This window comes from Ambystoma mexicanum, chromosome 2p, assembly GCF_040938575.1.
Source record: "Ambystoma mexicanum isolate Mex_15411 chromosome 2p, UKY_AmexF1_1, whole genome shotgun sequence".
In the NCBI taxonomy this organism is placed as follows: Eukaryota; Metazoa; Chordata; class Amphibia; order Caudata; family Ambystomatidae; genus Ambystoma; species Ambystoma mexicanum.
Window position 1 is genome coordinate 693,202,420 of NC_090923.1, and position 72,089 is coordinate 693,274,508.

Here is a 72,089-nt window from a genome sequence, read left to right on the forward strand (position 1 = left end):
GTTGCAGCAGGCAGCAGCATCCATACACATTCAACATCATGAACATCCGAAGGTTAGCCTGACGTCACATGCAACACGGGGAGTGCCGAGCACATGCACACAGGCCACCAGACATACATGCATCTGTACATCTCCACCATCTGTCACAGTGTAATCATCGGCAACTATGTCACATCTGCCAATTCGGGTTCCCACATGTCTGTGTCACATGCATCCATGGCGTATCACATTCGCACACATATCAAACACACAGACACACACACACACATGTATGCCGTACATGTACATGAAGGTGGAAGCAGCATCCATGTGTCACACCACAACCATGCAACAGTACATACATAGAAATGCTAACATGTGTGCATCCCCACATGCATGCATTCGTGCATCATGCATTTGAACACATACACCATTGATGTGCCTCACACATGACTGGACTCACACGCGGCAGGCTCATGTCCCTGCACATACACAACCATACATGGGCCTTTCCAGACAAATGTCCAAGCTGCACACTCATGGCACACCTCAACATGCACTGCGTCCAATCAATACACATGGACACTTATCGCTCGACTCCAGATGGGTCTGCCTCTCAAGGACCTGGAGGTGGAGCGCTAGGCGTATATGTTCAGGACCCTCATCTGGTTGTCGAGGCAGACCTGGCACCCCTCTGCATCTGCTGCCTCCAAGAGGCGCTGGGCCGTGCTGAGAGTCCTGGACCTGAAGTCCTCCCAGCACTTCTGGGCATGTGCTATGTCATGGGCTGCCACCCCCTCCACGTTGATGGCAGTCACAATGTCCTTCCAGATCCTCTTCCATTCTTCATTGTCAGCGCGTGGTCTTCTGAAGAGGGCATCATGCTGGGCTGTGGAGCGATGGAACTTAAGTAGGGAGTCGTCTGTTCCAGCAGGGGTGGTCACAGCAACTGGACCCCTGCAGATGGCTGATGTGCAGGCACCAAATAGCAGGGCACATGGCCAGCAGGCAGGCAGGCAGCATTAGATGGCTGGTGGGAGTCGGATTGGGGCTCTCGGGGCAGTAATTTGGCCTTTTGGGCAGAAGTGTGGTTTTCCATGTGTTGTCGCGTGGCCAGCTTGATACGGAGTGAATTGGCACATGAAAAAACGGCACATCAGTGCGTAATTCGAGGAAAAGTCCTTAGCGCGTAAGCGCGTCTGTGACATAACACGCACGGGCGTTCCCCTCATCACGGGTGCATAGTGATTAAGCAGGTGAAGAAACAGCACGTCCATGCGTGTAAATCGAGGAAAGGGCCTAAGCGCGTAAGTGACGTGATGCACGCAGGTGTTTCCTCAGCACGGGTTAAAGGTGAGGGGGACCAGCAGTTCGCTGTACGTGCCTTTCGTGGAGACCGACGTGTGTTGCTACTTCTGGTTGTTTCGTGCGGCATGACAACTTTTCATTATCAAGCTAGTCAGACGGTGAGTCGCGCACACAATTTTTCCCACTGCGCCCCTGTGTATCGCATACCCGTTTTCGAGGTCATAGTAGCCTGCGTGTCCCACGCATACGTGTTTCTCATGTCCCTGGGTGCCACTGCGTACTGCGGGAGGTTAAATCCACACACATGGGCTACCTGGGGTTGCATGCACGGTTTCACTGCAGTTTTGGGGTGCCTGAGCATTGCGTGACCCGTCACTTTATCACTGGGGGTCACATACAGCCTTGCAGGTGCAGGGGTGCTGTTAACATCTAGTACCCCACCTCCTTCACCTCAATTGCCCAGGACAATTGTCGTGTACACCTCCCATTGGCAATACTACATCTGTGCTGGCACTACTACATCTGTGCCATGGTTGGGAGGCCACAAAAGGTGAGGGACACCTCAGCTGGGCGTACTCCACGTGGTGGGCATGGTCAGGGACATGGCCGGGGTAACCAGGGAGTAGGGGGACTCCAGGGTGTCCAGGGTAGCTACAGAGGGGGAAGAGGCAGGGGTATGCCACTTCGGCACAATGTTTTGCCACCTGTTGATGCAGTCATACCACCGTCCCCTGTGGCTCCGGGAGATGCAGCTCTTGCATCTGGCACTGGCGCCCATGTGACCTGGCAGTCCGTTTCATCGACTGCCACGGGCCCAAAGGTGGTGGTAGCAGAAGGTGCAGCTGTGACACTACCACCCAGGCTCAGGGTCGGGCCAGCGCATGCTGCGTTGGCACCTGAAGAGTGCCAGGATGATTTTCAGGAGGTCAGGAGGCACACCATAAGTGCACGCAGGGCGGCCCTGACCTGACCTGCCCTGACCGAGGCACGTGTCCCTGGGGCAGTATTATCATATGCTGCCCCGAGCAGCCAGGTGTTGGGAAGTGCATAGCAGATGCAGCCGACACCACCCCGGCTGTGAGTCTACCATCCAGGACAGTCCCGGTCAATGACACTGGCACAGCGGATGTTTCTGCGCAGGGTCCATTCCAGGGCACTCAGCAGCCACTGACGCAAGTCAGGGCTTCCGTCCTTGTTCCACCTGCCTCTCCCTCTGTTCAATCGAACCAGTGCCACTGCCCATACTGAGCAGGGCGGCATTTGCCAACCAGGGTCTGGACCACTGCTCAAGAGGAGGAAGGTTGCATCTGCAGCAGAGGCTGGGACCCCAGACACGGCACCGGCCTCCAGCATGTCGAGGAAGAATCCTTTCTCCAAGCAGGAACTGAACTTCCTTGTGGACTACGTGTCGGGACATGACCGTGATATGCTAGTGGGCCCGAATTGTCACACTACGGCTGACCAGCGTTTGACCCACTGGAAGCATGTTGCGGCGGGTGTCAGTGCAATCGGATATGAGGTGCGCACAGCTCAGGAGTGCAAAAAGCGTTGGGATCACCTCCGACGCTCTACTAAGCAAAATCGTGCCTCTAATTATAACATCATTCTGGTGACTAGCAGTGGGCCACCAACTGAGGAGGAAGAGCTCACTTCGCACGAGTCAGTCGCTGCGGAGTTCATACCGACAGAATCGTACAAAGGAGTGGGAGAGATGCTGGACTTTGATGCCCCATACAGTAGTGCTGTCCTGTGTTTGTCCTGACCATGTGTGGTTTGCTTGTGTGATGTGTTGTGCTTGACTGCCACTACATGCTATGTGTACATGGTTCTCATGTGCGAGTCATGCAATGCTTCACTGATGCGTGCCTGCTGTGCTGTACCTGCTGTGGACATGTAGAGCAGACGGGGACTGTCCTCATCACCACACCTGCACCCTGCTCACATGCTAGTCACCCGGCTGCCCCTCCGGTCCATGTTCCAGCTCACTGGTCCTTCTGCATGTAGCCTGGGATGTCTTTGCACTCAGCACTGGGACTATGTTATCGCATGACTGACGTGCATGTGTGTTCTGCCTGCATACGGGTACGCCACATAGGCATGCTCCCTTGCCCCTCCACCCCACTGCACCCCAATTTCAACATGGCACTGGTGGGTGTCATGTTGGAGTACTGCAATGGCCTGTTCAACGCTCCTGTGTACATGCACACTTCTCCCTGCCAACCTGCCAGACACATTCAGTGGGCTACATATTTGTCCTTGATGCAGGGTGTCTCACTGGGACTGTGTAGATGGCAGATGCTCCGCAGGGACATGAGTGCCCATTCATGCTCCATGTGCATTCCATGCATGCCCCTATGTGTCCTTGCCCGGATGATCATTGTTGTACGTGTCCAGGATGACATACATTTTATGGCATTTGTTCATCCATTCCATGACCGCTCAGTCCTGCATCACGCACATGTTTAGGGTGACACAGCCTGTGTGGGGCACAGGCCTCCCCCTGTTTCAAGCCCCCTGACTCTGTTCAACTGGTGTAGTGTCTTCTGCACACATGGGTGTACTACTGAGGGTTCATCATGTGTCCTGCTTACTGTCCCATTTTCATCTGCTGTGTTGTCAGTTGACTCAGATGATACAATTGACGCTAGTCAACACTGTCTGCTAATACACAGTTCTCTGGTTACACTTTCGCTGCCATGCAATGCCTCCCTGCATTTTCACTTGGGGGGCGGGGGGGTTTGGCCTGTAGGCATGCAGCCCATTGCATGCACATTGCACGTGATGCCTGAACTTGCCCTTACACTGCTTTCATGTTTATTCATTGACATCATAAAGTACTTGTTCATGTAGATAGTGGGTAAGGTAAACATGTTCTGCACTGCATCAAGCCACTTCTGAGCCGTGTTACACCGTTCTACATGTCTACTCACTGCTGCAATGTCAAAGTGACCTGGCATGTATGGTCAGATTTTTATCCCTTCTCTGTCATGTATGCCATGGGCACAGGTGCATCCTGTGACACATGTACTCAGTATTGGAATTCACTAGTGGGTGTTTAGCTAACTTGATAGGTCAATGTGCGGCCTATACCAACTGGTATGGGGCACAGATTTAATGTAGCCTGCAAATCGGGTTGTAATAACTGTGGAGCTGCCTTCACGTGTGTATGTGTACACTTTCACACATACACCAAAGCAAGCAGTGTTGTAGCTGCTTGCTTTACTGTATTGGATGCTGTTCATGGTCACAATACAGGTGTACAGGGAAAGGTGTGTTTTGGAACGCTTTCACATGTACATATGAAAGCAGCTTCAATGTTGTGTAGTGCAACATTGTGGCTACTCACTTATGTGTGTGTAAAATTGTTCATTTACACATGTGTCTTCCACAGCTTTTGTGTTGACTGACTGATATGTAGTTGATTGATGTTAATGCTGGTGAGATTTCAGAATTGTGCATGTTATGTTCAACTGGCATAATCCTTAAGGTGCACTGTTGTGCAGTATATGTATGCCCAGGCCCACTCAGCTGATATGGTAGGGCCTGGCCGTGCAGAAAGTACACACGGAATAATGGAATAGGGCACATTCATAACACAATGTGCTTAATCAGGCCCTGAGGGGTGTTCAGGAGGCTTCGTAGCCTGCAGCTCGGACTGTACGGGGCATTATGGTCCCTCATGCCTGGTTGCAGGCTCTTGCTTTACTCGGGACATTCACTATATCTACATGGCCCATGACACCCGGTAGGGGCCGAGCTGCAGATGGATGAAGCTATATTGATGATGATGGTTTAGTGATGCATGTGTGCATGCATATTACGTGTGTCATTGTGTGTTTGGATCCACTTGCAGCTGTGGTCAATTTGCAGTTCAGACATGCTTATGGTATGTGCCATCTCTTTGTTTCCATCTGTTTGTTCTGCCTGTGACATGTGCCTGACCAAGGTGGTGTCTGATTGAGGTGATATACTACATTTTGTACTTGTGTAGGCTTTGCTATTTAGACACACCCATTTCTGCTTTTGGGATGTGTTTGCATATCAATGCCACTGGATGCATGCCAGGTTCTCATTTGTGTGTGACATGTCTGCTTCATGTGTTGCCTGTCGATGTGATGTCTATGTGTGTGTGGGTTATGTGCTTCTGACATGTAAACTCATGTTTGTTTTTTCCATTTTTCAGATGATGACGTAATGGAGGCAGAGGATGGTGATGTCATACCAGACACAGGGTTGCTATCACACCAGCAACCCAGTAAAAGTGGGGGCCGTGGGGTGGTAGGCCACAAGAACCCAGTTGTGCTCCAGACCATCGTGTCTAGGGGTGGCAATGAGTCTAGCCCGGATGATCACTCTGACGTCAATGTCGAGTTGGATGCGCATCATGTCCATTCGTCAATGGTGAGTGATTCTGATGTGGACGATCCTCTGTTCGCGACACCTGCACTGAGGGGCCAGACGGTGGTGGAACCTCCACCTGTGGTGGATCGGGATGCATGATCACATTCCACACCAGTTGCTGATGTGCCTGGGCATCACATCAACGGAGGAATGTAGTCCTCAGACAGGGCACACCGGGCTGAAATGGTGCCTCTGCGTCAAGCAATTGATGCTCACGGAGAGGCACAGAGGGAGGCCCTGAGGGATGACCATAAATCCCTCCAATCTACTCTGGGTGTGCTCTTGATGTCCCAGAGGCAGCGGACAGAGGAGAGGTTGGAACAGCTTGAGAATACCAGTTCAGCTGAGCTACGTGCTTGCAGGGAGGTGTTCCAGATGTCATGCCAGGCCATGCAGGAAGAACTCTGTGTTACACGTGCTACCTTGCAAGAGGAAACACACATATCACGTAAGCTTCTGCATGCTGACCAATGTGTCATCGCCACACAGAATCAGGCTCACCGGTCCTGCAGACCTGCTGTCGATGAGGGGTAAGCTACGCATAGGCGTGATCAGGGTACTGTGTCACGTTTACCTTTTGAGTCAGAGGGTGAGGAGGACGACGACTTATCTCCCACACAGGTCGGGCCGTGCAGGCGTTGAGCCCATGGAGTTTTTTTTTCTTTATCTCGACATCATCGCATGTGGGTGTTGAGGTGCACCCTATAACTCCCCCTCCTGGGTATGCCCCCCCCCCCCGGCTCATATGGGGCCATTTTTGATTTTTATAGATAGTTTAAATAGTTAATATAGTTTAAAATTGCTTGTCTATTGTGCATTTATGTGATGGTGTGGTGCTTTGTGGCTTTTGAAAGCATCCACTGTCTGTTCCAGCTGGGCCCTTCAAGCTTGTCTCGTGTAGCTGTTTGCAGCTTGGAGTCCAGACTCACATATGCCACTCCTGCTTCCCCTATCCATGGGCTCGCAAGGATGGTTGGGTGTTACAACCATTTACACAAGGGCATTGGACTTTCGTCATATCTGTGGGCTTTCTGCTGCTGTACTACTTGTGTTAACACCCCTAGTGGGGATTTTCTATGCTTTCTCCACAGCATGTATGCAATCAATTTTGGTGAGTAGATTATTGATATATCCATGTATTGATGTTGATGCATGTTCTTTTCTTGCTAGTATATGTGCTTGATGCACTTCATGCTGTAGACAGTAGCCTGCACCCTTTGGCTGTCTAAGTCACACTGATGGTGGGAGGAGGTCGGATGTAGGTCTGAGACCTGGCCAAGTGACAACCAGTATGAAGACACACACACAGAAAAATGGCCAGCCTTATTAAAAGCTTCTATGCCCTTTCTGCAGTAAATTGAGCCTCCAGACTGCCTTTCCCAGCAGACACGGGGCCAAGAACTAAAAAAACCTGGCCACGTTGGGTGATGCACACGTGCGAATGCGTGCAGAAGCAGAAGAACGGGGCTTGTGCTCAGATGTCCGACAGAAGCAGACGTGTTTCCAGGAGCTCCAAGCAAGGTGAGCAGCACGAGGGGCCACACCCCAGACGACCTTCCTCCAGGCCCCTCACACAAGCATGCTAAGTAGCGCCAGTGCTGGGGAGCTTGGCCAGGCATTGGTGAAGATGTGCACAGAACAGCTAAGCCGTGTTGAGGACCAAATGGCAAGTAGCTTTCAAAGTTGTCTGGGTTACACACAGGGGGCGTCACCCATATCCTCAAGTCCCCCCTGCTCCATAGAAGCTAACTTATTAGACCAGTAGCGTTCCTAGCCAGAAACAAATTCGGTGCATGGGGGGCACCTAGCAACACACAGACTTGAGTGCAGTGCATATCATTTGCATATGCAAATTGCCACATGCGCTACCTATGGAAATTTGCGGCTGCCAGAACACAACTTGTACTGAAGTTGCACCTCGCCACATGCATCTAGCAGCTCACCAAAGGACCATTGTATCATGTGTGATCCTTGACACATTGCTCTTTCATTTACCGCAGGGCCACATGCGGCTGCCTCAACTCATTGACAGTGAATGACCCATCATGGGGTCAAGCAAAAATATACGAACAAAGCAGCAGACAAGAGTGTTTCTTTGGGCAGGAGTCACTTAGTTTGAGGCATGAATGGTGTTGTGTGTGTGGTGAAAACACACACAGAATAGTAACTCACACTCTCTTTGTACCATTGAACTGCTCCTGTTACCGGACCTGAGAGCGCGTAGGCAGGAGGCCAGCACTCACCCCAGAGATAAGTCTCTCTTTGGCTTGCATTTGACCCATTTTGTACAATGTGCATGAAGAACATGGTTTCTCTGATTGAGTATGTGTTATTGTCAATAGTTGTATTTTGTATTTGGCCTACTTTCCCTTGCCCATCGCCCTCCCCTCTGCTGACCCTCTTTCTGGTTATCCTGAATACCGATGCCTATCCAAAGAATGGATCCCTAACCCTCTTTCCCCGCCGGGGTCATGGAGGCCTGGCTAAGTTTTACCTTGCAGGCGCCCAGACCACGATGGGGGTGGTTGGTTCATGCCACTCCTGTGCCTGGAGACCGGAGCTGTGACACTACCCATCAGTTGTTGCATCCTCACTGATTATTGTGTACTGAAAATGCTACCCATCCTGTTGAACCATTGTTGAACTGTGCTACCTGGGTTGTACTTTTTTCATTCTGCTTGGATTTACTCGTCCAGGTTTTTTTTGTGGCTACAGGCATCTTCCCTGGTTTGGGGGTTTGGCTCCTTGGAGTTCTCTGCAATTTTTACCAGCCAAGGTGGCCTCTGAGGGGGCTGGACCCAATTTACACGCAAAGTAGAACATGGAAACCAAGGGGTAGGGGGACCCTGAAACCAGGTAGACTAGAAGGAAGAAGGCAACGGACCCCAAACACAGTTCTTCAGAAGGTCATGGTGATGTGTCAATGAGGGTTGGCCTTTTGTTGTGGGACAGTACGCTTGGGCTACAGTGTTTGGGCACTCTCTGACATTCTAATTGTGGGGTACTATGTGCATGATGTGTTCTGCTGGTCAATGGCTGTTCCTGTGTTGTGTTTACTTTTCGGGTGTCAGAGGATTGTTGTGGTTTGACATGCTGGGGTGTACACATGGGAAATGTTCACATGCGATGTGTACAAGACACTGAGGGTCACTTGATTTCACATGGATGTATTGAGTGCATGTCCCTACTGACACACACAATTACACAATGTTCCACCACACGTACAACCACCCTTCTATGCCCGCACGTGCAAACAGATTGCCTTTTTGTACATGCTGTGTCCCTCCAGCGCATGATTACTTACCATTTGGGGATTGTGTACATGCGTCAGAAGGTTATTATGGTTGCTTGTCCTTTTTATATGATGCTCACGGTGTATCTCCAACACAATGGCTGCTCACTGTGCTGTGTGCTGTGTGCTGAGCAGTGTGTTGCAGGTGACACACACAGCACACGGGTTAGAGATTAGCAAATTTGGCTTGGCCAACGTGCATGACAACAGGCATTCAGTGTTTTGTTGATGGTACCACTGGTGGCATGCATTTGTGTATGACTTTGTATGTGTGAGAGGTTGTTGGTCAGTCATTTCATCTGATTCCATGTCAGGTGTGATTGTCTCGGGCCTCTTTCCATTTATCACGTGTCACATCGTAACTAATTGGTCATGTGTTGGGCTTTTGCTGTTGCATGTCATGGTGTGGCTGACAAGGGTGATGTGGGTTGGGAGGGTTTGGGTGACATACCAGTGATTGTCATGGCCTGTTTTGCAGGGGGGTGATGTGATACACACCTTGCATGTGTTCCTTTTGGTCACACAGGATTGGTTATGTTTCAGTAGCTAGGAATGCACACAATGTAGCACTTCCGTGGCAACATTCTCAGGGTGGTAAAGTTGGGACAGTTGACTGTCTCTTTGTCATCATCGAATGTCACCTGGTATGTGCCAGGCCTGTGTGCACGCCGCAGGGGTGGGAGTTTAGGTGAAAAATGTGGCCACAAGCTGGGTCTGGCTGCCTCGCCACTTGCCCTTTCCCCTCGCATGGGCAGGGCCTGTGGTTGCGCATGTGGGGGCACCACCATGTCCAACGGTACATCCCGCCGTGTTGCAGGACACATGCTGCCACAATGATCCTGCATACTACTGGGGGTGCATTTAGTAGCTGCCCGCCAGAGCGGTCAAGGCAGCGGAAGCGTGACTTGAGCACTCCGAATGTGCCCTCCACTATGCCCCTGGTTGCAATATGGGCAGCGTTGTATCTTACCTGGGGTGGTGTGGTGGGGTTCTGTATTGGCGTCATCATGTGGTTGCTCAGAGGGTAGGCACTGTCCCTTGGGAAGGTGATGATGGTTGTGATTAGTTGGGGTTGTGTATTTGTCTGTGTGGGACATGCATGCATGTGCACGGGCATTTGTACTCACCTAGGAGCCATGTGTTGCCATGCTTCCCAGCTTCCAGCGCCTGGCTCAGGGCGGACATTCTGTATATGAAACTGTCATGGGTAGACCCAGGGTACTTTGAATAGACAGAGGTGATGATTCCCTTGGCTTTGCATACAACCTGCATGTTGATTGAATGCCAGTGCTTGCAGTTTCAATAGATGTGCTCAGTGGTCTAAGTGGACGTAGGCCCACATGGGTGCAATCTATGGCACCGAGCACTTTGGGGAAGTGTGCCATCCTGTAAAAGTCCTGGACCATGGCCTTCCTTTCAGCGGGTGTTCTGGGCATGTATATGTGCCTGCGGACTGAGGGGTGCGCAGTCATTACTGCCAACACCTGGTGTAGGCAGCGTGACTGGGTGGCCTGTGAGACACCCCCAACTACGGCAGTTGTCCACTGAAATGACCCAGTGGCCAAAAAATGCAGGACATTGAGCACCTTCTCCAAGGGACTCAATGCTTGGGAGCACAGGGTGGGTGATGTAAGGTTTTCTTCCCACTACCTGACCAGGTCTAGGATGATGCGATGTGGAAACCTATACCTGCCATAGACCTGGTCGTCAGGCATCCCAAAAAGGCTGGTCCGGGGCAAAACAAATAAATGCGGGGCCTGGCTATTCTCCTCCTCCTGCGGTGTCCCACGATCAGTGCTGCAACAAATGGGGATTCATCGTAGCTGTATATACGTGTTTGTTTTTTGCGCACTTTTATACTGTGCGAGGACGCTTCCGCCTGCCTTCATGTTGCGGACGTGTTGACGCATGTGCGCATCTTTTGGCGTGCACGGGTTTCCCGTATTCGATTTCATGAATACGTGTAGTTCGATTGCGTGTGGGCGTTCCGTGTATTTCCCAGCAGTATTTCCCCAGGTACGTCCTCATTTTCACGCGTTGTTCCCATTCCGCGTGTTCCGCCTCGTGTTCCGCCCCCTTTTGGTGTGTGCGCTACACGTTGTAAGCTTTAGCTGTGCACGTCCGGATGTTGCAATGATGTGTGCGCCCCCATGTGCACCACTCCTGGATTTTGCGCACGTCCCTGGGTAAACACGTGCAGGGCCTTCCATGAATCGCACGTGCACTTGCTTTTTCAAGGTTGCACCAGCTTGCGCCACATTTTTCGACGCACATTTGTCCCATGAATCAGCCCCTTAGTCGTAACCTACAGGCTTGCGCTGGAAAGGATAACTTGGTCTTGAAGAGAGCAAATGTTAATGCAGCTCTTGAAATCCATCCCGCATCTTAATAGTATAAAATCAAAAGATATTCTCTGGGTGGAATTCACAGATGATTCTAGGCCCAACAGGATTCTATCACATCTGGCGTCGGCCTCTAAGAAAAACATGGTTCTGGCTCAGCGCCTGAGTTTTCGATTCTAGCCTTGGGTTTCTGCTTAAAGGATGTTGATCAGGATTTTTTGTGTTCTTACCTGTACTCGTCTACTGCAGCAAGAAATGCACAGCCTGGGACAGAAGGTGTAGGAAGCTGGGTTGGTTCCCATGCTTCCGAAACAAAATCATCTAGAAAGGAACCAAGCTCCCAGCAGATGGAGATATGGGAAGAAAGATCCTTCCGCCAAATTAGCCAAGTACCAACAGCTAGTGGAAACCAGTCGAACAAAGATTCTCAATGACAATCCGATGGTGGTGGTTTGCGATTAGGTGACTGGAGCTAGCTAGCGGGGGCCCTAACTAGTAGAAGTAAAAATTCATAGCGTGTTCCAGAGACAGGGGAGGGCTCTCGATATGTCCTACCATTCTAGATGAAAATCTGCAGCTAGAACACAAGTGGCTTTGTTCATCTTTTTGGAGTCGCTATCCCAAATGTGCATGAGTTAGACATAATCTGATCACAGGAAACGTGGCTGAGGTCCCCCCCGATACTGGAAGGCTTCTCCATCATCTTATCACCTGTGGAAAAAGGTTCGAATGGCAGGCCAATGGCTTGTCTTATAATAGCCTTACGTGCTGAAACAGGCTATGGACTTGTTGCAGAAATCCACCCATCCCCATTAATCCAAGCAGTTATACTTGAAGTCAGATCCTCTTCCAATCGGCCGGTGAAGGTGGTCATGATCCTGAACCTATACTGGAATATAGCTTCGAAAAAGTGTGTGAAATTTTTGGAGACAGTCTTGGAAATAATTGACAATGCAAGATCTGCATACCTAAACTTGGAAATCTTGATAGTTGGTGACTTGAATATACATCGCTTTTATTCATCATATGCTTTGATTAACGATACATTGATCGAGTCATTTCACCAAGTACACCGTGGCTTGCTTCTGAGACGAGCACTGTCCGAAAGAAACATCTATCTGGTTAACGGCCACATAGAAGGGGTCCGTCCCCCTCGGCCAACGTGGAAACGGGGTTTGGACTTAAACATTCTAGAATACGTCCCTATTTACGGATCTATCAACGATGGAGATCTGTGAAACAAGCAGAAGTGACCATAGCATCATTGTAGTAACAACGTCAAATTGACCCACTCGATCCGCCAACTATCAAGGGGGCCTAATAGAAGTGGAGTCTGGCAGATGTAGATTGAGGTTGAGACTTCCACTGACCTCATCTGTAAATCAAATAGGCCAGACTCAGCCCAGGGCCCAAACCTTGTGTAATTCCTTCACCGCTAATACAACAATGACAAACAAAGTTGGATTTTCGTTTAAACACCAGTAGGTTCCAGCGGTAGCAGCAAAGAAAAGGGCACTGAATATAATCTTGACATCAGGTCCCAAACCAGATTCAAAGGAGGAGAGAGAATGTCGGAAACACCTGAACAAGCATTTAAGAACTGGCTTAAATCACATAAATGCTTAATGATACAGTGGAACTTGACTTCTCAAGAAGCTTTGCTGCTTAATCTGATCTCAGAAGTCAAGTGGAGATTGCACATTGAATTACTATACGCCTGCATCAAGGAAAATCGCCCTCAAGAAGTTAACACTTCAAGTGAGCCCTGGACCTTCTCTACGACTAGAAGTGAAATCTATGACCTAATAGTAAAGGCATGTAAATCCAGAGCTGCCAGGTCCAACAGAATGTTGAATATGCACTTAAAAGAAGACCCGCAGTTTTGGGCGCTGGAGATTGAACGGTGGTTCAATGACATTCACATGAGAAAACAAATCCTTGAATCTTAGACTACTGCAACAATTGTCCCAATTTTTAAGAAAGGCGATAGGGAGGTGGCAAACAATTATAGACCTATCGCCCTTTTGGACGTGTGCGGTAAAATCTTTGCATCACTCCTCTTGAAGGCCCTTTCACGCTGGATAACTGAAAGTCATCATTACGACCTGTGGCAAACGGGTTTTGTAAAAGGGCTGGGGACATCGGTCAACCTCTTTATTTTGAACATCTTGCAGGCGGAAAATGGGCAAGAACTTTTTTGGCCTCAATCGACCTGGCACAAGCCTTTGATACAGTCAATTGACAGCGCCAATGGCAACAATTGGAGGAGTGGGGTTGCCCCTGAGACATCCAAGAAGCTTTGAGATTACTACACTCACAGACATCTCTCTCCGTAAGGTTAGACCGAAAAGGCCTGGTGATCGACCCTATTAAAACCTTTAATGGACTGAAGCAGGGTTGTCCACTCGCCCCAGCAGTTTTTAACCTGTTTGTATCCGATGTGGAAGAGGCTTTGGTCAGTATAAGATGCTTTCCACCTTTACTGGCAGGAGTACCTATCGGAAGAATGCTCTTCGCAGACAATTTGATTCTACTTGATCGCACTAAAGTGACTGAAGATTAATGGGAAGAAAACCAGAATTCTGACATTTGGTAAAAGAAATAAGAAGTCAGGTCTTCCAAAAATCTGGCATATAAATGGAGAAAAGATCCTGGAAGTGACAGCTTTAACCTACTTGGGTTTGTGTCTAAATGGCAGCTCTGTTGATGCTCATAGAGAACAGTCCTTGTGGAGTAAGACCAAGAATTCAGCTGCCCAAGCTTGTATCATAAAGTCTAGATACTGTAAATAGTCTTTGATCTCAGTGATCACATTTTTCCGTCTCAAAGTGGCTCCAATCCTGACTAACAGGGAGGAAACTTAGTTTTCTCTATCAGCACTATGGGGAAAACTCAAGGCAATCATCTGGATGAGGGTCCTACAGCTCCCAAACTCCAACTCAATTCAGGTGATTAGGGTAGAGCTCATACTTACATCCCTCTATTCCCTTACAGTTTGGAAAAGTGTGTTGCTTTTTACGGTGGTAAAAAGAGAAGGGGGTCTGGTGGCCATCGGCCTGGCTTTAACACGTACAACTGATCACGTTCTGGAAGCCTGGAGGTCCCAATGTGCAGACATACTTTTGGACTTGGGTGAATCAACTGAATCGCTTCAGGTAGACCCAGCGTGGATAAAATGAAAACTATATGACCTGGATTGGATCCACTCCTTAGAATCCAGAGTATACTCCAAATTGTATGCAAATAACTTTGTGGGAGTCGGAGCAAGAGGCTCTTTGCCCCGTTACATAACTAAATTCCTGTGTAACTTTAAACGTAATAACTTTTTGAACTTATGGCGATGCAAGTAAAATCACCAGTTCTCTCCAGGGCGAACATATCAGGAGCACCCTAGTATTTATGCTTAGTTTTTATACTAATTTTAACAGGTTCTATTGTCTAGGCTGCATAAAGAATATTCGTTTAAACATAGAGGGTGCTCCTTAGAATGGTTTTCTTTTAATTTTCCTTTTTTGCTTTTTTCTTTTTTTCTCCCTAGTACTCGAGTGTAAAAGGAAACATTTTCTCTTTTTTTTTGCAAATTGTAAAATTGATGTAGCAAAGGTTTGAATAATTTAAACCATAAGCTAAAAAAAAAAATAAATAAATAAAAAAAAAACAATCTCTGTAACATAGGAACTCAGCCCTGGAGTGGGGAGTGGCTGCACTTGAATATTTGGAGCTTTGTGTTCAACTGGGCACAAAGTTGTGGGGAATCACTATTATCTTTGTGCTGTATTCATTCATAGACCAAAGCAAGGGGGGTTCTGAAAAAAACCTGATAAATCACCTTCTGTTATTTTAAACCAAAAGTGTAGGTGAAATTATAATTGCCATATGTATTTTTACCTATGTTTAAATCCTACTGCTACCCCTTTAAGCCTGCACGAAAATCTAAATTGTGCAACATTACATAAGTGCCTTTCTTATTGATCAATGTAATTATTCTGTGAAGTGAAATTTGATGAAAGTGAATAATTGTGACTGTGTTCTTTTTTAACTCACTTTTATAATTTATTTATGCTGAGAGAAGTTGATTGTGTTGTGCCACGGATAAAGTGTTTTTTGTCATTTTCGTGATCATTTCTATTACTTTTAATTTAAATAAATACCAATATATTTCCCGCACACCGGCCTGGTTCTTGGCTCATTGTTAGCTCAGGGGAGAGGGACCCAAGGGGCATGATATGTGTCTGAGAGAAGGCTAAAGAAAATAATCTGTTAAACAGTTTGTTGTGTCACCACTTGACTGGGGAGAGAAGGAACTCCCGGTGTTGAGGGTGGCTTCTCAATAAACTGTTACAATGTCATCTGCACGGTGTCATAGTGAAATCTTATGTTTGCCACTGTGTGAGCTACTTACATGAGACTGGATTTCTTGTGCTCTGTAACCTAACTTACCCACAACAATATGCTTTCTTAAAAGGTGTCTAGTGAATTTGAAAATGTAGATATTTTTGTTCATTGTAAGTACTACATTCAAAGGTGCAATTGCACGGCTGAAAACCCCTGCACCAAAAATTACCATAATGGCTGCTTGTTCTTAAGCCCCAACACTGACTGAATGTAGTGGTTCCAATTAAGCAATAACCACTGAAGTAGGTGGTATTACCAGCAAGTAATGGCCTAGGGCCCATGTTACGGACTTGAGCAATGTGAGGTCCTTCATAAGGGCTCCAGCACCATTATCTGCAGGAAATGCCCCCGCTGTAGGTATTGCAGCATTGATTTCTGGATTTCTGGATCTTAATAACTTTTTTAAGTTGAGAAATGGCGTGTTGGACTTTTCTCAAGTAAAACACACTACATCCTTCATGGCGAATGGAGAAGGGAACATCACTCTCAGTCCGGACTCCATTTTACATGGTGCCATTGGCAGAGTCATGGGAGCATGGAGGCGAGTGGCGTGCATGGCGAAGACCAGGTAGGTTCTGGTGTTGGGAAAAGATATTGGGCCTCATTACACGTAGTGCGGTAAGGGTTTACCGGTACCGATAAGGGCACCGGTACCGGTAAACCCTTACCACATTACTACGAGGTCCCTTTGTGGCTTGGTACTTTACTGTAACGCCTGCTTTTTAGCAGGCGTTAAAAACCAACCTGCAAAGGCACCAGGGTGCTAATTATGGTACCGCAATTTGCGGTACCCTAATTAGCGCCTTCCCCATTCCCATAGAGCCCTAAGGGGCAAAAATGGGAATGGAGAAGGGGAATGGAGGAAGGCGGAATTACCGCCTTCCCAACCTTGGAATAGGGCGGTAATTCCCCTTTCCTCCAAAACGGTACCGGTAAATTACTGGCATGAACCATGGTGCTAATAGCACAATGGTTTACCTCACTACGTGTAATGAGGCCCATTGTCGTCAGAGGCGAGGAGTCGGAGATGTGTGGAATACTTGGAAGGTTTTGTAGCTGGGAAATACTGCATGGTGATGCCCTCCTTTCCAGCTGCCTGATTGCCTAGGAGGCGGGTGACATCACCTCCGATGTGCTGATACTTGATACTCATGCACTCCAAAATAATAGATATGTAATAATTAGTGTTGCAAACGCTACAGCATAGATCCATACTTTAATAGTTGAGGGAGTCACTTGAATGTATTAAATGTATGTAGAAGAATTACCATGCCAGTATCAACGTATTATCATCATACATTATAAACTTAATTTTCAAAATAGAAAAAACATACACTTTGCCGAATGATGATGATACCTTTTTTACACTCTCAGCGGATTATGGAGGTCCTTTAACACATTAATGCTGGATGAAGAAGCATGTTATTGCAGATCTGTTTATACGAACATGTTCCTACAAAGTATCTGAGGCAGACACTGTTTATTTTTGGGGGTATTTAATGAACCTGGTCATAGATTGGAGAAGCACTTTACATCAGAGGTTAATATGATAGGTTATTTTTAGCACGCTTTATACCATAGGTTTCTAAGCGCGACCCGGGGATCGAACCTGTGTTGCTCCATGTCATCTTGTTTCCCAGGTGAGCACGTTGCCCCTGTGCTATCATCCCGAGGGTGTCATTCTATATTAACCCCTTAAGTGCTCGTCCTTTTTCCATAGACTTGATTAAAGGTCAGCAGTTGAGAGGTTAAGGGTAACATGCCAAAAGAGGACTGTGCTACTTTAAAGTTAAGCAACAGGAGCAGGGATTGGGTGTGTTATAGTGAGCGAAGAAGGTGCGTCTTTATAAATTGCATGGAGGTGGATGCAGGCCTAAAGTTGACGGCATGACGCTACACATCCTTGGTGTGTAGATTTAGAAACCTGTTTTCTAGTGACTTCTTTTTTTTAGCATTTTTGCAGCTTTAATCTCACCGCGTTCTGGATTCTTGTGCAACAATGACCACCAGCGACCTTGTTGGCCAGTTAGAAGGGAGCTTGCAATTTGACAGCTTTGTAAATGATGAAACTGGCATTGAAGGCGATGCGACCTTTCAAGTCCAACCAACGTAGTTTAATGAAAGTGAGAGTAATGTACTTTAATTTGCGAAGGCCTTTCATGATGCGTCCTGAAGCATGGAAGGTGCTTCTCGTCGGTGGCAGCGTGGAGGTGGGTCGCAGCTGATCGGAACCTTTTGCCCATGCACCTGATTTGTCCTGATCTCCCCTGTCGCAGTTGCCGGGCTGAATAATGTGCCATGCAGTATCTGAAAGGTAGCATTAATCCATCAGAATAGAAATGCTCCTGCCAGTTTATTAACTCCTTAGCAGTGGCGAAAATGTAAGACATGTGTTTGAAATGACAAGCCATACACGGCTGCAAATGTGCTGCTTAATCCAGCCATCCACCTAAGTGCAGGACCATCGTAAGGGATTTTAGGGCCTGGGGAATGGGCACATTTGCGGCTGACTCCAGCCCCTCACCTATGTGCATGGACCTTTCAAGGTGTTTTAGGGACGTTTGGGGCCTAACCCAAAGCTTGTTTGCTGTCCTGATAGTGAACAAAATAATCATGGGTACATATTCCATTGCCCCCTTCATCCTTGCAGGAATATAGTATTTCAAGGGTGACATTAGAGGTCCATTTCGCGGGTATTTATGGTCTAGCATAAGTACAGGGCGTATTTTAAAACATTGCAGCCGCAGCAGTGTTAAAAAACTCAAATTAGAAGCCTCACAGAATATAATGTCCACTCTTGAATACATTAGACAGATTATAAGCAATGGCAAACGTGCAAACACTATAGCATAGGCTTTGGATACAGCTTAAAAGGTACCAGGACAAAGCACATGTTAAAATATTGATTGCAATTAGAAAAAGGCCCTGATTTTCAAGTTGTTTCCATTAGTGAGATACAAATAACGTAGGGTTCGATTCATGGAATTACGTGCAGAAATTGCGCAATGGCACCGCACCGAAAATGCCACTGCAAGAGCCGGCACGGTTAAGAAAATCTGCATGCAACATGTATTCATGGGATTGTTTGAGCAAAGTAACTGTATTCACAAGTCCTGCTTGAACGCCCCCGACACACCCAAACGCAAAGCTGGAAACTGCCAGATCAGCTACCTTTGCACGGTCCCCCTGACGCGAAAACACACACCCTTTAAATAGTGCATGGGGTCCCCCGTAAGCAGGTCTGTGATTCAGGGAGCACGTGTGGGGTCCCCCATAACTGTATCCAGCACCACAAAAACAAGCGTATGAAAAGTCGTAACTCGGCCAAACCTCGGGAAATGTGTGTACAAACCCACGTAAAACGTATCTGCACCCCACGACACAGCGTATGTGCACCCCTACGTTACATTGGAAACCCGATTGAGTACACACACCCCAAAATACGGCATGCAATCCCTCCTGTGCGCTGTAAATCTTACACGCAAATGTGTAATTATTCCAGCCTTCGTGTGGCAGATCCTATGAAGGTTCTGTGTGGCCATTTCCAGCCGAGATATTGCGCCATCAACTCCATGAATACGTCTCTTTCCACGCAATAGTGGGTTTGCGAGGGACTGCCTGCAGACTGTCATTCAGAAGGCCCACCTCTTTGCAAGTTAGTCCCCATTTCTGGTGTGCAGCCCCCTTGCTAGCTCTCTGTGCAGGCCACACTCACCCACTGCTCGGAGTCTCGCCAAGGCCCTCGGCGGCTCACACAGGCATGCCAAGCCAGCGCAGAATCCACGCAAGTTCAGGAATAGTCCACGCATTCGATTGCACGAATCGACAGAGTTACGCGTGCAGATTGGGTGCAGATTGGGTGCAAGTAGCCTTTTTTCTGCATGAAAATTCCATGAATCAGCCAATTAGTGGTGTGCAATTTATCAATGGCCACTATAACTGTATATGAAAAACACTACAGCGAGTTCACCATGAATTCTTTTGTTTTTAATAACATACCCTGAGAACTAAATCACTCTTTGGGAATTAAAATATTTATGGACAGGCAAATGTTATGTTATAGGTTTGGAAACTTGAGATTAAATCAGTTTCCAAGGATCACACACTGTGATAACAAAGTGAAGCTAGAATTTGAGTTCAGTCTGCAATTTCTGCCCTTGACCACATTGTTTTTGCATAGTTTTGACAGCAAGGTGCACTTATTGGCGAATATGTGACTTTCATGAACTGAATGAGTACTGTTTTGTAGACCTTGCCTGGAAAGTAAGCACATCATTATAAAGAAACACGTTTTGCAAAAGGAGAATGCTTTTAGTTTCATTCTCTCGATTATCTAAGGACAAATGGAAGTAACAGCATACTCATTCATGTGTGCCAGTAAAGACATCATCTAAGCTTTACTACTGTATTTTAAATCTTTACATGCACCAGGCACCACATACTTTTGGTTGATATTCATGATTTGCAGATGAATATGTTGCATTGCACAAAAACACACAGCTGTTATGTTATATAAGCAGATCTGACAGCAGGGGCGTTGCTAGGGGGTGGCTAAGGGGGCTATAGCCCCTGATCTTTTGGTTGTAGCCCCGGATAGAATCTCAGGAGCTACAGCCAAAAGACTAGCTAGCCCCCAGTCCCAAGAGTTCCAACATCAGCGTAGCCCCGGGTCTTTTCCAGACCTAGGTACTCCCCTGTCTGACAGTATGCTAGTCAGAGGCCTGTGACATTTGGTCAACTCTCCTCATTGTACAAGACAATCCACCCAAATGTTCTACATGAAAATAAAAGGCAGGAAATGGGATAAAGAATGCCACCAGAATGTCAGAAGGCAAACTTTGTCATAGAAGACAGCACAGTGCAAGACAGTGAGATATGGTCTGTCAAAGATCACTGTATCATTTGGTGGCCAACCCAGGACGAGTTTTAACATTGTCCCTTATCTGGCTACCTAGTCACATCAACTGACTAAAATGTATATTCTACATTTGGGGTAGTTGACTGCTTTTCCAACCCTGGTTTGGAGGAATGAAGCTATAACCCTGCATGATACTGATTCTAAGTTAGTCCTTATGACTAGCGCTGGTGCAGGTCTGCTGCTTTGTAGCATAGTATGTGTTGCTAACACTGCAATGTACATGCACTCAAGTTTATCAACCTCAGAAAGGGAGGAACCGCTGAGTCGGTTTAGCTGATAGTTGGTACCGTGATCAGTGATGTGTGTGAGATATTAAAATACTGAGTGACCTCCGGCATCATAGTGGCACTCAAATGACTTAATATGCATTTCAAGTTCAATATTGCACAACCTCGATATGTCACCCACAGTACTTGAAAATGTGGGACACCTTGTGCTATAACAAACACACAAACGTTAGTCTGTACTGTTAACACAGAATTAATTATGATATGAATTGTTCATATAGTAACAGACTTGTCAATAACAGCTAAGCAGCAGACTGTAACCATGAACAGCTAACTATACAGCTCTCTATGAAAGGTGGGTGAAATTGCTGAATGGGTGGATTCCAGGCAAAATTCAACTGATCTGCCAATTTTGCTTGTAGGGCAAAATTGGCAGCTTGTGGCTTTTCCCACCCAAAATGTTGTTTTATGAAAAACAACATTTTATGTGTTTTATCCTCTTAGATTTCTTATTTTCATGACATTTCTTTTGTGTTTGTGTTTTGGAAACGACATTTCTGCAAAATAAATTGCTAAAACATGTGGGTGAAAAGGTAAAAAAAACCTCCCGGGAGAACAGAATTGGTGGCAAATATCACCAATTCAGTTTCGCCTTTGGTAATTTTACACACCTCTACTCACTATACAATATCATGAGGATGTTACTTATGATTTTTAAGAAATGGGCATAGACGTTTTTTTTAATACACCAGACATGTCGGGGCTCCTCCCAATGTGGGATCCACGTGTATGTGACCCTTTTACCCTCCCATATAGATGGATCTGCAAATGTGGAGCCAGTCATCCATTCTATAGTCAAGTGTTGAGAGCGTGTCCGTTGTGAATATGGATGGAGGGCTTGGATGTGGCCCTCTTGAAATCACAGCCACCCAGATCCTGCATTGTTGTGAAGTCCTTCTACATCTGCATCCAAAGATCATTGACAAAAGGCCTTCTGTATGTAGCTTTGGAATGGAAGTACTATACCTGTGTCACATCAATATTTTCCCTTCATTCTCATACACCAATCATCCAATAAGCAACAGTAGCATTGCCTCTGTCAAAACTGGATGTCCTCTCTGGATACCCTGCTCAATCGCCTCTATGACAATCTTGGTATTACTGATTGTTAGGGAGAATTCTCACTTATGGCTAATTTCCCTCACCTAGTGAGTCCCCCAGCAGCTTTGCTGGACTGGACTTCTGGAGTTTATTTTTTTCCACCTGGTAAGAGTGAGAGCTTTTCCCCCACTCTTACTTGTGTTTTGCTATGTGTTTCCATCTGTTTTCTGTTTTTGTAATTGTGGACTCTGAAGTACACCACTTCAGTAGCCCACTTCTTTGTGTGTGTCACACACCACCTTCAGTGCCGTGGCACAAGGTTGTCTTTGAGACTTCCCTCGACTCCATTTCTGAGGCGACTACTGTCCCCCAGAAAAGGGTAAAGTTACCATTAACGTTACTTAGTCAATCTACCACAGATCCAGTACACCCCATCTTCCATGGAGTACTGTAAAGGGTTAACTTGTATCCCTTTTTTATCTGTACCTCCTAGAGCATTGTTTCACTCTTTTAACATTTAGACTTGGCTGGTGGCAGTGGTATCTACCCTTACTTTTCTACCGCAATTATATTAGATTCAGTGAAAAAACTTTGTTAAAGGGACGTTATGGTTCAAAGTAAAACCGAAAACCCCCTGAAATTCGGCAGTTAGGGTAACATAAGCAACCATAACTCACGCCACCGTGCACTGCTAACACTAACACCCAGGACATCAAAGATGACATCACAAATGTCATTGATGACATCACTGATGACATCACATGTGCATTTACTTTTCATAAAAACTCTGTACAAGGGATTCTTATAATGCTGACCAAAAACTGTCAAGGATCACTGGGATAAATATCATGAGCTAATTAGTGCATTAAGCAATGCATTGATATAAATAGCATTCTATTATGACGTTCTATCCAGTATACTAAGCTACTCATGCAGAAACATAGGCAGTGTGTGCAGCATACATGATGAAGTTGCCATATTCATAATCTTGCCATGTTGAATACTGAAATGATAACTGCTTTCTTATTAGAGTTTTGCGTACTGTGAAACATGTAATAAGTAGATAATAAAACCCACTTAATACATAATTATTACAGACAAAACACAAAGAGACAACAACACATACAAATATGAATATATGCAGGGACAATGAAGTAAACAAAAAAGCAGAAGTAGTAGCAGAAAGAGTTCATAACCTAACTGATTGTCTTTATGCAGAGAAACTATTGCTCTGTTTCAAAGCTGCTACTTACCATATGTATGTGTATCACATGATGTGACTGCACCTAAAGGAAAGGAGAGTGAGTATAATATATACAAATATGAACATATACAGGGAAGGTAGAGTAATACAAATAAAACTATGAGAAAGTGCTGATAACCCTAATGATTATCTTCATGCACAGAAAGGATTGCTCTCTTTCAAGCCTGTGTCTTCCGCTATGTATATGTTTCATATGATGTGATTTGACCCTAAGTCTACAAATATAGTACCTTTTCAATTTTTACTTCCTGACTGTTACTGAAGAAAACTATGTGGCTTTGATATGTCAGTAAAGGATAAAAAGGGAGAGCCAGCCATGTGATGTCATCAGTGATGTCAAAATGACATTTGTGATGTCATCTTTGATGTCCTGGGTGTTAGTGCTAGCAGTGCACGGTGGCGCGAGTTATGGTTGCTTATGTTACCATAACTGCCGAATTTCAGGGGTTTTTCGGTTTTACTTTAAACCATAACGTCTCTTTAACAAAGTTTTTTCACTGAATTTCATAGGTTTTTAGTAGCGCAACTTAACCATAACGTCCCTTTAACAAAGTTTTTTAACTGAATTTCATAGGTTTTTAGTAGCGCAACTTAACCATAACGTCTCTTTAACAAAGTTTTTTCACTGAATTTCATAGGTTTTTAGTAGCACAACTTAACCATAATATCCCTGACTTCATATACATGTAACATAGAACATACTAACCCCCTCGTAGTGATTTTCATTTCCGCGGACTACCGCCATGTCCGCGGACATATCGAAAATCTGAGCGTGGTGAATGTAAATTTAAATAGTGTGCCCCATTTACCCTTTGAAGTTGGCTCTGAAAAGATGCTTGACAGACACCTGTTATTTTGTATTTTTTTTCTTGGTTTTTTTTCTTACTTTACTCCTAAAATCTTCACATAACCTTCCCCAAAGCAACCCTTACATTCCAAAATAGAAAGGCATTTCCCGTAAAAGATAAAGAAATGCCATCTTCTTTAAAATTAACAGCATTACTGGCATCAATATTCTCATTATTACAGAAGAACATGCCAGCTCTAAGCATGAAGGCACACATGCCTCGGTTGATGACACACCTAGCAATGTTTTGCTGAGGACAAAAAACTGAACTATTGTCCCATATTGCCCTAGATAGTAATCCACAAAAAATTACTTTCACATTTGGAAGGATCTTCATTATGGCTTGAACCAAGCGTTCCAAATCAGCCAACAAAGTAGGGGCACTGACGTTGCCCAAATGGAAAGAACCATAGTGCAAAACTACCACATGCGGACTGTTCATCGTGGCCATATCCTCACAAACTTGTACAATTCCCTGTACATTGCAATCAGGCACAGTGCTCCACACCACCTCCACTCCTTTCACATCAAAGTTCTTTGCAACATGCCTGCATTGAGCGTACTGTTGTAAACCATACACAAACATATCTCCAAGCACCAACACCCTGACTTTCTCTACTTCTGCCATCTTCACCACACACAGTCTCTTTCAACACAAATCCACAACCTCGACATCTGATTGGCTGATCCGTACAATCTTCTTTCAATGTTGGATTTCCTGGAAAAACCCGGATGTAGCACGCCCTGTCCACGAACAGCGGCAGTGTCCGCGGATGGTGTCTACTTTACTCTCTGTGCCATTCCCTCATTGCATACAGCTAAGCAATCACACAATACGAATAACGTCCTCAGAACACCCCCATTTTGTGAATTTTCAAACATTTCAGGACAATTATCATTTCATTATTCAACATATTAACATTACAAATATTATACTTTCATCTTGTACTCTGCACACAATGCTATGTTTCTCCATTAGTAGCTCAGTATACTAGATAGAATCCCATAATACAATGCTAATTATATCAATGCATCGTTCAAAGCACTAATAACGGTATGATATTTATTGCAATATCGTTGACACTTTTTTCGCAACATTATAATAAAAATCCCTAGTACACAAATTCCATGAAAAGTACATGCACATGTGATGTCATCAGTGATTTCATCAATGACATTTGCAATGTCATCTTTGATGTCCTTGGTGTTAGTCTTAGTAGTGCACGGTGGTGGCACGAGTTATTTTTCATAGCTTACCATAACTTGCGATTTTCAGGGGTCTTTCGGCTGTACTTAGAACCATAACGTCCCTTAAACAAACTTTTTTTAATATCACGCAAACAATATACAAACATGGCGTGCAAAAACCAACTTCTCACAGATGGCTTTACACAGAATGTTGAAAAGTAAGAATTTATGCTCGTTCACAGTGAAAGTCAGCTGCTTCCATTTTTTTCTCAGGCCCCGGAGAGGCTCACTAAGCGGACTATAAGGTTGTATTGTGTTTTGACCTTGACAGACAGAGAGTGTGATGAAAGACTTCTCTTGAAGGAGTGTTGCTAAAACGTAAGAGAAGATAAGGATGAAATTTCTGAAACGAAACCACTTTTATATATTATATCACTATGCGAAAGATCGTTCGCACACGCAGAGTCGTATTTTGGGACTGCACTACTCGTAGACAATGGAAATTGCAATTGTACTGTAAGTAACCCTTTAGATTATTTTATACCAAATATAATTACAATAGCGTAGCATTAAAGGCCGCTCAAGTTGAACTTGTTCGTTGAAAGTGGCATAATGTTTTCTACTGCACACTATCACCGCCGAATTGATCCCCTGTTGTTTAGAGGCCTCTGAAAAAGGCAGACGACACAGGGTGGGTTAATAGAAATAATATAACCGGTCTATAGGCGGTCAAGTGCTCTGCTTGCTGTGCCCCTTCACTGTAGCCTGTCAAGTGGCACAGCGAGTACAACGCTCGCTTTGACATCCGTGTACAGTTTGCTAACACAAGTTCGAATCACGGCAAGGCCAAACTCAGCCTTTCATCCTTCCGTGGTCGATAAATGAGAACGACACACCGTGGTTAATAATAAGCACTGCTTAGATACCTTGCGGTTCTTAGTGCTATATGAATGGGAAAATATTATTATTTTATTATTAACATACTCCGTTGCACTATCTTTCGATAGCAAATAGTTTCACACCCTAATAAATAAAATGATGATTTTTGATGAAGATCGGCTGGTGAGACTAATTTATGTTTTTTAAAACAGGTATGTGGCCCCATTTTGCCTATGTCATGATTTACAGACTCCAGCGGATGGGGTCTTCAACTGCTAATCGACAGCAGAGACAATAGCAAATCGCTGAATATTCACTAAACATTTCATGTGAAATAAATGTACTTTACCAAATGTACAATCCTGCTGTTTACTTTTAAACCACAGTTTCATATTCCGAATTGTGGCGCACTGAGTTGTAAGCTGATCTAACACCATCTGTACCGCAAAGGAACATTGCGTGCCTCAACATGAACTTTTGCGGATCGACAACAAAGACAAATGCAAATTGCTGAATATTCTCTAAACATTTGATGTTAAATAAATGCACTTTACAAAATTTACAATCTTGCTGTTTGCTTTTAAATCACTGTTTCATATTCCGAATTGTGGCGCGCTGTGTTGTGACATAATATGTGTTGTCTTCCGGGTTCTGTGTAAAGTCACTTAGAACTGCAGAGGACTGGGTGCGTTTGATGACGCACCCTGTAACGTCACCGAGAGAGGCGTGTAATATGAATGCTTTGATAATATCAGGCTTTGGGGCCGGAGATATGATTTAGTGTCGCAAAAGCAAGTCAGCCAGGTCAATAGCGCCAGTCATAGGATTATCACATGATGTCGGTGCACACCAGCCGGATTTATCGTTTCTTTAGTGGACAAAAAGTCAGTTGACGCCCATAGGAAATTGTACTATTAGCGGACAAAAGGAGTGGTCTTAAAACACTTTCACCCTGACAATGAACAATACAAACAACGTTCTCAGAACACCCCCATTTTGTGTAATTGCAACCATTTCGGGACACCGGGAGTGTTTTTAGAACACATTCAACTAGACAGATTACAATACGGACAGCGTCCTGAGGACACCCCCAGTTTGTGTATTTACGAACAATTAAGTACACCGCGAGTGTTCATAGCTCATTTTTACCTTCCTTGCGAACAAAAATGACACATACTCCGTCCTCTAAACACCCCACCATTTATTTTATTTACAAAATGTCAGAACAGCCGTGTTCTCTGTGGACAAATCGAACGCAATAAAAAGGTGTAGCACAAAAAAAAAAACATTGAACCTATCTCATACTCCCCCACCCTCCCCAAACACTCTTACACACCAACACACGGCACTAAATACAATTTTTTTTCCACGTTTCACCGCGCTGTACGTGGTCGACGGCGAATACAAGATGGCGGGCGCCACAGAAAATCTGAGGCGCTCCACGCCCCTCGCCGTCCAATCAGCGAACACGTTGCATGTCCATGGACATGACGCAAGGCCATGGGCTAATCGGGTGCTGTCCGCGGAGCGAACAGGGAAGTCCGTTCGCGAAGCGAACACAGATATCACTAATTTGTTTGCCTTACGCTTTGGTCATTTTATAAAAAACTACTGGACGGATTTACACCAAATTTGCAAAAGCACGCTTTCGGGACCAAGCCCCCGCTCCTGCCACACATTTGGTGTAAATCCGTCGACTGGTTTGGCCTGTGGCCGTGCGCAACGTTTTTTCCCATTATGTCTATAGGAAAAAAACACAAGTTTTGGGACCCCCCTATAACTCCCCCCCCCACCCCCCCTGGACGAATCTTCACCAAACATTTTTTGCAAAGTTTGGTGAGGATTCGTCCAGAGGGAGCGAAGTTATAAGCCACCCAAAAAATGCTCTTCCTATGGAAACACCAACTTAACCATAACTACATGGACGCTACCGCGTCCATGTAATAAACTTAGTACTGTTCTTGGCTATTATATTAGCCTCGAACATAAACCTGCTTGACCAAATCGTCTTTCTTTTGGCTCCGGTTGGGTGTATTTGCCATTTCTTTTTGTTAAAGTCCTTCTTGTGTTTTACTTTGCACAACAAACTAGGTTCACCTTCTTTGTTCACTGTCTTTAGCCGGGCTTCCGCCACGAAGCCCTCCTCAAGGCGCCTGGGTGTCTAGGTGGCTGAATGTGAGGGAGGGGTGTAGTCACCCCCTTCACAGGGTATCCTAGGAAACCCAAGTCACACTTTGTCGTGATTGGCCAGGGTAGTTGTCCAGGCTGGACAACCCCCCTGCTGGGTGATTGACAGCCAGGCTGTGTGAATCGGGTTTTTTCGCATAACAGGCAGGTCTGTTGGGCTAGAAGTCAGAGAGTCGCAACTGGAACTACAAGGAACTGAAGAGAAGCAGAGAGAACGACGTCTGCTGCAACTACCTTGTCCCGGTGAAGCCCTGCTGCAGTCCTGAGCCATCTGCCCTTCAACGACTCAGAGAAGATCCAGTCCGGAGTCATCTTCCCTTGAGCTTGGTGGGGATAACCAGCTCATCTTCTCTTCTACAGCCAGAGGATCCTCTTCCGTGGTCGAAATCGCTGCACACTGCTGTAGTGGTCCGGATAGCCACCTGAAGAGCCTCTCCTGTTTTTTAAGGAGCGCACCTTTTATTCCGTGTCGGTGTCGCTGCTGCCAGCCTCGTCCCTGTGTGGTGCAGACCCCCTTCAGGCGTCTTCCTTCTCGATGAAGCTCCAGCAATCGTGGGTCTGCGGGAAACCAACAGGAACAACTGCCAGGGCACCAGCTGCACCATTGGAACAAGGTACTGTGTTCTGTTGAAGAAACTGGTGAATCCCTTTTTCTTCATTTCCAAGGCTTGACCTTGTCTTCCCTCCTTCTTATAACCTTTGCTTCCAAACATTGACAATATCAAAGTACTTTTGGCTCTGTTGAATCGTGAACTGTTAGACCGTGTGATCTTCGGCAACTGGCACCGGTGTCTTCGACCCTGGCTCCAGCCCTTTGACTTTAGAACTCATGTCTCTGAGCGTTTCTTGATTCTGCCTGCCTAACCAAAATATTGCCTGTGATTTTTGCCTCCAACTCCCTCTGGGTATCTCAGGTGCTAAGTGTGTTTTTGCTCTGGTAGCATTTCATGTCACGGATACACGTTTGTTTAGTAGACCGAACTGTCAAAAAGTGATCGCATTCGTATTCGCAGTAACATGTTTTTTGTGTCTAATACCAGTTCATTCCAACACAGGGTACTTACCTTGAGACTTACTGTACAAAGTGAATTGGTTAGTTGTAGTATATTTAACGTGTGGTTTTTATTGAAGTTTAATACAAGTGTTGTGTTTACAACGAATGGGTTAAAAAATAAATGTACTTATATTTTTCTACCTGAAACCTTGAGTCAGTGTTTGCTTGAGTCACAGTAGTTGTGGTCCCTTTGTGTAATCTCTGCTACTGCTCATATACTCTTGAGATAAACCTGGCTGCTCCGCCACTGCTACCACCATGACATAGTAGTACAAGCTTATACCAAAAGTAAAACTTGTATCACCACCTGTAGTCTTAATTGTGTGTAGTGGTCCCTAAGGGCACTGCACAGGATTCTGCCTAACACTGATCAGGCCCTGGCCTGGTTGACCTTATTTCTCCCTGAGCAACCCTCTCAGGTTCAACTGGGTTCTTTCCTCTTTTCTAATCTCTCTCTACTTGTGGTGTTCCCCGGGGGACTAACCTCTCTCCATGGCTCTTCAACCACTACATGGAACCTCTTGTCCACTCCATTGATACTTTTTGCTCTGATTTTCAATGTTATGTGGATGCCACCTCTGATTCTCTCATATCAGACTGTCTGGCTGCAATTCAGGAATGGTGTGCCACCAATGATCCCAGCCGTAATAGCAGTAAGACTGAGATTCTCCTCACTGGGGCACCCACTCCCTCCTTTCCTCTCTCTCTCTCTCTCTGTTCGCCCACCTGGGCCCTCTTCCTGCTCCTTCCTGTGAGGCTAAGAACCTTGGTGTCATCTTCTACTCCACACTCTCCTTCTCTCCTTACATTTCAGACTTCTCTAAGAAGCCAACCAACCCTCCTCAGAGGTATTCTTCCTTTTCTCACTTCCCCCAGAAGCTCACTGTCTCTAGAGCTATGATCCTCTCTAGGCTGGACTATTGCAGCAACCTTTTTCTAAATCCTCCTGCCTCTACACTTTGACCTTTACATATTATCTAGAACAGGACTGCAAGATCAAGCTCCGGGTTTGTATCTCTCCAGCTCTGACATCTCCTCACTGGCTCCCCATGGCTACTAGGATCAAGTTCAAAACCCTCTGCATTATCCACAAGGCTTTCTGGGGAGATCAGAGTGATAAACCCCATCAGGGCAGGTCAAGGTGTGATGAATCAACATCCGGGGCACCAGTGGTCCAAGGATGAGTATTAGTTTCTAAACCATCAATTAGCCCCACAACTCTAGTACACCAGAAGGGATATGAACAGTTTCACAAGTAAATTATAAACCTCCTTGTCCAATTTTTGGTAACGTGGATGGAATAGCAGGCTTATCTCCTCAAGATCATGGAATACTGGTTCGTTGCAACACAGCAAAAATACAATTATTACCCAATGATAAAAGGGACTGTCCAGTCAAGCTTATATACAAATATCTAATTCATTATTATTAACAGTTCTAGCACTACAATATACAGCCCACCCTGCAAAGGAACACAGATGACAGACCGTTTTTACAAAGGAAAGGGAAGCACTCTAGATATTGACAGGAGGGTAGTCGGTAAAGCAATCAGGCCTAACTGTTCAAGCTTATTTCGTTTCAGCACTAAGGAAGCAAGGGGTCATAAATGTCACTAGCTGCCTTGGGAAAAGGATCAGGGTTACAGAACCACAATATACCTGGTGCTTGAGATGATCTTGATGCTTGTCAGCATCAAGTCAGTTCCAGGACGGTTTACAGCTTCGGTGGCAGAGTTCAAGATGGTAGATAGCTGCGGGTATCAGGCCGCAGGTGGTTTGGCAAGCAAGGATGGATGGACGACTGCATGCTGGCCCACACGGTGGCTCAGGGTCAAGAATAGCTGTCTCTGTGCAGGTTGGTTGATCTGGAACACTAGTTGAGGCATCTCGGACGGCTTTAGTGACTGCAGTGTGACAACAGTAGTGGTGCAGTCGGTCACGGTTTAAGGGCTCTACTGCCTCGAAAATGTCCTTAAAAGTGGATGCTGATTGGTGCTTGCTGTGCAACTCCTCCTAGTTTCTTCACAGGGCTTGTGTCATCCTTTAAGGCGGAGGGGCCAAAGTTGAGGCGTGTTTGCAGACAATGTCCTTGTCCTTTGTTCATTGACTCTGGCACTTTCTACTTAAGAAGTTTGGTCGCAGAACCTAGCAGGGCAAGCTGTGTGCTGGCTGGGTACCAGCTCAGGTGCTGCTGCATGGGTTCTCTGAGTCCGGTATCTCCCTCTGTTCCCTGTGAGATGTTTGGTGGAGGGATCATGCTTCCCTCTTGGAAATCCTGGCCTTCCTTTACTAATGGAAGATGTAAGGCAGACTGTATGTTCAGCCAGGGTCCAAATGAGTGCTTATTCTTGCTCCTTTTGAAGTCATCAGATGATCTGCTAAATTAGGATCTCAGCCCTCTTTTAAAGCCAAATGGGCTCCAGTGATTGGTGCATATGAATCATACCTTTATGAACCAATCCTCGGTTCCTACCAACAAACTTCTGTTATTCTTGAGGTCAGGACCAGCGTGTTTTGCAACTGGAAAGGTAAGCAGTAACAACATGTATTCGTAAGTGCCACCCATCCTCCTATCTGTTCTAGATCAAAGTGTCTATCTGGTTAACTGAGCCCTCTGTGGCTCTTGATCAAAGTGCAGGTCTCACTTGAGTTTGTGGTGAGTACAGACTTCTGTCTCCCTCAAATCACATACTTCGTTCCTCTGAAAACGGTCTTCTCTGCAGGGGTTGCTTAAGGTAAATAGTGGACCCAGACATGCCATTCACTGTCCTTCATATAGCGGGGTGGGAATTAGCTTCAAGTTGACACATTGCATATCGAAGATGTGTTAGTCCTGCCTTCCTCTTCTTCCTTCTGCGATCAAGCCTGTTGCACGTTTGTTCCGAATAATTCCTATTAGTATGTGCTGCCACCAGCTGTTTAGTCAATAGGAAGGCAGATCCATGGAGCCGCAGATCGATGGAGCCTTTGATATTTTAATTAGGCTGCCCATGTCAAGAGAAAGATGGCACCATCCCCCTTCTTGAGATGCTTTGATGTGTCCTTGGCTGTCAAATTCCAGCTGAACATGACAGGGGAGGACGGCACCTGTAGACTGTGTCCGCCACATGACTATGCATTTGTCATTCGGTGATCAGGGAAAATGTGTGTGGAATGGACTAACACATATCTGGAGGTTGATCTCCCATCATTCATTTTTATTTCCAAAAAATCAAAAAAAGCCCAGGTGAGCTCATGTTAAGATGGATTTCTGAACTCTGTCCTGGAGGGGCAGAGGTTCAGAAGGCCAGCCTAGTTTCTTGGAACAGGGTAACCTCTGGACAAGCCAGACCAATCAGGGTAGCGATGGCAGCGTTCAAGACTAGGTCTCAAGAGGGGTGAGGGTGACTGAAAGCCCGGAATGAGCACACAAAACAAGGACACTTACAAATTACTCCAGGCAGGTGTTATATTAAAAACATAGACACATTTATTACAAGGCCATTGTAACATTGACCATAGTAAAGAATCACGGTAAAACTCAAGTAAACCAACACATCACAATCAATTACAATATATATGTACAATTACCGAAGGGTCTAAGGAGTTCGAAGCACGAAATATGCAGACCACCTAGATGGGGAGAAAAACATGCAGTGCAAGTAATCGTTAGACCCAGTTCGCCTTCAAAGTCCACCTAACTAGAAGGAAGTACGAGCCCTATGAAGAGTAGAGCCTTGTGCTCAAAAGTACCTGCACACGCTGGTGCCAACGGGCCAAGGGGAGTCTTTTCAAGGAAATCAGGCAGTTCAGAGCGGTGAACAAATGAGGGCGAACAGATCTCTACTACTCAAACACGGCCTCCACTTGTGGGCAGAAGCAGAGCGTGAGTGCGAAAAAGGCGTGCTGTTTAACACAGTGAGGAAAAGCTACAGACTACTGCACGAGGGCGACCGGTTCTTAGCGTTGCTACTCACTGGTCCCCGATACAGGCAGACCCAGGCTTCTCCGCATCAGTTTCAGTGCTGGCAGGTTCAGACACGAGCAGGGGGCGTCTCGGCATTGTGTAGATTCCGCGGCAGCAGAAGTCAGAGTTGAGGATGTCCCAAACGCAGTGAACCCGCACAGATTGTTACCACAGCAGGGCAACGCAACGGCCATGTGTATTTCAGCCTAATGCACACTTCTCACTTCAGACCTGGGAATGCCAAGTGTACGAATCGTGTGAGAGTGCCAAGGACTCGGACTACAACAGCAACCTGACGGCGGTGACAGAGCAAGGCTCCTGGGTAGGCTGGTCAGTCACTGGATGGCCCAGGGACGCTTCCGAAGGCTTACGTGCAGGAGATGATGAAGATGCCGAGAATAGTTGTTCCCACTATTCCAAAGGGTCGAAGTACCAGTACAGGCCTTCTCGTTCGATCAGAGGCAGAATGGTCTCACAGGGTGACAGCAGTGCAGAGGAGCAGTCCTTCAGTGGGTCACCAGCAATTCCTCGGTTCAGCCTCTTAGTTGCACTTCAAGCCAAAACGGAGAGGACCCAATGGGAGATCTGCTCACAAAACACTCACACCATACGTAGACCTATCACGGACCATGGTGGTCCCAGGCATTCAAGACACACTAGACTCTCTTGCACCCAGGATGTGTACTGGGACCAGACATCCCAGCCACATCCTGGAGGCACACACAAGGCATGCAGAACCCCGCAAAAGCATCTGTGTTTCGCGGGAATGTACATGCCCAAATAAGGATGGCCCCGGGTCAGCTCGACCTGGGGAAGATGAAGGGGCAAGACGGTCAACGGACAGGACAAAGAACCTCGTGGCATGGCCATTTTGGAAGCCAGGCCACCCATTTTGGCCAAATGCGAGAAGCGCGGTTAACAGGGAAAAAGGGAGTTTGAAACACAAAGAAACGATCGCTGCCACCAGTCCCATCCGTGACATACTTGCACAGTTCGTTATAAATCCATCGAGAGTTTCTAGGGCCTGTAGAATGACTAGAGACTCAAGAGCGCGGTAATGTAAGTTACGGTGCACTCTTGTGCCATGTTGCGTGAAGCTGCAACATGAGAGAAGAACTACGGAAAACAGCGTTTCCCGGTACTGACTGTCTTAAAGGCATGTCAGTTTCCCCGTAAGAATGGAGCGAAAGCCCAGAGGAGTGCGGCGGAAGGCTGCGCTTCTCTGGCAGAGTCTAGATCAGGGTGTAAAACAACAGCAAAAAGTTTGGGGGTTGCCACATGGAAGGAAAATTACCTACAATATGAAATCTTTCCTAACAGCGCCCACTTCCTCACACAAGGATAATTAAGATAAAAGAAAGGTTGGAGTGCTTAGCAGAGGAGATGAAGTTGCAGACATTCATGAGAGTAGCTATTTATTTATTTATTTATTTGTATTTATTTAATTTATAGAGTGCACTAGCAGCCCTTAGGCATCGAGGCGCTGATCCAGAGAAATGTCTTAGTTACATGGTACAGTGGTTGCAACTGGTGACAAGAGAGCATAGCAGTAAGCTGCAAGCAGACTATAGTAACATGAGTTATTTTGAGGATACAGAGAGTGAACAAAGAATACTTGGTGAAGGTGGGTAATAGCAGGTTCATGCGAAAACCATGGTACCATAGAACACAAAACCTCCGGCATGTGTTCTCAAGACCTTGGGAATTGTGATTTGGTTAGTGTAGGGGGTTCTGGTGGGTTTGGTGGTCTGCAGTTTGGAGATTATTTGGGAGAGGTATAGTGGGGCTGTCTTGTGCAGGCATTTGTGTGTGATGACAAGAGTTTTGAAAATGACCCTTTATTTGATAGGGAAACAGTGAGCTTTTTTCCTAGCGGAGGTTATGTGGTCTCTTTTGGGAATGCCAATGATGGCCCGGAGTGTATTATTTTGGACAACCTGGAGTTTATCAATGTTTTTAGTGGAGGTACCAGCCAGCAGGGCATTACAATAATCCAGGCGGAATTCAATTATGGCTCTTGCTATTGTTAGGCAGTTTTCCTTGGATAAGAAGGGCCTGGCGGCAATGAGAAGTTTGGAGTGGTAGGCTGCTGCGGATATTATGGCATTGGCCTGTCTAGACATGGATAGGTTGGAATCCAAGTACACACCAAGTGTTTTGATGGCTTGGGAGACATAGATTTGAGCATTGTGGATGATGAAGGTGTTGTATTTGTCAATGAGTTTCCTTAGGTTTTCCGGGGACCCAATTAGGAGGAGTTCAGTTTTGTCCCCATTTAGACAGAGCCAGATTCCACCCAACCATGTTTGGATGGTGGTGTAGATTGAGTTGATGGTTTGGTATCAGATCCGTAGTCATAGTCATCCTCATAATTTGTGTAGGTGATGCCTAGGGTGTCAAGGATGAGAAATAGTGGCCTGCTGAATATGTTGTACAAGGTGGGGGAAATGCAGGAACCCTGCGGGACACCGCACTTGATGATCTTGGGATGTGTGCAGACTATGTCGGAGAAGACCTTCATAGCTCTGTCTTTGAGGAAAGAGGTGATCCATGCTGTGGCATTGAGGGAGAAGTTGGCAGCAGAGGATAAGTAGTGGCAGATGGTGTCGTGGTCAACGAGGTCGAACGCTGAAACATGTCTAGGAGGAGGAGGGCAGGTTTGCCCTTGTCTCTAATGTCTTCCATTTGTTCTTGAGGTCTAACAGGGCTGTTCCGGTCCTGTGACCTGGGCAGAAGCTGGACTGACAGAGACCAAGACGTTTATTAGCTTCTAGGAATGTTTGTTCTTGGAGATAGGCTACTTTGTCCAAGATCTTTCATAAGAACAGAACTGTGGTGATGGGTCTGCATTTTCCTGGGTTGGTCGGGTGAAGCGTAGGTTTTTTTAGGAGCGGGCATACCCAGGCTTCCTTAAGACTAGTTAGGACATGCCCAGTAAAAACGAGGCGTTAATGAAGGCGGTAAGAAAGGGAGTAAAGGTAGATGTGCATTCTTTGATACGATGGGCTGTGCAAATGTCCCCTTTGCAATTGGATGGTTGAATCAAGTTCTTAAGATTGATGATTTCCTTTTTAGTGATGTCCTGGAAGGGGAAGAGGAGAGAGCCATTACCTTTGAGGTTTGTGAGGTTTGTGAGCTTTGGGGTTTTGAAGTTTGTGAGGTTTTTGGGGTACAAGCAGGTTACACTCCATGACAGGAGTGGAAACCTGCTTGTAGGTGGTCTTGAAGGTGGTGTCTAAGAAATGAGTAAGATGTTTGAACACAACACTTTCAAGCACTTTATAGTAGTGTGGAAGGAGAGACACTGAGCAAAAGCTAGACGGTAGATTTGGATTGGTCCCTTGCTTTTCTTTTTTAGGAGAGGGATGGCTGTGACCATTTTGAAAATAGAGGGAAAGCATGCAGAGTCTAAGGACAGGTTGAAGAGTTCAGCCAGGTGAGAGGCCACTAAAGGGGCAATAGGCTTGACTAGCTGAGGAGTATAAAGGTCTGATGGGCACAAGAGGTAGTTCTTCACTATTAGTGTGACTAAAGTGGGAGAACGAGGCAGAGGGTGATGGTAGAGTAGGCAGAGTGTAGAAAGTAGGAGTAGGGAGTGTGAGGAACGTCAGGAGAGAGTCTCTAATTTTTATTCAGCTAGGTCATTAGCTGTGAGTGTGGGCCTGATAGTCTAGGATTTAGGAGGAGTGAGGAGTGAGTTTAGGGAGCCCTGTAGCCGGCAGGGGTGTTTGGAGTGAGAGTGAATGAGGGTGCCGTAGAAATCTGTTTTCGCTCTGCCAAGAAAGGACTTGAGCGTGTTGAAGGTAGACAGGTAGAGTTGCAAGTCCTCATGCAAGTGGGTACACCTCAATTTGCACAGCAGCCGACACATGTCTTTGCAGAGACAGCATGAGAATGAGGTGACCCGTGGTTGAGGATTATGAGACTTAAGGGTGAAAGTTAGCGTGGGAAGTGAGAGGAGAATGAGTGATATAGTAGGGATTGGAAGCTGGAAAAGGCAGTGTTGTTGGAAGAAGCATCAGCTGTGAAGGGATTTAATCTCTCCTCGTAAACACAATGCAGGTGCAAAGCAAACACATGTTGTTTATTTTTCGTTTTTTGATTTACACGTTGACTGGATCGTTTCCTGCTAATTATACTCTGTGCAACGATATTTATTTTGTGAGAAATTCTTCTAATGGTTCTTCTCTTGGATTCTCTGAGTCATAATGTCCTCTGCTTCCTTTTTTCTTTTGGCCCTCCAACTGTAAATGAATAATGAACCTAGCAAGGATGTTTGTTACAAATGTGCATACAAACTGACCTATTCCTTCACCCGCTTTTACAATTGCCAGTCACTGTATTTACACAGCATTTGGCAGCTGGCCCTTTTCAGCCAATGGTCATTGTAGCTCTCCAAATTTCTATACTAGGAATATTGCCAAACCCTGACTCATACAGAGCAGGGACTCATTCAGTGTCACCTATCGACTAGAGTTGGTTTAAATGCATTGAAAATGTCAGGACATTGCCTATTTGAGGATATCAAAGAAGAAGCAGCTGAAGGTTGATATACTTATAACCCCATTTTGCTGATAAGGGATAACCTGTCAGAACTGTGCAGTCCTTGAAAGCTTAAACAGGCCCCGATTATTTTTTGGGATTTTTGACATTCACTCTACAATGTGTTCTAAGACATGGCATTCCCCAGGTTTCCATACCTTACACGGGATCATGCAGTGTGTATACTAGGAACATGCTTTTGCTCATGGTGGTGATCTATAATGTTATCCTCCTGAATTCCTTAGATTTCTATGTAAAGTGAGGCTCTCAACCTCTTACGCAAAACTAACTGTGTTGCAGAGGTAGATGCTGGTGGGTTCCCAGCATTGGGTGGATTTGCTGCTCTATGCTCGCTTCATCCAGGGAATCCAAATCAAAATGTCCCAGAAGCACTCAAACACAAGGACAGTGTGTCTCTGAGAAGTGCACACATTTTGCAATCCTCTGTCGCATTTTCCAGGCATGTCACATGAGGTGCTGATGTTTGGGTACCTGCATATGCTCAGATTGAAAAGCAAATATGTTTTGCAAGTTTCATTTAGTGCATGTTCTAGTCATCGAGCTTGATGAGCTGCTCCTTTTGTAGAAAGTATGCATGTTTGTGTGGAGAATCAGAATGGGATCGGTATCACAGTAATATTTCTCTCACAAACATGTGTGAACATGCATACATGGGCGTAGGACATAGGGGTGTGGGGGGGACAAACCCCCCCACAATTTTAGGTGGGAGTATATAATGGCATATATCCCCCCCCCCATAATTTGGTTTGGAATTGTGTCTCTGCAGCATTATGTCTGCAGCCTGCAGACTGCAGGCTGCAGTCATTGTCAGAGTGCAAAATTTAAAGTACAAGGTCAAGTCTTCATACTCTGCAGCAGCGGGCTAAAACACAAACTTTGCTGCTTGCTCATGCATCACATGCCCCGCACCTGTGCATTTGCAACGTGCCCAGGACCTCCTGAGACCTCAGCAGCTACTGTAATAAGGTATGTCAAGTGCCCCCCCCCCTTTGTCGGTTCACCACAAGACATGGATTTCCACTTTGCTCTTTTGAAGTAAACATTTTTTTGTTTCATGTACCCTGGCTGCTGTGAGTGTTTGAAGAGACAACATGTTCCTCCGACAGCATTCAGGCATGGCCCCATCCCAAGTGTGGAAAGAATTGAGCACGCCGCGGCCCACCCTGCCCCTGGTCTTTTTGTGCCTGGTGCTGCTATAGTAATGCTACCAATGCTCTTCCAGTTCTCATGCAGGGATGCTTGCAAAGCTACAGCACATGCTCTGCCATCTGTGTGAGAATACAGTGGGCATGGAGGCGCCTGTATCTGGGGCCATTCACACCCATCCAATGTGAGGGGCAGCACATGCCTGTGATCGGACAAGGCTTACTTGGCCTGAGCATTTAATGATCTGTGCACCTGGGCATTGAATTGTCCATTTCCTTAGGTGGCAAACACCCTGGCACCTGCGCTGTCTCTGTTGCAGATCTTCGTGCATGGCAATGAGCTGTGGCCCGGGTGCTGCACATCTCTACCATTGCTGTTGCTGGTTATGACACCGTTCTCTGATTATGATCTATGTCTCTTGCCATAGTGCAGCCCACTTTACCTCTGCTCTCTGTCCTCTGCTCACTTTGTGCCTCCCCTCTCTGTCCCCCACTCACTGTGCCTCCACTGTTAGTCCTCCTCTCTGTGTCTCCACTGTCTGTCCTCTGCTAACTGTGCCTTTGATCTCTGTTCTCCGCTCACTGTGCATCCCCTCTCTGTCCTCCACTCACTGTGCCTCCACTCTTACTCCTCCTCACTGTGCCTCCCCTCTCTGTTGTCGGTCACTGTGCCTCCCCTCTCTGTCCCCTGCACACTGTGCCTCCCCTCTCTATCCCCCGCTCAATGTGCCTCCACTCTTAGTCCTCCTCACTGTTTCTCCCCTCTATGTCCTGAGCTCACTGTGGCTCTGCTATCGATACTCCACCCACTGTGCCTCGATCTGTTCTTTTCCCCCGCTCACATGCTTCTGCCCACTGTTACCCCGCTCACTGCCGTCCCTCCAAACTCTCAGCACACTGCTGCACATATCTACCATTGCTGTTGCTAGTTATGACACCCGTCTCTGATTATGATCTACATCTCTTCCCTTAGTGCAGCTCACTTTGCCTCTGCTCTCTGTACTTTGTGCCTCTCCTCGCTGTCCCCCGCTCACTGTGCCTCCACTGTTCGTCCTCCTCACTGTGTCTCCCCTGTCTGTCCTCTGCTAACTGTGCCTTTGATCTGTGTTCTCCGCTCACTGTGCCTCCCCCCTCTGTCCTTCACTCACTGTGCATCCACTCTTAGTCCTCCTCACTGTGCCTCCCCTCCCTGTCCTCCAGTCACTGTGCCTCCCCTCTCTGTCCCCCTCACACTGTGCCTCCCCTCTTTGTCCCCCGCGCACTGTGCCTCCACTCTTAGTCTTCCTGTTTCTCCTCGCTCTGTCTTGCGCTCACTGTGGCTCTGCTATCGATCCTCCACCCACTGTGCCTCGATCTGTTCTCTTTCCCCCATTCACTCTGCTTCTGCCCTCTGTTACCCCGCTCACTGCCATACCCCAAAACCCCAGCACATTGTACCCCTGCGCTCTGCCCTCCGCTCAATGTGGCTCTGCCCTCCGCTTACTGTGGCTCTGCCCTCTGTCCTCAGTTTATTGTGGCTCTAGCTCTGGCTCTGCTCTCTTTACACAGTTCTTTTCCCTTTCTTTAGCTCTGACGGGTGTCCACACTGCTGCCCTCTGTCCACAGTCCTGATCCCTCTCCCTGTTTCTGAGCTCTGTCTCTATTTCCGCTCGATGATCTTGCTGCTGCGTGCCTGAGGTATTGAGGGAAGCATATTTAGTTTAGATAAGGAAATAAATGGGGTATAGTGCATTTCTGTAATTATATGTGTGGCTGGCGAGGCAATGGGTATTCCATTTTATTAAAGCTGTATAGTCAGGAGTCAGGGTTGGCCTGCTGTTGGCATTCCAGCTGGCTCATTTCGGGGCAGCCAGAATCAACCTAGTTAGCAATAAGCAGCGAAGGACAATAAAAGTTCAACGGGAGCATGTTTTTCTCACATGTTCTCCCTTCAGAATTAGGGCTACTGTGTTAAGTCACCCGTTTTTCATTTTGTTTTGTCCTTCCATGGGAAGGAGTCTTGGAACACTCTTGTGTGCTCAGTTCAAGGGTGACAGATGTAATGAGATGTGCTCTGGACTAGTCATTTACGTCAGGTAAAGCAGGGAACAGAAAACAGGCATGCTAGGCTTTTTTATGTTAAGGCAATTAGCTTTACACAGGAGCCCTACTACCATGTTCATGATCTCCTGGTGTGGTGGTATTACATTCAGCAACACAACTTGCAGTAACAAAGGATTAGTTGAGAGGCCTACAAGCACATGCTTGCTTCTATTACGTTTACCATAAAGGCGGTATGTATCTACTTTACAGTTCTTGGCAAACTTTGCTTAAAGTGCAGTGTATGTCAATAAACATGGTGCATTACTCATGAACTGTGCCCTGTGCATTACATTCCTTGTTTCTATTAATTGATAATGAAAGCAAGAAACTGTTCAAATGGTATGTAGATAGCTGGGTTAGTCCCATTGTTGGGTACTGCACATATTCATGTGAGTAAGTTAATATAATTAAGCAAATGGTGATGAGACCAGAGCTGGAGACATTAAGGGGGCTTGTGATGATGTCTCTTTCCTAGCTATTAGGGTGTCTGCTTTAGTGACTCGTGGTCTCAGGCCCCACCACTCGCTATGTAATGTGGGGCCTAGTGACAATCTGGGGAGACTTCTTTGAAACCCCACAACACTGCGTCCTGCAGCAGGGAAATACGTCCTTGAATCCACTTACAATAATGTGTCTGTGTGGACCCATGGAATTCAAATACTGACAATAGGAAGTCGGAATTTACCAAACATAGTCTCCAGCATGAAATCTCTCCCTCAGGTGCAGCAACCCACTTTGTGAACTCCCCTTATGCTCTCCGACGCGCATGTGTGAGAATGAGAATTCCAAATTGGAGGACTGGTCTATTCCAGCATCAGTCTGCATTGTAAAGCCTACTATGAGGCAAGCAGTACACACAAATGATTTCCTCAAATCCTTACAGCTTTATCAGTATCAGAAACCAACGTATTATCAGGCGCACATGAATATCGTTGGAAGAATTCAAGTCCTTGGGGGAAAAGAAGCCCTATGGAAGTGTAAGTAGAGTTGCAGGCAGGGTGGGCAGCAGCGAGTGGTGGATAAGAGAATTTGAAGGTGCACAGAGAGAGATTAGAAGAGGTTAATTTGCAGGAACAGATGGTGGTGCAAAAGAAGTAGAACGTGTCAGTGCGGAGGGATATCAAGGTGTTGGAGGAAAAGGAGGTGAAGAAGGGGCTGAAAGTGCAAGAGGAGATCGAGGTGCAGAAGTGTAGAACTTACTTAATAAGAGCCAGTACATGCAATATCTGAGTAACCCTACCATAGCCATAGTCCACCAAGAAAGGAAACAGCCAGCAACCGGAGCAACTATCTTCAAAGCATATATACCCGACACTGTGAGTGACTCCACAGAGAGACCCAGGGACTTTGCATGAAGAAGCATTTCACTGTCAGAAGCCTTTTCATGCTATTCATACCTTTTTGAGTTGCCCAAGACGAGGCAAAGCCCTATTAAAATGTTTCTGAACTAAGATCATGAATTGCTTCCTCTTTTGAATCCACTGGGCTTTACGATATTCTCCTTTTACTGAAGGCATATACTAGCCTAGAGTAACTAGCAAAGAGAAGCCTGCCTCCAGTCAAGAATGCTCTGGTGATTTCCATTGGATCTAATGCCCAGAGCTTAGTTGCAGTGCGGTGGCAGCTGAATACAAAGGAAAACAAGGTAGTTCACATTACTTCCTTTATCACAGTGAACACTTGGCTCCCTTTTCTTATGCCAGTTAGCTAAGATAAACCAGCAATGGCAGGTGATGTGAAGGTCGGAGGGAAGTTGCCCAAATACCTTTAAAGAACCAGCTAACTCAACCTCTCCTTTGTTGTTAACCTCACCCAGCACACAGAAATAGCGGTGGCTTCGTCTTAATTATGATTGGGTAATAGATTTAATGATACTTCATGTCACAATCCCCCAGGATTCCTTTGCCCAGGCTTGAATTCCTGTAACCATAAAGAAGTGAAAGGAATCTGTTTAGAACAGACCTATTGACAGATTTTGTTGTGTAATATAATGAAAAGAAACCACATCACCTTTGTTGTCACATCCACAATGTTCCATGAGATCAATCAAATGTAATGACAAATGTAGGGGAGGACTGGTCCAGGAGACCCCTCTCGCCTGCGTTTCTTCCCCAGGTGAGGGCTATGGCCCATTGGGCGTTCCCTCATGCCACCCGGGCCCAGGTGGTGGAGGGCTCACCCACTGGAGACATTGCCCACACGTATCGAATGCCCACATGTATTGATTACAACACAAATTTAGCTAGGCCCAGAAACCATTCTTTGCCTGGTAAAGATGGTGTGAGCTCAGCGCACTCTAGCGCGGCCCCCACCCTTGGAGAACATCCCTGTTGCCGCAGCACCCTGGCAGATCCGCTGCGAGCACGTTCCCACGAACAAGACGGACATGAGCTAGCGCAATACGCTAACATTGTAACAGTTCACCTCCCGCAGTGTACCATCACTATCAGCATGACCCGGCCATCAGGCCTGAACAATGAGAAGAACGGTAAAATGGTCATCTGATGGCAGACAGTCTTAATATATGTGTATATAGTAATGCCAAGACCACTTGCAAAGTATACTTTCTTCCACAGAGTCTCTTATATTACAAACGTCTGTAGAATGTATTAAAATAAGAGAGCATGCTCCCATGACATAAGCAATGGTGAGCGCACACCATTACAGGTGGATACTAATAATAAAGGAACGCTCAAGGGATCTGTTCGTTGCATGTATCACTGGGCAACCTACCTCCCATGGTTTTGCGTCATAACTAAGCTAATGCTGCTAGAGTACACGAGAAAGCGAATGCAAATTATACTATAAGCTCATGCAAAGGATGCGCGAGAATGCACTTATCATGTGTGTATGTCTGAGCCCCTTATGTGCCACCACCGTCACGTACAGTGGCGGGTCGTTTTCTATGTACTCCACCGACCCAACTACTACCTCATTCACTGCAAATGTATATGCATGTAACTAAAATACTATAGCTGCTAGAATATAATGTACAAATATGGTGCGCGGACTGGATATAATCGAGATACATCCAGCAAAGTTTAAATGCATGTTGTGAAGTGATTTTGAATAAGTATTATAGAAAGTGTTCAAATGTTTGTGATGTCTTTACCTACATTCAGCAACACACGAGGGAGATACCTCTGCGAATGCGTACAAGGCCATTTCCCCCTCCCACCCTGCGAAGGCTGCCAAGACATGAGAATAGAGGCCCGCTCCGCGCTATCCCACCTCCCCCGACCCGACTGGAGCCGCTTCAAAGACTTGTAGCCCCACTGCAGCACCCAAGGCCGCGGCCAGCCACCTGCATTATTTACAGCACAGCAGTAAACCTTTGTTTAAACTCAAGCGCCCCCTCGTAAACCCCACAACCCACCGGACTGTCTCAGACTTATGGCCCTGTGCAATCAGGACACCCAACACTTTGACAACACACAGCGAAACATCCATAACCACTTCTAACAAGACAGAAAGACCTGTACCACCCGCCCCAGTCCCCGAAGCTTAGCCCCTCGACCTATGGTCCCGGTCAACAGATCACGAGTAACCAGGCCTCGATGTATTACCTCCAGACCCCTCACAAGGTGCATTCCTCCTGTGTTGCATTAACCTATAAAATAACCTATTGGAAGATTTACTAAAGAGAATAACACTGTAAATGAGTGAATGACTGCGGTGTGCATGGCTGAGGGCAAGTAAGTCAGGAAAGGCATTCGTCTCTGCCACAAGCCGCCTTGGCACACCAACACCGCCCGGATGAACTCAAGCCGACCTGCCAGGCCCAGCCCAACCCACGAGGGTGACCAGTGACGTCCTCCAGCCAAGACCAACCACGCCGCAGCAGCACCTTTAGTTAGTCGTCGCCACCCAATCCCAATGAACTTGTGCCCCCTATAGTATGTAGGTTTTGATGACGTTTTTTGTAAATATATACGCCTGTCTTTGCGATTGTCAGACAGAGCGCTCTCGGAGTTTGCAGAGTTCTTTGCATGCCCAATCCTGATTGATAAACTCCCATTTACGCTCACCCGCACTCTGTCTTGGCCTTATTCCCATTTTGGGAGAGTCCTTCATTGTCTCTCATTGCGGGGAGGATCGTGCTGTTTGGGGACGCTTGCTTTCACTATCTAGATGATAGGCCCTGATGTAAATGTTACACTTTTATTAGTTACCGACAATCTCACATGTTTACTTGGCACACAGCTGTTGTAACATGTGAGATAAAGGATGTCCTCTGTCCACTGTCCGCCCCAGATTTTATGGGTCCCCTACACACCTGCATGCCTATGTGCAATTTTGAGATCTTGATTTGGGGCTGTGCAGTGTAGCTACTCCATCATTAGTATTATTTATGTATTTAAAGCTAAAGGAGGTAATTGTAAAGAGTGAATTGCGCAGAGGGGAATATGGGCCTGATTCCTGGAACATTTAGCTTGGTGCAAAGTGACTTTGCACTGGTGCAAATTGACTTTGCACTGCCAACAAACCCCCTGATTCACAGAGCGTTGCAAAGTGACTTTGCACCAGTTCACCAGTGCAAAATCAGCCCAAGTTACTTTCCACTGCAAAAATACACTTTGCAGTGTTCTGTGAATCAGGGTGTCTGTTGGCAGTGCAAAGTCACTTTGCACCACGCTAAAGATTCCATGAATCAAGCCCTTTATATCTTTACACTTCAGTGCAAAAAGTCTGCTCTGTCCAATGCAATACCTTCCAACCAATTGTTTTATGCCTTTACACTGAGTCCCATGGATTACACCGGTGTATAATGTCATGTTGGCATGAAACCACGCAGTCTTTTTGCAGGCAGAGCAGGAATGCACAGTGGGGAAATATATACTCTTCGGACCACCTACCATCATTATGCCCAACAGTCACAGTATCGGCCAGAAACAGTATCATGCTGCAAAAGAACACCAAGAAAGGGCATTATCCCAGCCCCTCCAGCCTATGTAGTGCCCGAGAGCTAAATTCATGAACAAAAGAGATTGAATGTGCATGCTTCATAGCAACTAAAAAGATCACATGAGCCATCTGCATCATCCCTTCCAGCCTCTGTGAGACCAGCTATGGCAGCATGACTGCAAAGAAAACAATAATTCATCAGTGGCATACTGCCCCAGCCCCGCCAGCCATACCAGCTCACAGTCTGCCAAAGTATTCTTCGGGCCTTTTGCAGTCCAGGAAATGGGAAACAGGTGCTTCTGAGGGCACATAAGCTTCTTTTCACTTTACTTGCCATGTTTTAGTGTTCATTTTAATGTTTATTTCTAGGCAGCCTGCAGCTATCAATTTAGGTAGAGAAGACTTTAGGACTGGGCTTTTGGAAAATTGTGTACTAGAGCAAAGCGTTTTAATTGCGCTTAAGAAACACTGGACTGATTTTAAAATTCTTAGGGCCTGATTTACAAAACTGTTTTCAATGGGACATTCTCACGTTAAAACATGTTTGTAAATCAGGCCCTTAATCTCACTAAAACTGGCATAGTAAGAGCTTGGACTTTTTTTGAGACCTTACACAGTAAATGCATCTTTGTCTGCAAGTATGGACTACATTGCATAGTCATTGCACTAAATTAATGTACAGGATTTGCAGTTCATGATAACAATATTAATTATACAATTATTAATGTATTCATTGTAAATGTATAACAAGTTTATTTGGTCAGTATTTATCTCCTTTACATTTATTGGTCATGTCATTGCATACGTCTGTATCTCAAACGATATGAATGTAATGTTAGTACTGGCATAAGTGGTCATTGAGGGTCGAGAAACCTTATTTTAATAGATATGTGTTGATAGCATGCCAAATAGCAAGCATTGCCTTACTCACCTTCCAATTTCATTAAGAGTGTAGGGCATTTCATACTGCATAATATACCCTGAGAAATGGGTTTAAAACACTATCACTGTTTGCGTATGTCTTTGCATTCCAACTTCCACTGTGGTTTATTTGTTATTGCATTCTTCCCTGTTGCTTATATCTTACATTGCCCTTTAGAGGTCTCTGGCGTTTGCTTCTCTAAAGATCTCTAGGTCGAAGCATTGAACAGCCCTATGCATAGGGCCCTCACCTGGCACTTGGAGTAATCATAAGCATGGGCCTCTTAAGACACTCCAATGTCCAAGAACTCAGCAATTCTCTGTGAGCAGGGCGACCCATGTATCTATTGCAGGTCTCCCAGCACCCCTATTTTAAAGAGATCGTACATTGTAGAGGACCTCTATTCTGTGAAGCCACCAGAGGATTCACTTTGAAGAACTAAGGGTTGCATTTTTCTGACTGCTGCCTTCCATAAATATTGCATTGTGCAGTAAAGTCATACTTATGCATGTATATAGACGGGCAATGGAAGCAGCCCTCAATGACACTCAGTAATCCTAGAAGTGGGAAACATTGGGCAAATAAGAATCTGTTATTAATGTTGAAATAGCACTCACACGTTTCATCAGGCTTTATATAAAGTGAATAGAACATTGTGTTTGTAAACTTGCACTGAAACCTAATGTTTATATATGTCAGTATCCTGAACAAAATAAATTCACATTTAAAATGATCCCAGGTATGTTGACATTACCTGTGCAAAATATAATGTTTGTTTTAATGTGCTCTCTGTGTACTGGATTGCCATAAAACCAAAGAGAGTTTGGGACATTCGTGCACCTTTAATGAGATGTGTGAAGTTAAACGAGGTAAAGGGATGATGAAAAGACTTGAACAATGAATGGCTAGGCGCTTGAATCTATAATCTAAACATGATTTCAAATGGTCTGATACTATTAATTATCTAACCTTTCAGAATATTTCTACCCAAGGCTCATTGGCGGCACTCGCGGGAAGGAGATGCTGACCCCTTTGGATCCCAACAAGGCGCATTGAATGGAGAATGTGGTTATGAACATCAATTACCATTGGCTACATGCAGCTTCATCAATAGTGAAATAAATTATGCACTTGTGATACACAGAAAAATGTGGTCAACAATAGAAAGTTGCTGGTCACAACTGATTGTCTATCTACACCCATGAACAAGGGAGAGACAACGTATTGTGTTAGAGTACTGTATTCCTCCTGAAGAAGATGCGGTCAAATTGTGCCTATAACGACTACCACTGGCTGGTCCCGTTGAAGCACCTGGACATGTGATTGTATTCTTTAAAGAAATTGAATAATATCCATTTTAGGAGAAAGAAAAATATACACTTTGTAAATATTGTTTATTATAATGTGATGTTTTATCATTGTAATTGTTGTCTTGTATGAGTGTGAGTAGTGGATATGGACGTGCATGTTGGGACTAGGGCACATTGCCCAGCTCATATGCAAAAAGGATTTATGAATTGTTCATTTACCTGCATTGAATTAATTGTTCTATAATGTGTTCATGATTTAATCAATATAATTATGTATAAACTAAAATAAATCATTTTGATACTTTTTTAAAATTGTGTCCTCTTGACCTTCTTTCTGAAAACTAGTCTTGTATTTCCCCAATCCAGAGTGAGGGGACTCCCTGCTCTTCAGTTGATTATTTTTATCCATGGCTCACGAACATTCTATGACACTCTACATTGCATTATTGAATGTCTTTGTTTTTAATATGTTTTCTAGAGGTGGTTTGGAGCACTTAACTAGTCTTACACAAACTTACTCCTCACTTCTCCTCCCCTCCCCACTGTTTCCATAATGATTTGTGTCTGTCTTTGTATTACGTCTGTCCTGTTTGTCGATGATACTGCACATTACATCAGACTACGAATAGACTCTAAAACTTTGCATACCTGATATAGGAATACTTACTATTTTCATTATGTTTTTACATGACTCCTCTAGTAGCTGTTTGTGGGGTGCATTCAAGGGCCCCAAACTGAAGCCACCTTTCATATGAAAAGCAGGATTTTTCAACACTGACACAAAAATGTCTTTGCATATGAGTTTGCAGTTTATATGTGAAAAAGGTACTACTGCTAAAATAAAAGTGTCATGGAAAAAGGCACAGTGCCTGTTGGCAAAAAGTAATGTATGTTAATGAAGTTGCACATACAAAATATCAGCAGACATTTGTAAAGAAAAACACACATTGTTTTCCATGGAAACATTTATGTAGGCCAGAGGCAAATCTACCGTAAAATGTGTTTTTCGTGAAAGGTGTTGTCCGTGAAGGCTGGGCTCTATGCAAAGAGGAGAACTGGCCTTTGCTGGGGCATGACCAGAATGTAGACAGAAGGTGTGAAGAAGGGGGAATACAATTAAGAGAGGCTGAATCTCCAACTTCAAAAAGCAAACTTCCAATACATTAAAAAAAAAACTCTGGTTACAGGCGCGCCCAGTGAGAACAAATGGCCTGGAGGCAGGAGAATTGCCATTTGTCCTACATGAAGATTTACTATTAATTTAATTAAAAGGTTGATTATCATTTAGGCCTTTTTCCCAGCAACCATAAGTCAGATTTCCTTTATTTCTGTGATACTTTTCAAGCAATTCTGGGGATATAAAATTCCTCCACTTGCGACTCAAGGAACTGTAAAGGTCATCTACAATAGGTTTCTTGCTGATCTGAAAATGTCAATTGTGTAGATCCTTAGCCTACTTATCTAAAAAGATTCATTTAATTAATTTCCCATTTGGTGGAACAATACGGGGTGATTTTTGTTAAAATTCAGAATTGACAAACTCACTTCCCAGTGTTTGCTGAAAAACTATAGTCCATGATTTAAATGCGTAATCCTTTCTGTCCTGTTGACCACAACTTCTATAAGGAATAGTGGTGTATTTGTGCTTGGATCAGCCCAATCTTGTTGTCCAACTTCCCCTAACACAGGCCTTTCAGTGGAGCGGTGGTCGAAAATCCAAAATTCCCAGATCATTCCAGTTTTTCTGTTAGACTTCCCCAACCCAGACCATAGTAGGGGGGTCTGAAAAGCAAACCACTAAATCACCCTGTGTTTGTGTTAAAGCAAATGTATGGGTGAAATAATCATTGACATATGCATTAACACAAATTTGTACAAAAAATCTGCTATCCTTTTAAGCGCGCAGGAAAATCAAAATTGCACACCATCACATCTATCAATGTTTTCACTCACCAGAGCTAATTATTTCTTGAAATGTAATTTGTAGAAAGTAAAAAAAATGTGATGTTTCTTCTTTTCCACTCACATTTGTGATTGTTTTATGTTAATTGAAGTTTATTGTGTTGTGCCATGGATAAAGAGGTGTTTCACATTTTAGTGCAAGTTTCATATCATCCAATCTAAATAAACCTAAACATATTTAATGTACACCAGTCTGGTTCTTGGCTCATTGATATCTAAGGGGGAGGAATGCAAGGAGTATTAGATACATTGGAGATAGGGTTGAAAAAATAATCTGCTAGACAGTTTGTTGTGTGATACCTTGAGTGGGGAGGGAAGGAACTCCCTGTGTTGAGGGTGACCTCTCAATAAACCATTACATGTTCAATGTTTATTTATTATTTATATTGAACACCCCACCCTGAGGTATCTGGGCTCATTACAAGAATATGCATGTTCATGGGTACAGAGTAGATAGTACATACAGTAGATAAAGATAGGGGCATGGTATACGCAAAATACAAAGATTACATACAGATATGTGGTATACGCATAAACAAAGATTACATACAGAGGCGTATGGTAAGAGAACGATAACACACTTAAGCAAGAGGTGAGGTATATACAAACAGCAGCAGGTGCTACAGTAAAAGGGCTACACAGGGGAGGTATATACAAGTGGGTGCAGGAAGGAGCTAAGGTCTAGGCTGGTGTATTTTTGGTGATGAACCAGCGTTTGATATCTTTTCTGAATTTGTAGAATGATTGTTAAATGCGTAGTGTCGTGGGGAGGGAGTTTCAAAGTTGGGCGGCCAACACTGGGAAACTACTACCTCCCGCTCTTTTGGCTTTTTATCTAGGCACCCTTAGGCAGCCAGTGTTTGATATCCTGGTTGGCCTGGATGGGTTATATTCGACACATTTTTCTGCCAGTTATTGGGGGGCAGCGTTGTTAAGGAATTTATATGTAAGAGATGATGTTTTGAATTGGATCCTTTCTTGGATAGTGAGCCATTTGTTATACTGTCTAGTTGTTGAGATGTATTGTCGTCTGGGGATGCCCAATCCTGTTCTGAGGGCATTGTTATGTAAAATTTGGAGTTTGTTGGTAGTAAATGTATTTGCTCATAAATAAAGGGTATTGCAGTAGTCAATTTTAGATAAAGCTAATAAGCGCGCTAGGGTCATACAACTAAAATGTTTGCAAGAGTTGATAAGCTTGCAGGTGTATGCGGTGGATGAGACAGTTGCACTAAGCTGTCTGCGCAGGCTCCGGGAGGAATCTAAGTAGTAACCCAGTGTTTTAACATCATTAGCCAACTTTATTTTGTTACCATCTATATTGAAAGAACGGTATATGTTGCTCAATTTCTTCATGTGGGTAGGGGAGGCTAGTAAAAGTAACTCAGTCTTCTCATCATTCAGACAGAGTCCATGAGTGGCCATCCAAGCCTGAATGATGAGGTTCATTTTGGTGACAAGGGCTGGGTCTGTATCATAGTCTCCTGACAGAGGCAGGAGGATCTGGGTGTCATCTGCATAGTTGGTGTAGGTGACACAGAGGTTTGGTGAACACATTGTACATGGTCGGTGAAACACATGAACCTTGAGGAACAACACAGATGATGGTCTGGCCTGACCAGGTGTTAAGGACTGGACCCGCTAAGGGACTTCAGAGCTAATAACGGTACCACAAATTGCGGTACCGTTATTAGCTACTTCCCCATTCCCATTGAGCCCTATGGGGGCGCAAATGGGAATGGGGAATGGTTCTCAGAATGGGGATTTACCGGGTCCTCCAAGGTTGTAATGACTCGGTAAGTACCCATTCTGAGGAACCGGACCCGGTATGCGGTAAGGTGGCTACCTCCTACCGTGTAATGAGGCCCAATGTCTTTATTGACTGGGGAAGGGTTATTTCCCAGGACATTTCACATTTTCTATTTTCGTTTCTTAGAGCTTTCAGTTCCGGTGTAAACCACGAGTTAAGATGTGCCTTAGGTTTGCTTTTGCACATTTTTAAAGGGGCAATTTTGTCTAGCGATCTAGTCAAGGTTTTGTTGTAAAGGTCCACCAAATCTGAAGGGTCAGAGGAAATGGAGCAGGGCTCAAGTAGAGGTTGGAGAAAAGGTAGAAGCTTGTCTACAGTAATGTTCTTTATGTTTCTGGTGGGCATGGATGGGGCAATGAGGTGGTGAGTATTGGGAGGGGTACGATCTTGAAGTTTAAATGTGAGGAGGGAGTGGTCCGTCCTCGGTTGAGGCTCAATAGAAGTGATGGATGTATTACAATTGATATCTGCTATCCAGTCAAGGATTCAACCTTTGTTATGGGTGGGGAGAAGGACTCTTTGAGTGAGACCAAATTCCACTAATGTGTTGGCGATGGATGTGGCCTGGGTGTCAGATGAGTCGTTGAAACCAAGATTAAGGTGACCTAGTATAAGGATTTGAGAGTTGGGATTTGTGTTGGTGGACAAGAGTGCTTCATGTTCTTCCTCGAAGGAGACAAGCATTCTGGGAGTTCTATAAATTAGATGCATTGTGATGGTTCTTGAATTTGTAAGGGGGAGTTTTGCAGTCAGTAGTTCACATGACTTGGTAGGGATGTGTGCAGCAATTCTCAGTCCCAATGTGGTTTTGGCTATGATTGCCACCCCACCTCACCTTGCTGAATCTCTGTCTGTGCTAAGGACCTTGTAATTATTAGGGGTCAGTAGGAGGAGGGATGGACCAGCTGCGGCATGTAGCCATGTCTTGGTTAGGCGAGGAAGTCCAGATTCTTATCTAGGATGAGGTCAGCAATATCCACTTCATGGGCGACTAGGGACATGGCATTGATCAGGGCACCTAGTATGGTATTAGGGTTGTTGTTATGGGTGGGAGGTGAGGTTGTGGCCATGGCTGGTCTTGTCTTCTTTGGAAGTTTAGGTTTTGTTTTGGAGGAGTGTAGAGGAGAATTGTTTGTGGGCAATAGCAAAGAAGGTATTTTGTAGGATTTTCCAAGTCTGTTTCCAAGTCTAGTGTTTCGGATTGTGAATGGGCATGGGTGACTGGTCAGGGTGCAGTGAGGGTTTGGGAGGGAGTGCTAGGGGTCTTAGTGGGTTGGGATGTGTCCGATGGTGGGTTCCGAGTTACCACTGAGGGCAGTACGAGAGGTCTAGACAGAGGATTGTTATTCAGTGGTTTCAAGGGAGGCAGGAAAGAGGTTGGTTTGATCAGTGTTGGTAGGTTCAAGGGTGGCAGAAAGTGGGTGGGTTTGGTATGGTTCTCAAGGTTAGGGTGTTTGGTCATGATTGTGTGTCTCCTGGGCAAGTCGGGGTGTAGATTGTTGTTAGTAGGTAAGGGTAACGGTAGGATGATGTTCATACTAAGAACGATCAAGGAGAGGATACTTGCCAAGGCTAGGTTTCCGGTGGGGCATGCATAGTCGTGGGTGGCCCCAGAGAGGCCAGATGCTGTTGAGCTGTGGAAGGCATCAGAGGGTCTGTCAGGCGCTTTAGTAGGGTTTGCTGAGATAGGTTGCAGCTAGGCCGTATTGGTGAAAAGTTCTAGTAATATGCAATATATTCATAGGCATGAATCGGTGTCATTAGAGCACTTGTCTGAGTGCCCAGTGAGGCCAGTATAAGCAGTCGCAGGGGAAGCAATCAACAATATAAAATGTACAGTTTTATACAGTTTAGAGGATATGCATTTAGGTAATATTTAAAAGTAAATATATTGGTGATGGATAGATAGTAACACAGGTGGTAGGTAATGCAAGATCAGGTAGTGGTTGAGTGATAACAAGTGAATATGCATTTTAGTGGTATTTAAAATAATACATTTTTGGCATAGGATGGATGCAGACATGTATTGAAAATTACACGTGTTATTGAATAAACATATTAGACTGTGCTTATACCGTGACATAAACTGACTGAAGGCCTGGTAGGTGTCGAGTTGCAGACAGGTGAAAACAAATGGGCTGCAGTAGAAGTGCGTTTGGCATAGGTTATTTTGGGTCGTTATTAAAGAGTACCAATCATTGCAGAGTCGGTGGTTGCTTTTGCAGGCAGGGCTTCTGTTGAGGAAAGCTGTTGATCGCAGAAGTGTGTACTTATAGTAGACTGGTGGGGCCAAGTGATATACGGCAGAGTGTTATACTGGCGTTTAGAATTACGATGGTCTAGGCATAGAAAGTACAAGGCCAGCAACGCTTTGAGAGCGTGTGCGTGATGGATAATGTGGGTAGCCGGGAAGGTGGCTCATCTGCTGAGAGAAAGTTCAATATGTTATCACACACTGTGGTTCTTAACAGGGAAGTATCAAAGTACGTTATATGTGGATGAAGATGACACAGGAGGCCTGTAGTCGTCTTGGGGGCCTAGGTGCACCGAGGCGAACAGGGGAAAACAGGGCTGTATCTCTGTGGAACTTTGTGGGAGTGTCCCGGCTTGTGCCTGCTGGTGGAGCTTCTGATCGAGAAAAACGTTGCCTAGGAACGTATTCCCAGCCTCTATCGAGTGCTGAAATGCCAATCAGGCGGACATCTTATGAGCAGGCAGGCACGTCTTGCGGCTCAAAGTAAAAAATTAGGCATCACATGAATGCAAAATGTAATTCATATGAAATTACATCAGATAGGTGTGTCGGGTCTTATGAGCGATCTCACCTTCAAGCACAGTGAAACTCAGGCTGCTCCTGCAGCACTTGGGCGTTGTCAAGGGTACTCAGGTGTCCAGACTGGAGGTTGGGGGAGGGCTCCTGCCCTCTCCGCTTTCGGCAATGTGTGAGAGGGATAAGGGCAAACAGGGCCTTATCTCAGTCGGCCTTTGCGTGAGTGGGCTGGCTTCCACCTGCCGGCAGAACTGCTGATCGAGGTAAAGGTGTAAATGTTGCCTAGCAACGTTCGAGTGCAGAAATGCCAATCAGGTGGCCATTCTATGAGAAGGCAGGCATGTTGTTGTAATGTGGCTTAGAGAGCAGAAGTGTGTGATGTCATGAGATGGTGGAATGTGAGTGTCGGAGTGTTCTACTGGGTGACCGTTAGAGAGAGAGAAAGCTGAGAGCTTAGAAGTATGGGTGTGGAGGTGAGCCCGGTGTTTCCCTTGTGAAGCTGTGTCTTCTGTGTCCCCTACCATCCCTGAATTTGAGCGATGGAGTACAGGATCAGGACAATAAATCACCATAACTTACCTTTGGTGTCCCGGACATCCACTTTGTTACATTGGCGACGAGGATGGGATGGTAGTTGGATAGCCTTCCCCATCACCGCTGCTGGGGGGGTGAGGCACTTCAGGAACACCGCCCCAGAGGAAGTCCCCCACATCCAGGGGGGTCCGTGTCGAGTTGGCCCGCCGCACTTGGTTCCTACGGTAATGGTCCCTGTCCGGAGCGCCTCACATGTTACGTGGGGCAGTGTTTGCTGTCTCCGTCAGTTAATCCATTGGGCAATGGGAGGTGGCTTTGGAATCTGCGGTAGATTGGAGCTCCTGCGGACAGTATGGATTTGAGCGCTGCTTTTGTGTGCAGTTTGAGTCTCGGACTGAGGCCGAGTCGAGCGCTGTCTCTACGTGCAGCTTGTGTCCTGGACTGAGGCCAGCCCTGCAAGCTGCGCAGCTCATTGTGCCGCCGTGTGTGGGTGGACCTGCGCCTCTGCCTTTCCAGTCAGAGGGGGTCGTTGTGTGGCGGCAGCAGGAAAGGCAAATAAACAAAAGGGGTGTCCGCCCCTGGACGGTTGGCCAGTGGAATTATGGCTTGGTAATGGACGGCTGGGCAGGGAAGTGGTTTCCCCTTCGTGTTGCCGGTAGTGGATTGGGTCCAGCAGAGCTGCGCAGGGTAGTTGGCCCCTCGGAGCTGGCCCCTCTTCTTTTCAATTGGAATTTTGCAGAGTGGCTCCTTCCTCATGGAATCGGTTGCAGAGTGGTGCCAGAGTTGTCAAGAGGGTGCCACAGTTTGGGAGCAGCTCCGGTGAAGTTGCTGGGCCAGCTTCCCCATGCTTATTGGTGACGTCACTGCAGGGAGAGGCGTTCCCAGTGGGTCACGAGGCAGTGATTGTTTTCCTGCCTTCTCAAGCCTCGTTCTCAGCGCATCGGAAGCAAGGAGTTACGCGCCTGTGAGACAGAGTGTATCACTGGGTGTAGAATGGCTTCACTCGGGTGACAAACTCATTCCGGCCGTACCATTCTGAAGCATTTGGAGTATATCACAAACGTTTGCTGAATTCATTCTGGGCAAATTGAGTTTTGGATCTTACCTGGTGTTCAGCGTCGTTTGGGACATTGGTCAGGTTAGTGTATCGGGCCGTGTGAGTGGTATGGGTGCAGTTACATGTAGTGGCCCATGTTATCTGACAGGTACCCAGCGTCCTTATTAAGTCCCGGGGGACGTACCTTTAAGATTTGAAGGCCGTTGTCCATTTTCCTATGGTGTCCAGTGTTGTGGCCTTCCGTGGTAGTGTAGGGCATTGTTGTATTTGGGAACAGAGCTTTCACCCCATTCCATTTCCCAAGGTAAGGGGTGGGGGGGCTTGTGCTGTGCTATTTACTGACGGTTGTAGTTCAGTCCTATTTCTTTGTACAATCGAGGCGGTGGAATTCCGTTCCAGGAGGACCGTAACTGCAGGGAATATGGTCTTAAGTTTTACTTGTGAACTGAGTAATGTGAACATGGGTTCCTTTGGTGTGGTTTCTTTGTGTGGAACTCTGACTTTCATGCAGCATTGACGTTGATCGTGCCCAGCATTCCATGGCGCATTCCATCTGCGGGTTATATGACTCAGTTCTGGGTGACATTGCTATTATCTGCACCTCATTTTTCCATGTATTATGCAATGTTTTCAGCTTTTCGCATGTGGTTTTTATAACGCCTGCACTCAATTTTCCATGTATTATGCAATGTTATTAGCATTTCATGTTGTTGCATGCTTAGTGTTATCTGTGTTTGGAGTGTGAGTGTGGCCTACAGGTGCATGTAGAATCAGTTGGTGTATGTGCGGGTGTGTGTTTATGACTGCATTGGGGTTCTTACCATATGGTCGCAGTGCCAGGGTAGGTTGCTTTGTCTGTGTGTGGCTGCAGGTGTTGGAGCAGTTAGAATGTAGGTTTTGTCTATTCCCATAGTGCCCAGTTTTAACACTGGGGTAGTTCTCTTTGTGTATTGGTCTGTAGGTTGAATGGATTGCCTTTTGTGGGTTGAGGGTGTGTTTGGTGTGCATGTTCCCATATGTTGCCCTGATTGTGTAGTGCCTGGTCTCATTCCGGGGTAGGTCACTATTTTTGTGGTGTCTCAGGGCAGTATTTCTCGGTGGTTGCATAGTTCCTGGTTTGTGCCAGGGCAGGTCGCTATGGTGTTTTTGATCTCAGAAGACTGTTGTTCTTGAGTGTTGTGTTTGGAGTTGAAGGGATGTTTTTCTCAGGGCAGTGTTTCGTTGTTGTATTTCATAGCATTGGGTTTAAGTTCTGAGTTTGGTCACTATGCCTGAGTATGTGTGCGATTTTCTGGTTGTTCCGTAGCGTTTGGTCTAAGGGCCGAGGTGGGTCGCTATGGTTGAGGGTTTATTCGGGTTTGCCAGTGTTTTCATAGTACCTGGTTTTGGGCTGAGTTAAGTTACTATGTTGCATCTGAGGTTGTGCAGTTTCCATCCTGCTTCCTTGTTTGGTAAATCAGGTTGTCTTACTCATGTGTAGAGGTGGGGTAGCGTAAGAAAGGGAAAATGGCCTATGGTTTTGTTTTGTGGTAGTGGAGCAGGTTTGTGAGTGTGGTTTCTTGGTGGTACTGCAGTTAGAGTTGTGCTATGGGGGTGCCTCGGTTGCTGTTGGGCATTTGTTGTTGCTCCGTTTAGGGGGCAGTTGGTGTGTGCTCAGAGGGGCAGCCCTGAGACTCCGGGGGGCAGACCGTAGTGGAAGGTGTTTAGTGCGTAGGAGGGTAATTTTGGTTAGGTAGATGTGATAGTGTTATCTAACAATAGTATGGCTAGGGGTGGCAGCCCTAGGTTCTGAGGGGCAGCTCAGAACAGGCATAAGTGCACTGGTTGTTGTTTTTGGTCCTCGAGGGTTAGAGTTGAGGGACATGGGGAGTTATTTTCAAAGGTCGAAGGTCATGTCATGTTGTTGTCATAGAGTCTGTGTGCCGTTGGCATTTTGTACGTGGTCCGGTTTGGCCTGTGAATGGTTCTCTTGCCTGTGGTTCCTTATTTTTGTGGGTTGCCTGGGGCTCTAAGCATAGGTGGCCGCTGTGTGCGGGATTTCTGGTACCGTGTTTGTGTTTGGATGATTAGGGTTTTGTTGCTGGTCGCATTACCTTAGTCATTCTCTTGTGTTTCCCTAGGGAGGGAAAGGTGTTGTAATGTGGCTTAGAGATCAGAACTGTGTGATGTCATGAGCTGGTGGAATGTGATTGTCGAAGTGTTCTACTGGGTGACCGTTAGAGAGAGAAAAAGCTGAGAGCTTAGAAGTATGGGTGTGGGGGTGAGCCCGGTGTTTCACTTGTGAAGCTGTGTCTTCTGTGTCCCCTACCATCCCCGTGTTTGACCGGTGGAGTACAGGACCAGGACAATAAATCACCATAACTTACCTTTGGTGTCCCGGACATCCACTTTGTTACACACGTATTGTGGCTCAAATTAAATAATTAGGCATTACATGAATGCAAAGTGTAATTCAGATGAAATTGCACCTGAAAGGTGCATTGGGTCTTGTGAGCGATCTCACCTCCAAGCACTGTGAAACCAAGGCTGCTCCTGCAGCACATGGGCGGTGTCGAGGGGACTCAGATGTCCAGACTGGAGGTTGGGGGAGGGTCGCTTCCCTCTCTGCTTTCGGGGATGTGTTCACTTTTAAGTTATTCTATCTATGCATATTGATTCATATTATATTAATCAATTGTTATATTTAACCATTTGCTACTGAAGTCTCTTGTTGTTAACTCTCTAATTTAAGGTAATGCAGGTTCCATATTGTACTACCATACTTATCCTGTTTTAACATTGTTTATAATATGAATAAAAATTTGAAAAAATAAAAACATAGGAAAGTACCGCAGTCGAAACACTACCATAATCTAAACCCAGTAACCTCACACGTTAAAAGTAGCCTTCAGCATTATGAATATACAGATACAGGATATTCAGTGGAAGGAAGTCACTCCAACACATTATTGAGTGCAACTAATGTGTTTATGACACTGAAATTCATACATGTGGTGATATCAAAGACTATGCAATCTGAATAGCTATGTTATGTTATTGTGCATTTGTAGAGCACCTTACATACCGTTGGTATGATCTCATAGTGCTGTGAGTTGAATGCCCTCGGGACTATAGTCCACGTCAGTGGAGAGTGTAGGGTAGTAAATAGTGCTTGGGTGCACCCAGTATGTGGGCAGCCAGTGCGGTTTACGTGGTGAGTAGCTGCATTCTAATGCAAGGCATGGTGCAGTGGTTGTGTGAGGTCAGTAGAATCTGTGCAGCAAGGCCATTGACCTCAGGGTTTGCATTCTGGCAGTGGTGGAGCTTGTGAATGAGATTGTATGTGCAGCTATGCTGATGTTTTTCGTGGGGTATAGATGCTTTCTAAAGACTTTTGAGGTGTTCATTGAGGTGTTTAAGTATGTGCACAGCTGGGCCGAAATTGATCGTGTGATACAGCTGCATTCTATTGTTTGTTGGTGTAGAGGATAGAGTGAGCATATCAATATGTGTAAGTGTCTGTGCTGATTGGTGGCAGAACCCTATTTCAGAATACCTTTCAGTGCTCGCTGAGCTGACCATATCTATTCTAGAGATTTGGAGCATTGGTTCTCCGAGAGAGATTCTCAGTCTAGTGCAGAGTTTGGTCTGATTACCAGGCTTCAGTTTGTCTTTCCCTGCTTGTCATTGTCATCAGTTTTGAGTTGCCCTATTCATATCCTTTATTGGGCTAAGCGAATTGCAGGTTTGTGGTCGACCCTGTGTCTCATTGAGGCTGCCATTGGTTATTGGAAGATACCTTCTTGTTGTACAGTTACATCCAGTTCTGTTCTATCGGACTTATGAGTCCTAGCTAGATTTAATGACTAGTGTTCAGTGGACCCACAGAGCAGCAAGCACCTCTTTGGTCATCCTTTTGTCTTTTTGGGTCTGTACATTGCTTATATCATGACACCTTCTCAGTGTGCATTTACTTCAGTTATGTTCTATCTGGCATATGAGTACATCGTAGGTGTGGAGACTGGTACTCAGTGAGCCTGAAGGTCAATCAACAGATCAGGCAGTAATGTAAGTAGTGTGTCTGAACTGCAGTATTATGTGTAGCGGGGATAGAGTGTTCCTGATCTGGAGGCAGCACCTCGATGTAACTTGCAGCATCTTGCTATGCCAGATTCCTTGCCTAATTCAGAGCGTATTCCTTTGAGGTGGAACACATTCAGTCCAATATCTGAAGTTCGGTTATAAGGGCCAGTGGGCCCATTTTCTGGGTCCTGGTTAATTGTTTATAGTGGGTGGATGGTTATTCCTGACGTAGTTTATGGTTTGAATTGCTGAATTATATCATATAATTTTCCCTTCCGAGAGCTAAGAGTGCAGGGAGCTCATCTGATTGGAGAGCGTAGTACATATCTGCAAGAGAAAAAAGAGCAAGTCCGACCCAATCATAGGTGATACTGCACCCCGGGTGAAGGAGTTCATGGCTTGAAATCCCAGGGTAGCATGCCTTGATCATAGACCACATTGGCTAATCTTCACAATTCTATCTCAATTTTAAAACAAACTCAAGACTCATCTCTTTAGATAATTAGTCTTTCCTTGATGTCTTCTTGGATTAACATGTTCTAATGATCTGCGCCCATATGCCCCCGGGCCCTTTTGGTTGCGCATAACAAATAATAATAATAATAATAATAATAATAATAATAATTTGGAGTGCTAGGGAGCGTAGTGCAGATAAAAAAAATCAAGACCCTCTCAAGCATAGTTGATACTGTCCCCAGGTGAAGGAGTTCATGGCATCAATACCCAGGCAGATCAGGGTAGCATGACTTGATCAGAGAACACCGTAGCTAATCTTCACAATTCTATCTAGATGTGATGCATGGCTATTCTTCTCAAATCTATTTAAATGTGAAGCATGGCTAATCGCCACACTTCTACCTAGATGTGATGCATGACCAATCTTCACAGTTCTATGTAAATGTGAAGAATGGCTGATTTTCACAATTCTATCTAAATGTGATGCATGGCTAATCTTCACAGATTTATGTAAATGTGACTCATGGTTAATCTTCAAAATTCTATTTAAATGTACACATGGGTAATATTCACAATTCTATCTAAATGTGACGCATGGCTAACCTTCATAATTCTATGTAAATGTGAAGCATGGCTAATCTTCACACTTCTACCTAGATGTGATGCATGTCTAATCTTCACAATTCTATCTAAATGTGATGCATGGCAAATCTTCCCAGTTCATGTAAATGTGACTCATGGCTAATCTTCACAATTCTAGCGGGATGTGATGTATGCCTATTCTTCACAGATCTATCCAAATGAAACGCGTTGCTAATCCTCCTAATATGTCTGTTGTAACACATTTCCTGCCACCAAAATACATTTGGGCACAGTAGATTTAATTTGGAACTTGCAAAGGCAAATTGCAAAGGCTTCTTATCGATTTCTTTGCCGATCCCATTCACCATCCAGGGACCGGCACACAAAGCTCTGCTAGATGCGATTCCAGCTGCATCTATTTACCATCATTGCACCCTTGGACTTTTGTAAAATGGCTGCCGCTGGCCATGAGAACTCTGATTGGACAACTAACACCTTATCATCGGCATTCACCACAAGCCAGAAGGCACAGCCGGCCACACAACACAAGTTAAAAAGGCTTCTTATCGATATCTCTGCCGGTCTTTTCCAGTCAATGCCACACACAATTGAACTTTCCCACTTGGCGGCACGGTAATTCTATGCTGCAAGGTAAGCACTGACGGCAGTTCACATTATATGTGTCGGCTACAAGTGTTTTCGCGAGCTTGCATGATCAACAAGTCCCAGCACCAGATTGCTCCCCGATGCCCCTTTCTACTATAGCCTCATGCTGCAGCTGACATTACACTTTGCTTACCTGATGGATCCCACTTCTCATGCTGTTTACCTATCTTGTCTACAACTTGCTGGATCAGACCTGCAGCCCTGTGCTGTCTACTTAACCTGCTATGGCTATAACATGCCGGACTGAACCCGCCCATAGATATTGTGACACTTCCTGCCTTGCGCTGAGCATCATTTATGCCTATTACCTACTACAATCTCAGCCTTGAGCTTTGTATGACTCCAGCCGATCTTTAAGTATCACGAGTGCTCCCCGTCTATGAGGTGAGTCATTTCAATGTTGCATTTTACCTATCTTCATCCTGTGTACTTGTTGTTACTCCCCACACCATGAATTGACGCATTTCAATATTGCATTTTACCTAGCTTGACCCTGCATATTTGTTGCTATAAAACACTGACATAAAACACTGACACCCCAAACTATATAGTCGCGCATACCGTACTACATATCCCCGTGACTATATGTAGTCTTTTGTAGTCTCGAGTATAGCCGCAAATATCGTCAAAACGGCAGAAACAAAAAATGCTTCCGTGCCCCCCAGGCCTTCACCAATTGCCCCCTTCATCTGTGCCAGCTCACCCCACTCCCCAGGCGGCCTCCTCACCTCCTCTGCCCTCTCCCTTTCACGCAAGAACACATGCTGCTTCTGTGACGCAGTTTGCATCGAGATGTCGGCTATTCGCGGCAATAGCCGAGGCTACGGAAAGCTTTGTACTGCAAACTCAGTCCCTATGCCTCCTCCAACTCCCAAATTTCACTCAGTGCCCTCTGGACACCCCCCCCCCACCTCTACCCTGATGACATGTGTATGTTTTTTGACCTACAAATAGCTTTTTACTGTGTTTTATGTTCCCATAACCTCAGCTATAGCCACAAATATTTCTCGCGTTGAGAGAATAAAAGATGTCGGTTGTTTCATTTCTGAAAACCATTATCCTGCAATTTTTTATTTTATTACATTTGTTAAATGCCCAAACCCTCAGGTATCATAGCGTTATTGCAGACAGCTCATAATACAGATTAAACAGTTTCAGATAAAAAATTACACTATTGCAATGTTAACACATTTAAAATATTTACAATAATTACAATAGTTAGTATAGGTCTAACCAGCAGAAGTAGTTGTCTAGTATTGGATAAATAGCCAGGATCTTTGCAATTTTTTGAAGCAGAGGAAGGATACTTTGTTTTTGATATTAAGATGGCGCTTGTTTCAATGTTTAAGGGCCATAACTAAGAAGCTAGTACCTCCTGCTGTAGAACTTTTGAAACGGGGGACATCCAAGAGAGACTTGCGATTCGATCTAAGTGTCCTCATAAACACTTTTTTGCTTCTAGTATATGAGCGCATTAGTGAACAGACATTTGTAAGTTATGCATAGTGACTTAAATATGATTCTTGCCTTAATAGGTAGCCAGTGGGTTTCCATCCGGATGTTAGAGAAATGGTCAGACTTTTTCATTCCTAATGCTGCTCGGAGCACTTTGTTTTGCATTAGTTCTAACTTCCCTAAATGGGCGTTAGTAGTCCCTAGTAGAAGTAAATTGCAGTAATCCAACTTGGAAAGTATTAAGGCACTGGCTAAAGTGACACAGTTGGTCGGCGGAAGGTACTGTCAGCTGAGGGCGATCAGTTTGGAAGTATAGGATGTAGATGAGGCTAGGGCATTTACGTGTCTTGTCATGGTAAGATTTGAATCCAAGTAAACTGCTAGGGTTTTGACCTGTTTTGATACTAGGATTGATGCGCCATCTATGTTGATAGTAGAGATGTTTGGGTGAAGCGCATTGATTTTACTTTGGGAGCCCACAATGAGAATTTCTGTTTTCTCATTGTTAAGGCAAAACTATTGGATGCCATCCAATTTTGGATTATGACATAGATTTTGTTAATAGTTATGGTATCCAGTTCACAGTCACCTGAGATCGGTATGAGGATCTGGGTGTCATCTGCAAAGTTGGTGTAGATGACACCCATATCATCTAAGGCCGAGAAGAGGAGCATGGTATACGCGTTATAGAAGGTGGGCGAGAGACAGGACTCTTGGGGGACTCCAATGGGGATTGGTATGGGATTGGCTGCTTCTTGGCCAATACTTACTCTGAAGGTGTGTTCTTCTAGAAAGAATTTAACCCAGAGTTTGGCATTACTAGAAAAACAGAAGTCGTTTGACAGAGTGGCACATAACTTGTCATGGTCCACTAAGTCCAATGCTGTGGATAAGTCTAACAGCAGAGTCTGTGATGGTGTCTATCTGAATTTTCAAAGCTAAGAGGGCTGTTTCCGTGCTACGGTTGGTTTTAAACCCGGATTGTCCATCTCCAAGAAGCTGATTTTGTTCAATGTAGTTTTGGATTTGATTATAGGCTAGTTTATCTATGATTTTGAGTAGACATGGTACCGTAGCTATAGGTCGGTAGTGGTGGGTACTGTTGCATCCAGAGTTGGTTTTTTTTAACAAGGGGGACTATGTTGGTGTTAAAGGAGGCATTCACAAAGTTGGTAATGGTAGGGGTGAGGAAGGGAGCACAGAGTTTAACTAGGTGGGCGGGGAAGTTGTCCTCTTTGCAATTTGATTCTTTTAGTTTGGAAATTGTCAGCTACTAGCTCTTGGGTAACTGGTGTAAATTGGAGTTGTAAATTAATATTATCCCTGCTTTGGTTAATCTTAGTATTTGTTACATTTTTAGCTGCTAGTCTCTTTCTTTTAGTGATGATTTTCTTTTGAAGTAGTTCAATTTTGGATGCTAACACATTTTGGATAGTTGTGAACCATTCCTTGCTAGAGTTAGCAGGTGTAGTGTCTTGAAAGGGATTTTCCAATTTTTTATGACTAGAGAATACCTCTTTGATGTTAGAGGTGGCATTGCTAATACAGGTGTTATATAACTTAGCTTTGTGGGTGATGATGGCGGTTTTGTATTCTTTGTTGGCAATACTAAAGGCATTAGCAGATTCTGTAGTTGGTGATTATTTATTAATGTGTTTCAATGCTCTTTTAGTTCTTAGTAATTCTTCATTAAACCAAAGTGTGTTTGTTTATTCATCGAATTTTTGTTGTTAGCGGAGCTACAGTGTCAATAGTGGTGGTGAGGCTATTTTGGTATGCCTCAGCTAGGTAGGCGGGGTTGTTGCTAGCAACCGAATTCGAGGTATGTGCCTTTGTTATAATTGGAGCTAGATTCTCAGCAGTTAGTTTCCAAATATTTCTTATTTCATAGGTGTCAATAGCTTTGGTTTTAGGGGGGCTAGTAACCTTTCTGGTGAGGGAGAAATTGATACTATGGTGGTTGGTGGATATGGTATGATATGCTATGATATGATATGATATGGCATTTATAATGCGCCTATACACAAGTGTTTCAAGGCGCGATGAGGCAAGGGAGTGGCAACAGAGGGAAGACAGACAATGATTTTGCTAGGTCCAGTGTCATTCAGATTGCGCAAGTGCATACGAAGGGAGAAGGGGAAAAGAGCAAGAGGGAGGGTGGATGGGATTGAATAAATAGAGAAATAAAATAAGACCAACTGGGGCAAGTAGAAGGTAAGTGCAGATATTCTTGTAGGGGGCTGTAGGGATACAGAAACAGTCAACACGTGTGGGGGCTGCCAGGGAGGCAGTGTAGGTGTGGGTCTGAGATCAGAAGGGTGGCCAGGTAACCAGTGCAATCACAGTTTCAACCAGGAATTCACCAGGGGACAGGGGGAGAGAAAGCAGAAGCAAAGAGGAAGGTTTTAAGGTGCTTCCAGAACCAGAGATGGTTCTCCTCAAGTTTCAGGGAGGCAGTGAGGCTGTTCCAGAGGGAGGCCCCTGCCGAAGAGAGAGATCTACCACCAAATCGTTGCTTGGAGAAGCGACTGACCCTGATGGAGTTGGAAGTGGATGAGCGAAGAGCTCGAGGAGGAAGAGGTTTAGGAAGAAACAGTTGAAGGTCTTGAGGCCCCAGGCCCCAAAAGGCCTTGTGGACCATGCAGAGGGATTTGAACTTAATCCTTGCAGCCACTGGGAGCCAGTGCAAAGATGTCAGTCCTGGAGAGATATGATTCCTCGGCTTGAGGCCAAGGACAAGTCTCGCAGTGCTGTTCTGGATGAGTTGCAGAGGGCGGAGAGTAGAGGCAGGCAGATTTAGAAAGAGGCTGTTGCAATAGTCTAACCTAGAGAGAACCAGAGCTCTGGAGACACTGATCTTCTGGGGGAAGGAGAGGAAAGGAAGAATACCTCTGAGGAGGTGTAGCTGGTAGTGTGACTTTTTAGCGACATCAGAGATGTGAAGAGAGAAGGAGAGTGTGGAGTCGAAGATGACCCAAAGGTTGTTAGACTTTCAGGTGGGGCCAGGAGGAGGGCCAAGAGAGGCCAGCCAGAGAGTGCCAGGAAAGGAGGGAGTGGGTGTGCCGATGAGGAGAATCTCAGTCTTACTGGCATTAAGGCAGAGATCATTGGCGGCGCACCACTCCTGGATTGTAGACAGACAGTTACAGATGAGTGAAGGAGAAGAGGTGGCTGAGGGTAGCCTGAAAATTAGCTGAGTGTCATCCGCATAGCACTGAAAGTTGGGGTAGAGAGCGGCAATGCAGTGGGCAAGAAGCGCCAAGTATTGGTTGAACTTCCAGGAAGAGAGGTTAGACCCCTGGGGAACAGCACAGGTAGATATAGAGATAGAGACAGAGGAGAGGAAGGACCCGTGTTAGACCTGTGAGGGTCGATCAGAGAGGAAGGAAGCCAGCCATGCTAGTGACTGACTGGTGATACCCATGTTATCACAGAGACGGTTGAGCAGGATGGCATGGTTGACTGTGTCAAAGACAGAAGAGATATCAAGCAAGATGAGGACACAGGGGGTGTTGGAATGAAGGTTGAGAGCAGGTCTTCACAGATGTTCAGGAGAGCAGTTTCCGTGCTTCTGGGAGCTCTGAAGACAGACTGATGATCATGAAGACAACATACAGATTCAATGAGGAGATTGAGCTGGGAGATGGCCAGCTTTTCGAGGAGTTTGCCCAGGAAAGGAGTGATGGAGATTGGGTGATGGTTAGCTGGGCAGGATGGGTCAGCAGAGGGTTTCTTAAGAATAAGGTGCACAAGGGAGTGCTTAAGGGGGGAAGGGAAGACCCCGGTGGTGAAGGAGTGTTTGCAGAAGTCTGCCAGAGCAGGGGCCAAGGTGTCAATATGGTCCTTAATGGTTTGGGAGGAACAGGGGTGAACCTGTTTTGATGAGGCTTTCATAGATCAGACTTGTCTAGAAATCATGCCTGGGGCGAACAGGGGAAAGGAAGAAAAGGAGGGAGGAGAGGTGGCTTCTAAGGCACTCATATGGTTTTTAGCGGTAGCTACACAGGGTTTATTGTGTTGTTTCTTGATGGTTTGGGATTTTTTGGTGGGGGTGTGAGCTGAGATGTAGTTGGTGGTAACATTAGTTTCTGCTCTTAGTCTGTGTAGTCGGGTAGTCCCCAGAATCTGGTAGGTACAAATTATTGTAGGAGATGTTTTGGTCTGACAAGGGTATGACTTTAGAAGGTGTTAATATCTTTGATTTTTCACTGGTGCTGAAAGTGTTGGTATTGTTCTGGATGGGCCAGAAGGGGGGTATGTTGGGAAGGAACGGCGTGGGCATGGGATAGGATGGTGCCGGGAGCACAAAGGTCTGGAGAGGCCATTTCCACGAATAGTGTAAAAGCTACATAAGCAGGGTACGCAGTCAGGCATGCTACAGAATGGGAACATGACAGTAAATATTAGACCAAGCATGTCTGGGTGCTCTCTGAGGGGGCAAAGTTACAATGCTCCATGGGAGATATAACTATGTATGTTTGTGGGGACGGGACACCCCCTTCTCCATCAAATTTAAAAATAAACACTGCACGGAATAACCCCAAACCACAAACGGATCGCAAGTTAATGCTTCATGCCCAAGTTTTTCTGGACCTGGTCCAAATATGTCCAGCGGTTTAGGCTGTGCGCTTTTTTGGCTTACATTGACCTTTTTTGTCTATGGGAAAATGAATGGGAAGTAGGCCACACTTTTGGAAAAAAATTGCCGCTTAATTACTTTTTCATTTTTTAACAAATCTTTATGAAACTTTGCAGTCTGGGAGGTTGGGGTTGCAGACTTTTAATCACCTTCAAAATTCCGTCCAAATCCGTTACTCAAATGTAAGGTTATTAAGAATAGATTTTCTAGGGGTTCCTATGTGTCTCGGACTCACCTTAACTATACAATTTTGTTTTATTTGAGGATTGTAAGCATGCTAGATATCTTTTTGACAAACAGTTTTCCATATATGTATTGAAACAAAAGTTAGGAAAACTGTTCAATTTTACCTTTATTTTACTGATTTTTGTGTAGTTAAATGTTCAGCATAAAGTATGAAACGCATTATTTTTCATTCCTAAGTATAGGAGGCCTGTCTATAAATATAAACCTCAAGTTAAGGGTCATCCATTCATTGTCTCCTGCCAGTGGAAACCACATTTCACTGATGCTTTTCCAATAGCAACAGCCAGGATAGCACTGTGTTGTGTCATAAACTGTGTATTTGGTGTCGAATCACGCGCGTGTATGTGTGTGTGTTTGTGTGTGTTTGTGTGTGTGTGTGTGTGTGTGTGTGTGTGTGTGTGTGTGTGTGTGTGTGTGAATGTGAGAGACATCATCAAGCCAACATGTAAAGGTAGTGAACACATGCAAGTCAAATTTCCAGTCCGATTCATGTATGTAGACGATTGTAGATAACACACACAAACAATGATTGGATATTCATTGTCGACTTGTCAGTATTGTGAAGTGGGTTGAGGAGGGCCAAAAAGAAGCAGGGAGGTCTCTCAGGGCCCCAATTGAAAGGAGCACACTACTAGATTATGTATAGTGGCCAGGCTGCTAGAATATCTGCTAATGGAAAGGAGAGAAAGTAAACCCTCCACGGAAATCCATAGAAAATGTAGAATGGACTTTCTATATTCTCATATATAAACCTGTCATGCAGAATCAACATTAAATTGAGTGTCAGCCGTGTTTAATGGACTGGATCAAACCTATGGTAGTGATGCATTCAAATTACTGGCAACCACTTTATAATTATAATAACAGTTGGTTATTTAAAACACACAATACCGAGAGGTTTTTAAACATGGACCCAGGGCTCGATACTGTGTTGCTCTGCGTCATCTTGCTTCCAAGGCTGCCGTGAGCTATGCTCTGGGACAACCACAAACTAACAAAGCCATAGGACTCTCTCCCTAAAGCAGTGCAATTCAGGCTTTTTTTTTGTTGAGCCCTGCTCCCCCCTTCAGTAAATATATTGTTGCTGAGGGCTCTCAGATGCCATATCTCCTAATATGTTCTATTACATCAGTCACTGTACTCCCCTTTTGAAGAGCTTTGTGCCCCCCCAGGCCACCTTCGGCCCCCATCAGGGGCCCGCCTCCAAAAGTTAGCAAGGTTTCTTGAAGTTCAAAAAGTTATGTCTGTAGCAGTCTGAAATACTTCTTAAGACCCCCATCAGCAAATCATGAATCCATACCCGAAATCCCAGAGCTCCGTTGACCTGCCACACTAATAAACCAATGAAGGGTGCAGTTCAGTAGCATTACATGACACTTCCCCCATATATTATTTGACCTGTAAATATTTAAAACTCAGAATCCAATCTATGAGAATGGTTATACTAAGTACGCTTAACTAATGTGCTTGCTGCAGAGTTTACACAGCTCCATTGCCCAGTCTCAGTCTGAATCAAAACAAACAATGGCCTTATTTGGGTAATACAGATTGGTATATTAAATCATTTAGGCCTAAATCACACCAAAAAAAAAATGTGTGTGATTTTCTATCAATATGGTTGCAGAACAAAATACAACCTATCAATATACAATTTAAACAATTTGCAATCACATAAAATGCACAAAATTAGAGAACAGGAGAAGAGATGAATCGTATTAAAAGATTAACATTCTCCTTTCTGCTGCAGAAGGTGCTTATAAAATACTGTATTACAAAACATTTAAACAAAACCTTTCGGAGAATAAAATTGTTTAGGCTAATAAAGAAAAAAGTTATTTAAGAAGACACCTGCCAATGCTTTATAAAATGTGATAATTAAAAAAATGTTGTGTATCATTTACTTTGTTACTCAAAATTATTACACGTCTATGATGCTAGCGCCATGATACATGAACATTTGCTGGACAGTTGATGAACAGCTCTCTTGTATTACAGTACTAGTTGTCCCCGGCCACGCATTGCTGCGGCTCAGTCTGGTTAAATGGAAAAGAAAGAAAAGAGAGAGCGCACGTTTCTAATATGTTTAATTTCACAATGCTTGTGGGCATACAATATTTTTTGTTGTTCCATTGTCTGTGCAGATATGCCAAATGTAGAACACACAACATATAATTGTCCATGTGGGAAGCAATCCGCTTCTAGATCTAAACTGCACAATTCTAACGATTGGCCTTGAGCTTTGTTGATGGTGATTGCAAACGCTAGTTGGCATGAATTGAGCCGTTACAATTTCTGTGCCGAACAACGTCATTTGGAAGCATGAGTTGTATTTCCTGATGTTAGATAGGAAATGCTTTGATTCTGCGGTATATCTGGCAAGTAACGTTTTTAATGGCTCTGGCGGTTCTCTAAGTTGAGGCAGTTTAATTTTCCCAGCGGCGCAACACATTCCTTTCGTTTCTCCATTAAATTTCAGAGCCTTGCAATAAAGACACAATTCAGTCATGGTACCGATGAGAACATGCCGGCTCAAACTATAATCAACAGCTGGGTTGTACCGGAATTCAAGGCGATTGTAATTGCGTGATTGCTGAGCAGAGAGTCATGTTTGACGCTGATTTTCTGTTTTTCGTTGATATCTTCAGCCTGTCACGTTCATTCTGTTGAGAACAAAGCAGATCTGAAGCTGCTTTTACGTCCAACAGATGGCGCTGTTTTTTATAACATTATTAAGTATAGCGTGTGTTGCTTTTACGTCCAACAGATGGTGCTGTTTTTCACAAAAAGCCTGTTTTTACCTGTCACAGGTGTGACATCTATGTATAGTAGGTATATAAAAACACGCGCCTATTCGAATGCAACGTTGTTTCAAAATTTCAAAGCAATCAGTGAAGAACTTTCGGAGATTTAAGATTTTGAACAAGCAAACATGTACATTTTTATTTATATAGATGGTTCCATAGGAGAGAGCAATCAAATTTCAAGCACCTATTCTACATTTAACATATTCTCTATCATGAAGATTGAGTGGAGCTAGGCTATCAATTGTCTTCCATTACACAAAAGGCATACATTCACTTAATGAAGACAATATTCAGATGAAACAGAAATTGTACAATGGCTATCCTGATGGAGTTTCTTGTTGCTCCAAACAGAAAGCGGCACAGGGTTTCTGAGTCCATGATGTTATAACCGTCACAGTGCTTTTTCAGGAATGTATCTCGTACATTGGATAATAGTGAACATTCTGTTAAGAGATGCTTTACTGTTTCAGCCCCTTCAACTGACAAAACCGACATACGTCCGCTGCTTGGGGTAACATCGTGCATCTGGCTAATAGTTATTTGGTAGGCCTCAGATGTAATCTAAATTGCAATAACGCGTGTCTGTATACGGGAGCAGGACAATTTACAAGATAGGAGTCAGCATTTTGGTATCTTTTATGAAGGTACAGGTTATCAATGAAATCCTTATACTTTCACACATTTGTCTGGTATTTATCCCATCCGTCAGCCAGATTTTTCATTTGGCATTTGTAGGGTTAGCTACCAGGAGTTCCATGGAAATGCTTGCCCCAACTTTCGTTTTCCAAGCAG